Genomic DNA, 72,089 nt, shown 5'->3' on the forward strand with positions numbered 1-72,089 from the left:
TATAACCATGTTATAAGGGAAAGCAATAACGGAATCCCTAAAGCTAGTTTAAACCCACCCTCATGATGTATAAACTAGCAATTCTGTCATTTTTCATACAGGGAGTGCAGAATTATTAGGCAAATGAGTATTTTGACCACATCATCCTCTTTATGCATGTTGTCTTACTCCAAGCTGTATAGGCTCGAAAGCCTACTACCAATTAAGCATATTAGGTGATGTGCATCTCTGTAATGAGAAGGGGTGTGGTCTAATGACATCAACACCCTATATCAGGTGTGCATAATTATTAGGCAACTTCCTTTCCTTTGGCAAAATGGGTCAAAAGAAGGACTTGACAGGCTCAGAAAAGTCAAAAATAGTGAGATATCTTGCAGAGGGATGCAGCACTCTTAAAATTGCAAAGCTTCTGAAGCGCGATCATCGAACAATCAAGCGTTTCATTCAAAATAGTCAACAGGGTCGCAAGAAGCGTGTGGAAAAACCAAGGCGCAAAATAACTGCCCATGAACTGAGAAAAGTCAAGCGTGCAGCTGCCAAGATGCCACTTGCCACCAGTTTGGCCATATTTCAGAGCTGCAACATCACTGGAGTGCCCAAAAGCACAAGGTGTGCAATACTCAGAGACATGGCCAAGGTAAGAAAGGCTGAAAGACGACCACCACTGAACAAGACACACAAGCTGAAACGTCAAGACTGGGCCAAGAAATATCTCAAGACTGATTTTTCTAAGGTTTTATGGACTGATGAAATGAGAGTGAGTCTTGATGGGCCCGTGGCTGGATTGGTAAAGGGCAGAGAGCTCCAGTCCGACTCAGACGCCAGCAAGGTGGAGGTGGAGTACTGGTTTGGGCTGGTATCATCAAAGATGAGCTTGTGGGGCCTTTTCGGGTTGAGGATGGAGTCAAGCTCAACTCCCAGTCCTACTGCCAGTTTCTGGAAGACACCTTCTTCAAGCAGTGGTACAGGAAGAAGTCTGCATCCTTCAAGAAAAACCATGATTTTCATGCAGGACAATGCTCCATCACACGCGTCCAGGTACTCCACAGCGTGGCTGGCAAGAAAGGGTATAAAAGAAGAAAATCTAATGACATGGCCTCCTTGTTCACCTGATCTGAACCCCATTGAGAACCTGTGGTCCATCATCAAATGTGAGATTTACAAGGAGGGAAAACAGTACACTTCTCTGAACAGTGTCTGGGAGGCTGTGGTTGCTGCTGCACGCAATGTTGATGGTGAACAGATCAAAACACTGACAGAATCCATGGATGGCAGGCTTTTGAGTGTCCTTGCAAAGAAAGGTGGCTATATTGGTCACTGATTTGTTTTTGTTTTGTTTTTGAATGTCAGAAATTTATATTTGTGAATGTTGAGATGTTATATTTGTGGCAGGGGCTGAGGTGTACATTGGCGTGGAGTCGGGAGGGATGCCTATCACCCTCCATGATCCATCTGGCTGAACTGTGCCCGGAGCCAGTGCGGGGTAGGCCTGAATAAGTGGGCCACCCAAGAGAGTGAAATGAAAGAAAGAAAGAAGGGTCGGGAGGGTGGGGCATGAAGCGACCGTCCTCAGGGGGAGGTCGCGTGGAAAGATATAGCCAGCAGCCCCGCCCACAAATACAGGCTGTAACCAGCCTTAATACTTGTGGCAGGGGCTGAGGTGTACATTGGCGTGGAGTCGGGAGGGATGCCTATCACCCTCCATGATCCATCTGGCTGAACTGTGCCCGGAGCCAGTGCGGGGTAGGCCTGAATAAGTGGGCAAAAAGACTACCCACGCTGTAGGAGGGAAATAGTTAATTGGACCGACCGACACGGGAAGTAACATGGGCCAGAGTGATTCAGGCAGGAGCTGGGCTGTTAAATGACCTGAGCGAGCCGGGAAGGCACTGGGTAGTTGGTAAAGTGACGGTCCAGGATGACAGCGGAAGGGCAAGCTTGGGCGATCCAGGATGAGAGAGGCAACGTGGGCCTGGGCAATCCAGGATGAGAGAGGCAGAGTGAGCTTGGGCGATGCCGAATGACAGACAGGGCGAGCCTGGGCGATCCAGGATGACAGGAGCAGAGCGAGCCTGGGCGAGCCAGGATGACAGGAGCAGAGCGAGCCTGGGCGAGCCAGGATGACAGGAGCAGCGCGAGCCTGGGCGAGCCAGGATGACAGGAGCAGCGCGAGCCTGGGCGAGCCAGGATGACAGGAGCAGCGCGAGCCTGGGCGAGCCAGGATGACAGGAGCAGCGCGAGCCTGGGCGAGCCAGGATGACAGGAGCAGCGCGAGCCTGGGCGAGCCAGGATGACAGGAGCAGAGCGAGCCTGGGCGAGCCAGGATGACAGGAGCAGAGCGAGCCTGGGCGATCCAGGATGACAGGAGCAGAGCGAGCCTGGGCGATCCAGGATGACAGGAGCAGAGCGAGCCTGGGCGATCCAGGATGACAGGAGCAGAGCGAGCCTGGGCGATCCAGGATGACAGGAGCAGAGCGAGCCTGGGCGATCCAGGATGACAGGAGCAGAGCGAGCCTGGGCGATCCAGGATGACAGGAGCAGAGCGAGCCTGGGCGATCCAGGAAGACAGGAGCAGAGCGAGCCTGGGCGATCCAGGAAGACAGGAGCAGAGCGAGCCTGGGCGATCCAGGAAGACAGGAGCAGAGCGAGCCTGGGCGATCCAGGATGACAAGGGCAGAGCGAGCCTGGGCGATCCAGGGTGACAGGAGCAGGGCGAGCCTGGGCGATCCAGGATGGCAGAGACAGAGCGAGCCTGGGCGATCCAGAATAACAGAGGCGGAGCGAACCTGGGCGATCCAGGATGACAGGAGCAGAGCGAGCCTGGGCGATCCAGGATGATAAGAGCTGAGCGAGCCTGGGCGATCCAGGATGACAGGAGCTGAGCGAGCCTGGGCGAACCACGATGACAGAAGCAGAGCGAGCCTGGGCGATCCAGGATGGCAGAGACAGAGCGAGCCTGGGCGATCCAGGATGGCAGAGACAGAGCGAGCCTGGGCGACCCAGGACGACAGAACGGGCCAGGGCGATCCTGGATGACAGGGGTAGAGCGAGCCTGGGCGGACCCGCCAGGGGACTTCGGATGACGTGAGAGTGTGTCAAGAAGCAGGGAAGACAGACAGAAGAGGTATGCATGATACCTGAAGAGTTTGGGAAGCTGATGAGCGGCTACTTGGCTGATCGGGAGGACTGAGTATCAGACAGAACCGCAGCCGTGTTTGATTTAAGAAAATTGTGCCCAAAATGGTACATTAGGAAACCGGAAAATAGCACGGCAACTGAACCCCACTACTAAGACAACCTTCATGGGGTTAGCTACACTTTTTTTTTTTTTTTTTCTCTGTTCCCAGGAATAGAAGCTCTGGCATACGCTCCCTCCCTTCTCTGTCTTCATACTTGACTCTCCCCCCAGCAGAAGCAGGACCAGCCCACTCCCACCGGAATGGAAAAACAGGCCGGCAAGCCCCGTGCCTGCCAACTGATGCCAACCAAGGCTCCTTGGCTGAAATGCACTGTGAAATAAATGAAAAATAGAAAACAATACATGCAATTCTACCTGATTACAGTTGGAGATGCCCCCAGGTCCGGTGTACTGAGGAAGTACTTGTACCAATTAGATTTTATTCTTATTATTTTAATAGACACCGCTTTAGGAGAGACAGGAAGAGAAGGAAGATGGGGGAACGGAGCGCCGTGGACAGGGAGCAAGGAAGGATGACAGAGGCAGCGTGGGCCTGGGCGATCGAGGATGACAGAGGCAGCGTGGGCCTGGGCGATCGAGGATGACAGAGGCAGCGTGGGCCTGGGCGATCCAGGATGACAGAGGCAGCGTGGGCCTGGGCGATCCAGGATGACAGAGGCAGCGTGGGCCTGGGCGATCCAGGATGACAGAGGCAGCGTGGGCCTGGGCGATCCAGGATGACAGAGGCAGCGTGGGCCTGGGCGATCCAGGATGACAGAGGCAGCGTGGGCCTGGGCGATCCAGGATGACAGAGGCAGCGTGGGCCTGGGCGATCCAGGATGACAGAGGCAGCGTGGGCCTGGGCGATCCAGGGTGACAGAGGCAGCGTGGGCCTGGGCGATCCAGGGTGACAGAGGCAGCGTGGGCCTGGGCGATCCAGGGTGACAGAGGCAGCGTGGGCCTGGGCGATCCAGGATGACAGAGGCAGCGTGGGCCTGGGCGATCCAGGATGACAGAGGCAGCATGGGCCAGAGACAGCGTGTACCTGGGAGATCCAGGATGACAGAGACGGAACGAGCCTGGGTGATCCAGGGAGACTACAGATGAAGTGTGAGAGTGAGACAAGAAGCATGGAAAACTGACAAAAATGACGTGTGCGTGATACCTGAAGAAATTCGGGAAGCTGAGCAGCAACTTGGCCGAACCGGAAGACTGGAAATCAGACGGTACTGCAGCCCTATTCATTTTGGAAAAATTTATCAGCACCTAGATGAAGACAACAAGCTCATGAAGACAGCCCCGAGCCCGAAATGGCACATAAGACAACCGGAACAGCCGTTGCACCTGAGAAAGGAAGGGCCCGTTTAAGGGTTATCGCGCCCTCCCCCATACATGTGGCAGGGCGAAAAAACATGGCAGAGCCACACGCATGTGCACAGGAGGGCGGCACGAGACAGCTGTGCCAGGTACCGGAGCATGGAGGGTGGCACAACACCGCTAAGCCGTGTAATGCGCCCAGGAGGGTGGCATAAGATAGGGGTGCCGCACACGTGTGCACAGGAGTGTGGCATCACACCACTGCGCCATAACCAAGTGCTCAGGAGGGTGGAATGGAGAAACAGGCCGGCCAGCCCCGTGCCTGCTAACCATGGCTTCTCGGCTGGAATGTACTGCAAAATAAATGAAAAATAGAGAACAATACATGCAATTATACCTGATTACAGTTGTAGATACCCCCAGGTCCGGTGAACTAAAGAAGAACTTGTACCAATTAGCTTTAATATTGTCATTATTCTTAAACATTGCTTTAGGAGAGCAGGGAAGAGAAAAAAGATGCAGGACCGGAGGACCGGGCGGGGAGCGAGGAAGGATGACAGAGGCAGCGTGGGCCTGGGTGATCCAGGATGACGGAGGCAGAACGAGCCTGGGTGATCCAGGATGACAGAGGCAGAACGGGCCTGGGTGATCCAGGATGACAGAGGCAGAACGGGCCTGGGTGATCCAGGATGACGGAGGCAGAATGAGCCTGGGCGAGCGAGATAAGAAGCAAGGAAAACAGACCCAAGTATAGACAACAAGCAATAATCAGCACCCAGGTGTAACACGGCGGTGCCACACGCATGTGCACAGGAGGGCGGCGGGGCAGCTTGTGCCAAACCTGAGCATGCGAGGACGGCACTGCAATGGTGCCAGACGCATGCGCCCAGGAGGGCGGCAGACACAGCCGCCAGACCTGTGTGCACAGGAGGGCGGCACCATGCTGCCGTGCCATAAACCAATGCCCCGGGGCGGAAAACATATGGAGTGATGCACAAGCACGGAACAAAGGTAGAATTCGCAAGAGCAGTTGAATTTAAAAGAAAACATTTAGAAGGAAATCTTTAAGGAAATAAACTCTTGGCTCCGAATCAGAAACCCTTTTCTAGAATATGAATGTATTATTCAATACTCAATTACTTACTGTGCTGACGGGATGAAAAAAATAAATAAAAAATGCAACGTTATTATCAGTACAGGACATTTTTTATCCCAATATGGCTTGCTTTATAGGCCGATTTAGCCTTCTTGTGACTAATGGACCGAGAAGGGGCGTTCACACTCTTCCATGTCAGTTACCTCCGGCCATTTATATCCATCAATCACAGAGGCCAACCTGTTGTACCCACGATTGTAGTTGTGGTGGGGGGTGACCATGTGGACGGGTGGACTGGGGAACAGGGCCCCCCGTCCCAAGTCGCAGGGAGAGCAGGAGACCCAGATGTAGGAGCAGGTATCGGCGTGCGTTCCACGCTGGAACGCACGCCGATCCGACCACAAGAAGCCCGGAACATGGGGGCCCGGACAGGATGCTTCTGGGATGAGGGACCCGGGGGAGACCCGCAGGCCGGACCCCACCCGTCCTGCCGACCCTGACTAAGGGCTATACGCAAGGGATGCGGAGGTGCACGCGGCGGCACGACAGGTGTCATGGACATGGCAAAGAGAGTCAGATGGGGATGGCATTGGGAACATGCCTATGGCATATAGGGAACCACATAACATTTGAGGAACCTGCTGGATAAAACAAAAGCATTAGAAAATAGAACACGGGCAGCAGAGCAGTGTGTGCTCTTTTTTTTTTTTTTAACATACTCCAGCTCTGCTACACCGCTGAAGACCTGAGGCGCAGGGGGAGCCGAGCGGAACAGTGCGCCCCCACCTGAAGCGCTGCAGGCGCCGGACCCGCCGAACCCTGCTGAGGACCAAAACAGACCTGACAAGAGGAGGCTCCCTCGGAGCTGGAGGGAAGAGAGAGACCGGCCGAGCCCGGCCGGGCGATGGACGAACGCTGCCCCCAGCCGAGGCAGCCCAGGGAGCCGAGACTCACCCGGAAGTAACGCGACCGCAAACCGGAAGTGACGCGACCGCAAACCGGAAGTGACGGGGCGGAACGGAGAAAGCCTGCATGAAGCGACCGTCCTCAGGGGGAGGTCGCGTGGAAAGATATAGCCAGCAGCCCCGCCCACAAATACAGGCTGTAACCAGCCTTAATACTGGTTTCACTGGTAAAAATAAATAATTGAAATGGGTATATATTTGTTTTTTGTTAAGTTGCCTAATAATTATGCACAGTAATAGTCACCTGCACACACAGATATCCCCCTAAAATAGCTAAAACTAAAAACAAACTAAAAACTACTTCCAAAAATATTCAGCTTTGATATTAATGAGTTTTTTGGGTTCATTGAGAACATGGTTGTTGTTCAATAATAAAATTAATCCTCAAAAATACAACTTGCCTAATAATTCTGCACTCCCTGTATATATATATTTTTTTTTTACAGCGTTCACGTGGGGTATAATTTACATTTAGCACTGTGGCTCTGTGGTTTAGCACTGGTACCTTGCCGCTGGGGTCCTAGGTTTGAAACCAACCAATGACAACATCTGCATGGAGTTTATATGTCCTCACTGTTTTTGGGTGGGTTTCCTCCGAGTTCTCCGGTTTCCTCCCACACTCCAAAGACATACTGATAGGGGACTTAGATTGTGTGCCCCATTGGGGACAGCTTGAGGCTAATGTCTGTAAAGTGCTGCGTACCCACACCTATCTTTAGAACAGAGCCCATAAATTGACGGGGGGCAGATGCCGCCCTCTATTCATTCCTATGGGAGCACTGAAAATGCTGGATTGGCTATTTCTGTCACCCCCTAGAAGTGAATGGAGCGGTGCGGTTGCCGTACTTGTGAAATTTGCTTCCCATTCATTTCAATGGGACTGCCGAGTAAGCCGCTTGGTTATTTTCAGCAATGAATGGAGGATGGCGGTGCACCGTTCTAAAGATAAGTGCAGAAGGGATCTGCCCCCATTAATTTTTGAACTCTTGGTCCCAGCAAGCCAATATTTTTTCCCATAACACAGTGTGTGTTTAAACACCATCTACATCCATCACCCATGTGTTAACCCACTGTATGTCAGTGTCACTCTCCTAGGAGGCCTCGTAGTGTCATATACCAATTTGCAGGCCAATTGGAGCAGATTTTATTCAAGTAGAATCCCGAATCAATTTTTTTTTTTAAATTTGACGAATCGGACACAAAAGGAATGTCACTTTTTTCCCAGGCTTATCCAGACACTTCCTTATCCTTACCGGTCTCTCTTGTGAGCTCCCATAATACACTACACAGTAGATTTTATTTATTAGCTTTGTATATGTATGAAGAATAATTTATATAAATACTAGTAATCAGTAAAGCGAAGCATTTGTAAAATTACACTTTTTTGCACAGTTTTTCTTGGTACAGAAAGCTATTTTACAGGTGGACATCACATGGCTGTTGTAAACTTGGAGAACATAGTGGCAGTAAGGACCAGCAATAGTAAACTGTTGTGGACGCTGTCACTGTCATCCGAGCATGTGAAACTGGTTCTCAGCTGGATGGTCTGCATGGTCTTTGATGTTATGTTTTCTGTGCGGTATTGACACATGTCTTTAGTGGCGCAGCCTCGTATGGCGGCCACATGGTTGTAACTCCCTGTAGAGAAAACAGAAAAAAATGACATCTTACATATATTTTCAGGCCCTTCTCTAACCCAATGAGCACAAATAAGAAGGGTACATGTTGTTGCCCCTTATGTAAAAGACTTATGGTATTATCATGTTATGGTTATGTTATCCATTGTAATGCTTTGCATACTCCCAGCATAGTGCTGTACGGTAGTAACGGAGTTGACTAACTCTGATACAGCACTTTGCAGGAGGCTGCTAGGTGGTGGCTGGCTCCACAACTAGCTCTAGAGTTTCCAACAGATTCTGAGGGGAGAGCTCAGAGGGGAAGGAAGCTGTGCCATGTGCCCCTTCTTCTCAGGCCCATGAAAGTTACTATTAGATCTCTGTAAGATCTGCAGCAAAAAAAAGAGAGAGTAAGGAGAACTTGGAATCTGCATGGCCGAGATAAAATAATAAATCAGTAAGGTAACTGCCATTGAGGGCAATAAAGACTTTACTGCCATGGAGGGATTACAGTTAAGACACCCTACACATGACCCGCCTAGTCATTTCATTCAGCCTAAACGCTGCTGTGTATAATTGCAAAAGTACTAAGACAGACTTTGGCAAGCTAGAGAGGAAAGAGTGCCCATCCTTGCCTAAATCCATACCCTGCTCTCTGGGAGAGAATTTCACTGTGTTCAGTTAGAATTATGACCGTTATCATTGGATGTACTACAACTTCCATTTTGCACTACAGTAAAGAGAGACATTTTTCTTCTAACTCAGGCCTGGTTTGCTGCCTCCTGCATCATACCTTGCACCGTGCACTTGTAGTGCCCTGGAGCAGGGATACTTTGAAGTCTGGACATTTGTGGACATTTTCCCCTGTTCCCCCTATGCAAAGGGTTAACTTGCACTGACTTATACTATTTACCGTATTTTTCGCTTTATAAGACACACATTTTTTCCACCCCAAAGTGGGGGGAAAAGTGTCTGCGTCTTATAAAGCGAATCTGTAGAAAATAAAGCAGGCCGGAAGTATTACGGGATTGCAGGAGCTTTTATTTGCCTGCTCCTACGATTTAAGTGTGGGGCGGGAGGCGGCAGTTAAGCATTTATTGAAGCTAAATGCGCCAGCCATAGTACGCAGCTGCTGCTGCCTGGGTCCGTTTCATAGAAGAGGAAGGGGGAGGAGAGCAGTTCTGATTGGTGGTGTGCGCCAGAGGAAACTGCCGCCTCCACCAATAGCTTACCCCCTCCCTCCAGTCCCTCCAGCCATGAGCAGACTGGACCCTGTGTTCCAGCACTTTTCTAACTCTCCTGGACTTCTCCCCTCCCGGTGCTCACCTTCTGCTCGCCCTCACCAGTGCCCGCAGCCCCGGATCCCGTCACTCATCCGCTGCTGCCTCCTCTCCAGTGACCCTCGACACTGCCCGCCAGACACTGACCCTCAGCATCGGGAACCCACAACTTTCAGGCAAGCCCCGCATCCTGAACACTTCTCCCTCTAAGATTGGAGGATTCCAGAAAAAAACACACCCAACTGTGTGTTAAATAGGACTATAACCCCCCTCATCCATAAAAATGCACCCATGTACTGCATTACATGGGTGATTTTTAAGGATGAGGGGGGTAAAAGTCACATTTAATATAAAAACATGTCAATTACATTACAGTCTCTGGACAGTATTGATATTAAATGTGACTATAACCCCCCTCATCCTTAAGAATACACCCATGTACTGCAGTAAACAGATGCATTCTTATGGATGAGGGGGGTTATAGTCACATTTAATATAAACACAGGCCAATTACATTACAGTCCCTGGACAGTATTAATATTAAATGTGACTATAACCCCCCTCATCCTTAAGAATACACCCATGTACTGCAGTAAATAGATGCATTCTTATGAATGAGGAGGGTTATAGTCATTTTTTATATAAACACAGGCCAATTACATTATATTCTCTGGACAGTGCTAATATTAAATGTGACTATAACCCCCTCATCTTTAAGAATAGACCAATGTACTGCAGTACATGGGTGTATTCTAAAAGATGAGGGGGGTTAGAGTCACATAACAGTGCGTCATCCAATGATCTCCCAAATATCCTCATAACAGCGTGTCATCCTTAAATCCCCCATAACAGTGTAAACTATTATTGTAATTTTATTAAATATTTTAGCACACCTTTTGGTTAAAAATATTTTTTCCTATTTTCCTCCTCTAAAACCTAGGTGCATCTTATCATCAGGTGCGTCTTATAAAGCGAAAAATACGGTAATACTGTGTAATTGCATATGTTTGCTGTGATATACCCTGTACATTTGCACTGTGTTTGCACAGCACTGTGGAAAGGGTCAATGAACACTGAGAGACTTTTGTGACTTTCTAGCTAATAATAAGAAGCTGGCAATTTTCCACAGCTACCATAACCCTGGGTTCACACCTGAGCGTTTTACAGCGCGTTCAAACGCGCTGTAAAACGCTCAAGACATGAAATCCAATGCTTCCCTATGGGAATGGTTCACACCTGGGCGTTTTACAGCGCGTATGAACGCGCTGTAAAACGCCCGACGCTCAAACAAGTACTTGAGCTTCTTTGGGGGGTTTTGACGCGCGTTTGTGGCCATAGGACACTGCAGTCAATGACACAAACGCGCGTCAAACGCGCGTTCACTATTACAAAAACGCGCGTCAAAAACGCGCGTTAGACGCGCGTTTGGGAAACACTCAGGTGTGAACCCAGGGTAAGGCTATTTTCCCATTAGCATTTTTGCGGATCTGTCATGGATCTGCAAAAACGTACCGCTTCTGTTACAATAATACAACCGCATGCATCTATTCGTATTATGTCTATAGCCATGACAGATCCGTATGGAACACCTTCGAAAGTCAATGGAGGATGGATACATTTTCTATTGTGTCAGAGAAAACGGATCCATCCCCATTGACTTACACTGTGTGTCTTGGTCATTTCAGCATTTTTATGTCCGCGAAGGGGATGCAACCAAATGGAACATTTTCTTCCACTATTGAGATCCTATGACAGATCTCAAAAAGCGGAATTGAAAACGCTAATATGAAAGTAGTCTAATGTTTAAAGAAGAGCATGTTTTGAAGGAAAAAATTCAGACTTGTTTACCACCAAAACCAGACAGACTGACCTTGTGGATATCTGGTTTAGCTCAGTGTTTATGTCTAAAACTTGTTTTCGTCTGGAAAAACTGCTGTGTCATTTTCATTGAGTATCACTGAAGCTCTAATTTAAGTCTATGAAATACGGGAGTTGTAACATTGTAACAGTTTGGGCTGTGTTTCTTTACTCCGCCCCTCCTAATATAAGGTTCTATATAAGGAGAGCAGTCAGAGCCCCTAGTGTTCTGCAGTTTGGGATCAGTGCTTAGAAGAGGAGACTCTGCCAGACTATTGAATGACCAGAAGAAGAGGCTGAGACGAGAATATTCTCCCGCAGACCCTGGATCACCAGCCTTAGACCAGGGTACCAGACTTCAGAGAGAGAGAGAGAGAGAGAGTCACGTTCGGGTGTGGGAGGGAATAAGGCCTGGAAACTAGGGAAAGGAGATGGACACCTCCTAGTAAAACCCTAATAAAAGTCCTGGCTAACTACCAGTATGAACAGACCCCAGAGGTAGGAGAGTTCATACACAGAAATACCTAATGTCCTAACTCACCCTAAAGGACCCTGGAACTAATGTCAGGACTGAGACAACCTGTTCCTCCAAAAGGAAGGATGAATAGGAGTCTCCCTCAGGCCTTAATACAAATGACAGGGAAATGCAACACACAAAATAACCCAAGCAAAATACAAAAAAAAAAGAAAACACTTAACTTCAAGTGGCTATTAGAGTTGAGCGAACACCTAGATGTTCGGGTTCGAGGAGTTCGGCCGAACTTTTAAAAAAAGTTCGGGTTCGGGACCCGAACTTGATCCGAACTTGGTCCCGAACCCCATTGAAGTCAATGGGGACCCGAACTTCACTTTATTATTTTCCGTTATAAAATGGTTATAACCGAAAATAATAGTATTAGCTTTTTCAGATATGAGTTTTCATGATCGTGAAAACTCAGATCCGACAGTATATTCTAACACAGAAGCGTTCCCATGGTGATGGGGACGCTTCAAGTTAGAATACACTGGGAACTGTGTACATAACTGCCCCCTGCTGCCTGGCAGCACCCGATCTCTTACAGGGGGCTGTGATCAGCACAATTAACCCCTCAGGTGCCTCACCTGAGGGGTTAATTGTGTGGATCACAGCCCCCTGTAAGAGATCAGGTGCTGCCGGGCAGCAGGGGCCAGACCCCCCCTCCCTCCACAGTATTAAAATCATTGGTGGCCAGTGCGGCCCCCACCCCCGTATTAAAATCATTGGTGGTTATTACGGCCCCCCTATTAAAATCATTGGTGGCCAGTGCGGCCTCCCCTCCCTCCCCAGTATTAGGCTACTTTCACACTTGCGTTCGGGGCCCCGCTTGTGAGTTCCGTTTGAAGGCTCTCACAAGCGGCCCCGAACGGATCCGTCCAGCCCTAATGCATTCTGAGTGGATGCGGATCCGCTCAGAATGCATCAGTCTGGCACCGTTTGTCCTCCGTTCCGCTCAGCAGGCGGACACCTGAAAGCTGCTTGCAGCGTTCGGGTGTATCTGCCTGGCCGTGCGGAGGCAAACGGATCCGTCCAGACTTACAATGGAAGTCAATGGGGACGGATTTGTTTGAAGTTGACACAGTATGGCTCAATTTTCAAACGGATCCGTCCCCTATTGACTTTCAATGTAAAGTCAAAACGGATCCGTTTGCACTATCATGAACATTTTTTTTTTGTTCATGATAATGCAAACTGATCCGTTCTGAACGGATCTAAGCGTTTGCATTATAGGTGCGGATCCATCTGTGCAGACACCAGGCGGATCCGCTCCGAACGCAAGTGTGAAAGTAGCCTTAAAATCATTGGTGGCCAGTGCAGCCCCCCCACCCCCCTATTAAAATTATTGGTGTCCAGTGCGGCCTCCCCCCTCACCCTCCCTCAACCCTAATTAAGATAATCACTGGTAAGTGACAGGTCTGTGCTATAAGCAATGCGCCGCACAGACCTTTCACTTACCATTAGGAGGAGAGCCGGACGGCCACAGACAGCGCATGTAAGTATAATGCTGCTAAAAGTGCTAAGTAACCATGGCAGCCAGGACTGCAGTAGCGTCCAGGCTGCCATGGTAACCGATCAGAGCCCCAGTGATTAAACTGGGACTCCAATCGGAACTGCCGCTCCACTGCCACCAATGATGGGGGGTTGGTAACCAATGATTTTAATTAGGGGGGGAGAGGGGAGGCCGCACTGGAGACCAATGATTTTAATAGGGGGTGAGTGGGGGGGCCATACTAGCCACCAATGATTTTAATAGGGGGTGGGGGGCCGCACTAGCCACCAATGATTTTAATAGGCAGGGGGGGCCGCACTGGCCACCAATGATTTTAATACTAGGGAGGGGGGGCCGCACTGGCCACCAATGATTTTAATACTGAGGAGGGAGGGGGGTCTGGCCCCCTGCTGCCTGGCAGCATCTGATCTCTTACAGGGGGCTGTCATCTGCACCTGAGGGGTTAATTGTGCGGCTCACAGCCCCCTGTAAGAGATCAGGTGCTGCCAGGCAGCAGGGGGCCATTATGTCCACAGTTCTCAGTATATTCTAACTTTAAGCGTCACCATCACTATGGGAACGCCTCTGTTTTAGAATATACTGTCGGATCTGAGTTTTCACGATCTAACTCAAATCTGATGGTATATTCTGACATAGAGGCGTTCCCATGGTGATGGGGACGCTTCAAGTTAAAATATACCATCGGATTGGAGAAAACTCCAATCCGTTGGTATATTAATATTACCCGAACACCGAATCCGAACCCAAACTTTTACTGAAATGTTCGGGTTCGGGTGCCGAATACCGTAAAGTTCGGGTTCGCTCAAACCTAGTGGCTATAGCTGCACCAGGAACTCAGCCGAGATCCACATACCAGCTATCCACAACTCAAACTGAAGCTATAAACCACATAGCATAGTGGGAGAATCAATAATAGAGAAGATTAAGTGATTATTATAGCCACACCTGGGGAAAGAAGGTGTGGCAAGCACCAGAAATCACACAGACATTATTTGATCCAAACAGAAAACATGTCAGATCAAACCACGTGTTGCCAGTCTCACTGATCTCCTGTCACCTGTCGTGAATGTCCATAAGAGAGAGACAGGTCTTTCCTCAGCATCAAACCCTTCTTCTGCCATGGAGGAGACTGGAGAAGCGAGCCCTATGCCTTGCCTGTACTGTTTTGCACTTGAGTTTCTCCAGTAAAGGAGCACATGTAATACCCCAGAGTTGTGTTACTACACGCCTCTACCCCCCTACTATCTCCTAAGAGCCTTTATACTGTCATCAGATATAATTTACATTATGTCTTCCACAAATGTGCATAAATCCATGTTAAATGTAATTATTCATGTCATTTGCCTGGTAACCAGTAGGTCGCAGCAATACATTGGCAAGTCACCGTTTAGTATATCTAAGCTGGAATGGAGAGCTTAGCTCCCCCTCTGTGGAGAGGTGGTCTGGACCCATATCCTGCAGCATTGGTGGAGAAGGAAGTTAGAATCAGTGTAGACTCCCCCATGCTAGGGGAAGGCTATCTGATAGCATCCAGGAGAACCCCTGCATAGGGAAGACAGCAAGGATCTAGTCTCAGCTGAGACTTGGCCATATACCCAGTCTGAGCACCTTCAGCTCAGCTGGATGAAGAAATGCAGACACTACAGACAACCTCCAGAGTTCCAGGGAGAAAGCATCCCCTGAGAAACCATCTGAGAGATAAGTCCAGAGTCCTAGGAGAAGCCAATTCCTCCTCAGCTAGTCTGTCCCCACAAAGCAGAAGCTACCAGATAAGTGCAGAAGTTAACCCTGCCATAGTTACAGAGCTACCAAGCAGACGTTTTATCCTGCAAGCTCCACATTTAAAGCAGAGGTACTCATTCCTGCCAATCATTGCCAAAACCTGCCGGGACCAAGAGACCAAAGCTGTATACTGTTTGGATGAAAGTTATGTCAAGTGAAGAAATGTTTGAACTTCATCTAAAGATCTGGACATTGTAACGGATCTCCTGGCACCCCGACCGGGTACCTCCTTCGATAGATGCTCCTAGTGCTTTCCGAGGACTCCAAGCACTCCACTTGACACCGTACGCACTGCAGACCCCACGAACCGCCGCAGCTTGGTTGGGGTCTCACCGTCCTCCATCCACGCTGGACCCAAGACCGGGCATCAGCTTCCAGTGGGTGAACCTCTCCTACATCCAGAGAGCAAGAGCCATGAACAAGCTCTTACAAGAGCTTATACTCAGGGGAGTATTGTGATATAGCAATCCCCAAGAGTGTAGTTATCGCATTCCCCAAACATGAGCCAAAACTTCATGAAGGTATAAAGCAGCCTCTTTATTTTAACACACAAGCATTTTATACACATCTTCCAACAAGGTTACCACCCACAGGGTTTTGTAAAAACAGCCAATAACCACGTACAATACACTCAGACACTCCCACACAAAATCCTCCCCTCTGCCCGTGATAGAATTACCTCACACTGGGTTGATGCAATCATCACAGGCAGGCGAATACACAATATCCTCTGTCCTGGAGACAACCGAGAAGTAATTCAGTTATCTCTCAGGACAAAGGACATCGCCAATACACACAGAGAGACAATGGAACAGACCTCCCTACTCAACGTATACAATGTCCCACCCTTTACAATACACATAGACATTTAACATCCCAAAATGGCACGAATTAGACCAGGGGTTCAAGTTAGTCCAAGTCCTTTGTGAACAAAGGAGGCCTGGCTGATAAGAGGGCCCATAATCCTGGGGCAAGAGGCTAGTAGCCAGGTCCCTCCAAAACCCAGTGGCGAGGTTGGTTTCGCCACAGACATAATTTATTCTGCCAAGTTCCTCTATTGCTCCTACTATCACTACACTAAAATTTATTGCAAGTGAGCCAGGAGTCCAGCCGTACCCAGGTAGAAGACACCGTGACACAACTATCACTACTAGAGATGTCCCGAACTATTCGCCGGCGAATAGTTCCCGGTGAACATAGCTTGTTCGCGTTCGCCGCTGCGGGCGAACATATGCGATGTTCGGTCCGCCTCCTATACGTCATCATTGAGCAAACTTTGAGCCTGTACTTCACAGTCAGCAGACACATTCCAGCCAATCAGCAGCAGACCCTCCCTCCGCCTATCAAAAAGCAAGGACAGCATCCATCTTAGATTAATTCTGATATAAAACAATATATACAAAGTATATATAAAGAAAAGTCAATCCTGAGTCCCAACAAGGACAGGTACTTGCGCTGCTGGTCCCGATATGGTGTGGTAGGTAGTTCACACTGAATGATCAAGAAACCGTTATTTCTAGATTAATTCTGAAGCTGCAGTGTCACAAAGTTGTAATCGCATTGCGATTACAACTTAGAGTTGGGTTCCTAATGGTTATATTGATAGAATATAACGAAGATTGAGAATATAGTGCTATATTCGTTGTCAAGTCTAGCAATACAACCATTAGGAACTCAGATCTAAGTTGTAATCGCAATGCGAATAATGCAGGTTATATTAATCGCATTGCAAATTCAAGCTAAGTTCCTAATGGTTGTATTGCTAGAATTGACGAATATAACGAATATAGCGCTATATTCTCAATCTTCGTTATATTCTAGCAATACAACCATTAGGAACCCAGCAGCTCTAAGTTGAATTCGTAATGCGATTAATATAACCTGCATTAATCGCATTGCGATTACAACTTTCTCAAATCCGACAGTACATTCTAGCATGGAGCTGTTCCCATGGTGATGGGGACGCTCCATGAGCACGGAAGTCGGCAGAAGCTCTAAGTTGAAATCGCAATGCGATTAATTCAAGTTCTATAAATCGCATTGCGATTTCAACAGAACTTCTGCTGACTTCCGTGCTCATGGAGCGTCCCCATCACCATGGGAACGACTCCATGCTAGAATGTACTGTCGGATTTGAGAAAGTTGAAATCGCAATGCGATTAATTCAAGTTCTATAAATCGCATTGCGATTTCAACTCACCACACTCTACGTCAACTACGTAATTTTCCATGGGGTTTTGCCATGGATCCCCCTCCGGCATGCCACAGTCCAGGTGTTAGTCCCCTTGAAACAACGTTTCCATCACTATTGTGGCCACAAAGAGTACCTGCGGGTTTTCAAATTCGCCTTCCTATTGATGTCTATTGCGGTTCGCACGTTCGCGAACATTTGCGGAAATTCGCGTTCGCCGTTCGCGAACTGAAAATTTTATGTTCGCGACATCACTAATCACTACCCTACAGAGACATTATAGGCCATTACACCACTCTAGCATTCCTAATCTGGGACGTGATATATGCTATAACACCTTGGAAGGGCCCTGGGATAGTACTCTGCGCACGCTGCAATTGGCGTCACGACAAATACAGAACATTAACAACCCATATCCTGGCCATTGCAGACACTGGTTACTGCAGACCCTGACTCTCCAGATTTAACTCCCATTGGAGTGCACCACACCTTAACATCCCTTCCAGAGATCAGCAAAACGAAGTGACACCTCAATGGTGTCCGGGGGACTCAGCGTAGAATTGGGGCCACCCCAAACCCGGCCACTGCACACTCTACATGCCCTGCTTTGCATCCATCCAAACACCTAACATCAAGGGCACCCCAGCTGCCATTAGGCAGGAGCCCTAAAATCAGTGTGTGCCCTGAGGAAAGAAAGGGTGACCTATCTTAGGCTGCACTGGTCGTAGGGTGCTACGGTGAGAGGACAGCCACTGTGATAGACTGTGTGATAGTCAGAACCACTACCACTCCCATCCTCCACTCTTCCTCCTCATGGGCTCGCTACATATCTGTTGCAACCCATACCTACTATGTGCAACATGCAGAAAGTTGGGGCAGCCTCCTGAGTACTCTGGAACTGCAAAGCCTGTATTAGACAGGCTGATTTTTCATTCACGCTCATCTTGCAGTATAATACTTTCACCAATTGCCAGATGAACATTGCTCATTCATCATGCAACACAAATCTTTTGACATGTTAAAAAAATGTTGTTTTGGGGGGCGGAGCTAGCGCCGGACTGTGATGGCCGCATAGTCAGGAGCTCTCCGATCTAAACCCTGCACAGCACAAGCTACCTCAAGCAAACAGAAGTGACGATGGTCAAGATCGGCCACGCAAGGGCTGGAAATTACCTCTGAATAACAGCGGAGACATGGACAAATTTATAAAAAAGGCAGCCGCCACAGTAGCGGCCAGAGAACCCAAGATGGCGCCGGCTTCCTCACATAGAGCGCACGAACGCTCCGCTGACTTGTCTGAGGGAGAAAGTGATACAGAGGACTCGCACTGTAAGACCGCACTCCCGATCACTCGTCGCTTTCTAAAACAATCTCTTAGCAAAGCTATGGAATCGGTGCTGACCGAATTATCAGCTCTCCGCCAAGACGTCCACCACATAGGGGACAGAGTCGGGGCCCTGGAATCGCGGCAAACGGCAGTCCTGGAACATCAATCTGCCACGGCCATCTCTTTACAAAAATGCCGCTCCTACCTGAACGATCTTCATAGCGCGGTGGAAGACCAGGAGAATAGGGGGCGCAGAAACAACTTGCGCTTCAGAGGAGTTCCTGAAATGATTGAAGCAGCGGATATCCCTACAGCGGTGACGGAGATCTGCACCTCCATCTTGGGCCCGGACCAGCCTGCTGACATCACAATAGAAAGGGCGCATAGGGCGTTGCGCCCCAAGCCCAAACCCTCGGAACCACCCAGGGACATTATTTGCAGGTTCCTCAACTTTCAAACCAAAACAGCGGTCCTGGAAGCTGCAAGAAATATCACCGACCTGACCTATGAAGGAGCTCCGATAGCAGTCTATCAGACCTGGCCCCCTCCACGCTGAAGAAAAGGAGAAGCCTGAAGCTCCTGACGGATTGGCTCAGGGCCAAGAAAACGCCATACAGATGGACTTTTCCTTTCGGAATATCTTTCTTCTATGAGGGACGCCGCCTTACTGTTACAGCTTACACTGATTTGGCTGGCGTATACGAACACCTACAGATATCTCCGCTTCCGATCGAAAATTGGGAACTTTATCAAGATCTTACAGATTTGCCTGAGGTCCCGAAGATCGCTCCCTTTGAGCCTCCGCGCACCCCAAGATCCCAGAAGAATAAGCGCAAGACCACCCAGATGACACCATAGTTTCTGGTTATCTAACCTTAGTCGAAAAGTTAGATCTTTTTTCAATGCCTGTGTCCCCTTCCCTGATTTAACCCCTGAGTTCTAATGTGATTAGCATTTAGCTGACTTCACTCACTCTGAACGCATCTTGCTCCTACTCCTTTATCTCCCCCTTTTCTTTCTCTTTCTTTCCTTTCCTCCTCCATTTTGTCTCCACATAATGCATATTGTCGCTCTGTCATCACGCCTCATGACTGGGGCTACTACTAAGTGCTGTGAGGGTCACAACTGGGTTGACACACCATTTCCCCCCTTGCGATCCTTACCTCACGTTTTCAAATGATCCATATAGATGGGCTTTGTTGCTTGAAAGTTAAATTAATGGTTTTTTGTTCTGTTATTCACTTTTGTCTAAAGGTACTTATTCACAACATCTTCTCCTGCATGGCGACACGGAAGATTCCTCTGGCTCCTGACTCACTCCCCCAGATCAGCATAAACAACTGCACCCATCTATGCTTACCTGGACAGGGGACCTGGCTTCCTCAAGGTACTCCCCTTTACAACAGTCAGTATGGCTGATCTCACGCTTGCGTCCTTCAATGTTAAGGGCTTTAACTCCCCTTCTAAGAGGAGTCAGATCTTTACATTGCTACGCAAATCTGAGGCCAGTGTCCTTCTTCTCCAGGAAACTCATTTCAAATTTGATCACTATCCCAACCTCTCTTTCTCTTATTACCCAATGTGGTACCATTGTGGGGGTAACTCTGCGGCATCTGGGGGGGTGAGTATTGGATTCCAGAGGAAAATTCCCTTTAAAAATATTTCCCATATCCAAGATCCAGAAGGGAGGTACATTTTAGTTAAGGGCTCTATTGGCCCCCAAACCTACACTGTCATTAATATTTATGCTCCCAATACAGGGCAACATACTTGGTTTGCGAAAGTTTTCCCGCTAATAGAATCCTACGCCGAGGGTCTGATAGTAGCTGGAGGAGATTTAAACGCCACTCTAAACCCTCTCCTGGACTCCTCTTCCAGCAGATCAGCCCTTTCTCTTAGATCCCTCCGCTTCATACAAGACGGCTTTCGAAATCTTCACCTTTTAGATGCATGGCGGGTTTTCAACCCGGACATGAAAGATTATACGTTTTACTCTCACCCCCACAATTCCTATCATAGACTGGATTACCTTTATGTATCCAAGGAACATCTACAGCTATGTCATGGTCCCAAAATAGGATCCATCCTCATATCGGATCACGCCCCTATTTTTCTATCAATCTCATCCCCTATACCGAATCCCAGTAAATTTAGATGGCGTCTTAATGAATCCCTTCTCGATAATCAAGATACTAGGGAAAAGATTTCTGGGCTCCTTAAAGAATACTTCTCCCTTAACAACCTCCCTGAGGTTTCAGAACAGTCACTGTGGGATGCCCACAAACCTTTTATCAGGGGACATTTTATTAGTCTGGGGGCCTTCTTAAAAAAAGAAAGAAATAAAAAAATAGACTCCTTAATTAGCAAGATATTCTCACTAGAGAAAATGCATAAAAAATCTCTTTCAGAGGCACAATTTGCTGAGCTTTCGCCTCTAAAAGCAGAACTGAAATCCCTTATGCACCAATCCACTGCTAAGTATTTCTTAAACTCACAGCATAAATTTTTCGCACATGGAGACAAAGCGTCTAAATTTATGATGCGTAGAATAAGAGACAGGCGTTCTACAAACTATATACACCAGATGGAGTCCTCCCAAGGCGAACCCCTATACTCCTCAAAACTGATTGGCGCCCAATTCCGTGCTTTTTATGAGTCTCTATATAATCTTCCCCCAACTCTGAACCCAGACTCTCACTCAGACCTTCTTAAGTCCTTTTTGGAATCAATCTCTCTGCCCAGACTCTCCCCCGAACAAAAGCTCAATTTAGCTTCCCAATTTACATTAGGGGAATTAACCTTGGCTCTAAAGCAATCACCCCATGGCAAAAGCCCAGGCCCAGACGGGTTCCCAGTTTACTACTATAAAACGTATCAACACATAGTCCTCCCTCATCTGCTCTCGGTCTGTAATTCAGCTCTAAAGGGGAAACAGCTCTCTAGAGATATGACGATGGCCCACATAACCTTGATCCCCAAAGAAGGGAAAAACCCTAAACACTGTGCAAGCTATAGACCCATATCACTCCTTAATATAGATCTTAAACTGCTTGCGAAAATGTTGGCAAATCGCCTTGCCACCTTTCTTCCCACGCTTGTGCATGGGGACCAGGTGGGATTTGTCAGAGGTAGAGAGGGTAGGGATAATACGACTAGGGTCTTGAATGCGATCTTTTATTCTGCCCACCACTCCAAGCCACTACTTCTCCTGAGCACGGATGCGGAAAAAGCATTCGACCGAATCAGCTGGGAATACCTGAAGCAGGTACTGTCTGGTTTTGGCCTGCCTGGTCCCTTTGCACAAGCCACTTTTGCAATGTATGCTCAAGCGTCAGCTTCGGTTCTGATCAACTGAGACTTAACTGACTCTTTTAGGATAAAAAATGGTACCCGCCAGGGATGTCCCCTATCGCCCCTGTTGTTTGTATTAGCATTGGAGCCTCTCCTTATCAGACTGAGAGCAGATCAGGATATCCATGGTGTGACACTGGGAGGTCGTGATCATAAACTTGCGGCCTTTGCTGACGACATTATGATCATGACCTCTAACCCAAACACCTCACTTCCCATAATCCAAAAACATCTAGATACATACAGCCTTTTATCTAATTTTAAGATAAATAAGCAAAAGTCCCTAGTTAAATGCATAAGGATATCACAACATAATCAGCTAAGTCTTAAAAAGCACTCTCCATTTGATTGGTCATCTCCCCACCTCACTTATTTAGGAATTAAAATTAGCTCCAATCCCTCTGAACTTTTTGCTCTCAACTATCTTCCCCTACTACAATCTATAACTGCGGAAATAAATAGGCTAAATATCCCTACTATTTCCTGGTTTGGCCGTAAAAACCTCTTGGTTTCATTGATACTCCCTCGCCTTACCTACCTCCAGCAGGTCCTGCCTATTCCGGTCCCTAAATCATACTATATCTCCCTTAGGAAACTCTTCAGCTCGTTCGTTTGGAACCAGAAGAAACCAAGAATCTCCTACTCCCTTCTATCCCATCCCAAGCATACAGGAGGCATAGCTTTTCCAGATCCTGAGCTTTATGGCAAAGCTATTTTGATGTCTAGAGCAGTAGAATGGCTTAGAACCTCTAATCTTAAACCCTGGGTGGCAATGGAACAGGAATTGGTGAAACAACCATTCCGCTCACTCCTGCTAGGAACTCCCAGAATAAACAGCACCCCTTCCTCCCCTTATCCACTAATTCAAGCTACCCTTCAGGCGTGGAAATACTTTCAATCCACACACTGTGGGATACCCTTCCCATCGCCACTTCTCTCAATAGGAGATGTAATAGGCACCTCCCTCCCAGTGATAAGAGATTGCACTCCGCGCGTCATCAGGGAATCAACCACCTCTATCTTTACACTTCTTCAACAAGACAGCCACCCTCCCACTATAAGTGCGATTCAAACAAATCTGAATCTCCGTCACCAGTTTTCGCCGTCCATAATGCACTTACATTCATTCATCTCGCAACATATCATGGGCAGCGCCCAGCATCGTCCTTTGGTTTGGGCGGAATCCCTCATTGTTCACCCCATCCCCCCTAAAAAGCTAATTTCACAGTTATATCATAAACTTAATACCCTCCCATTACTTGTCAAGCCAGCTTTCATCTGCAGATGGGAAAAAGATCTAGCCGTAAATCTTTCAATAGCTGACCTGCCCAAACTACTATTGGCCCCACACAAGTCCTCCCGCTGTGTCCGTATACAAGAGAATGGGTACAAACTCTTAACAAGGTGGTACAAGACTCCTGATGTGACATCCCTTTATTCGAGCACAGCGTCGGATGAATGTTGGAGATGCCTGGGAGACAGGGGGACATTCTTCCACATATGGTGGTCCTGTCCTATGATCAATAAATGGTGGAAAGATATCTTCGACCTTTCCAACCAAATCTGCCACACCAATATACAACCATCCCCTTCTTTGGCATTGCTAAACCTGAATACCCAAACTACCCCTCCTTATCCTCCACTGCTCTTTAGACAACTTTTGATTGCAGCCAGACTTTTGGTCCCTATGCTATGGCTATCGACCTCTATCCCTCCATTAGAACAGTGGAAATTAAAAGTTGACCAACTATATCGGTTCGAGGAGATTTCCTCCTGGGAAACACGCACCCATAACAATTTCTGTAAACGCTGGAAAATGTGGTCAGAGTATAGACACCCCAAATGAGAGACTGCTTCTCACTCATGTTAGCTGTACAACACCATTGCAAATTGTACGTCCACCATAGCTTTTGTACAATTTAAATGCATACTTTGTCTCATAGATGAATGTATATGAGCTGTGTGATATGCTTCTTGTAACATAGAATTTTCTTCCAATGTACCAATCTTCGTCATGCTTGACGTACAAGATACCTGTATATGTACCTTGTTATGTTCTATTTACATTAAAATAAAAATTTATATAAAAAAAAAAAAAAAAAATGAAAAAAAAAAATGTTGTTTGGAGGCAGCAGATCGTGCGGTCTAATCACGATCTGCCGCTGGCCAACCACTATACTGCATGGGGACGAGTGATGGCATAGCAATCGCTCCTCCCCATGCTGCGGAGGAGATTGCTGCATGTAATAGCAGCGGTCTCCTCTGCTAGTGAGTAGTGTCGATTGCCATCCAGATATCCCTTTATCTCTGACCACAGAAACTCCAAGACACTGAAGAAGGTACCTATGGACCGAAACGTCCGGCTCATATATGGATAGTGGTTACACAGCATTTAGTTTCCTATAAACTGGATCATGAACCTCTTATTGTAAAATTCACTAAATAACATTACCTGTGATGTCAGCTTCACTCCCTCCTCTGATGATGTCTCGTACACAGGTGCACAAAACATCACTGTGCTGGCCACACCCCCTGCACTGCCGTCTGCTGCTGCCTGCCCTGTGTCTCCCTCCCACTGGATTAATTAGGAAAGAGTAACCCCTTCAGCAGCACAGACTCAGGGCTGGAGGCTTTGCAGAACAGCTGCCGGCAGTGAAGAGAAAAATGCTGGGCACAGGAGCTGACAGACTGGAGGGCTTCTGCAGAGCATTGCACAAGAACAGGTAGGAGGAGAATCCTGTGTGTATCAGCAGTGTCATTGTACAGCTGGGACTTGTAGTCCTACACAAACCACATGCTGATGAGTATCCCAGCAGTGAGACATGTCACTCAGGGCAGACTTTTATTCACTCCCTTTGCAGAGCAGGGGGAGCGGCAGTCTTTTTGACACCCACAAATATTCATGAGGAAAAGCTCAGAGATTGTTGTTACTGCAGGTAAATAAAGGATCAGAAGAGAACTAGGGAAATGAAATAGATTATTAGCTTATGTATATATTGCTGATTATCAGGTTTACAGGGCTCTATATTTTTTTTTTGTCTACATAACTCGGACAACCCCTTTAAGAATGATCTGCAACCATCAAGTTTACTGTGCCAATCTGTATGTTACAACTGTCAAGTTTTCTATGTCTTGTAAAGAAATAAAGTCAGGTGTTCTTCGCTGTGTTCCTGTGCACCTCAAGCACACAAGTCTATAAGCAAATCTATAAGTAAATATTTGCCTTGATCATCCATGACCATTTTCCACAATTTCTACCCACAACATGGTTATAAGGTCACAACGCCTTTAGGTCTTAAGTAGCTATTATTATCGTTACCTGAGGAAACCGATATCTGCCGCGAAATACATTTCATCTCCTCCCCGCTGCAATTCACAAAGGTGTTACAGTCGCAAGCTTTAGCGTTTTCAGCAAAGCAGGATTTACATCTAATTCCATTGCTTTTAAGTTTTTCATCTTTGGTGCCAGGTTTTTCTGGTGGAACTTAAAAGTAAGAAAAGAAAAAATAGAATTAGATAAAGATGAAGCGCTGCAGTTTTCACGTCGCCCACTAGATGTCAGCAAAACAGTTCCTACTTCAAAGAAGCTTCTTGTTTTACAGCCTACAATAACACTGATTGTGATCTCCTCATTAAACTAATGATTTTACTGTATTACTAGTCCTGTTGTTTTTGTTACACGTGCTTGTTAAGCACGTCCTACACAACTTTTTAAATGTTTTCCCTATAGCACAAAATCTTGCATGAATTATTGCATACTGCCTGTGACCTTTCCCTCCAAATGTGAACGTCTACGATACTCAGTGTTTGCAGTAATGATGGCGCTGTGGAGCCCAGGCCTTGGTCATAAACCTAGAAATTCTATAGATTTAGCATCAGATCAGCCATTTAATCTATTTATCGATACCAATTCATCTTCAACCTACTGGTGGGTTCAGGAGGCGTGCAAGCGTCCGTGTTGCAGCAGGCTACATTGATCTTCAGAATCCCTTTGTCGAACCGCACAGTCATCGGCTTATCGTGTGAACAGTTACCGCACAGTCTCATGAACAGAGACCTATCTCGAGCACCTGTGAAAACATTAACGTAACATCAATGAAAAAGTGTCATCTAAAAGGAAAGAAACCCCAAACGTTGGTTTCCACTGTATAGTACAGGGATCCGAAAAAAGGGGAGGGTGGTGGACCCGTTTATTACCCCAGTCGCAACGTTTCAGCCCAGCTCAATGGGGCCTATAATGTGTCAATAATACATAATAAGTCTACAAAGTGATAATATCATGATTCAGAATACATCAATAGCCACTAGTGTAACGATTCATATGACACCAATAAAAAATTCATAAATAAATTCATCCTTTAGTCTATAAAATAACATATGATCTAAAGTGCCTGAGCATAATTGTGTAGTTACACCTGCGAAAAAGTGCTTAGTGCAATATACAATCAACAGCATCAGCTGTGATCAATGTAACACCTATAAACACACCACATAGCGTGAGCAATCGCGTCCCCAGTGTTTGTGATTGCACATGACGGGAGCCGCGCCGATCGCCATCCATTCTCAGCAATACCCACATGTCAAAGTGGCGCTACTGCGCCAGTCACGTGAGCGCTTCACAGAGCGTCCACGTGTGCGTTCCAAAGAGATACAGGATCTTTCCCGACATGCGCAGTCCACACCGGAGATATCAAACAAATCAAATCAAATAAGGGACAACCTCCTGATTATACAATATATCTATTTGTATCAAATAATACATTTTATAAGATAGAATAAAAGTACTACTCATATATTCAGACACAGGAGCTTGATATAACAGTTATAAAGCCCCAGAGATATTCTCTGTATGTCTAAGGGCCATGTATATAGTAAGATCATGGGGGCTATGAGGTAGTCAAATAGATAGAGGCGTGCCGACCACTGTCAATGGCCCCACACCACTCTCAAAAGTTGAAATATTAAGGGATGAGGTGGGGCTGGCATGACTCCACCCACTCCTGTTATGGTCCCACGTTCAAGGGCACATTTATGTGTCCTCTAACCCAAGACCAAAGTATTAATCCCAAAATATACTCCCGATTTACGGAATAGATACTTCAGGGCATTTTTATTAAAAAGCATACCCAGTGACAAAGCCCCACATGTATAAGAAAACTTCCTGCATCTGGAGGAGGAAGAGCATAAATTGTAGTTGTATTCCCCAGGAGGCCATATCCCTAGACAGGAGATGTAGGGAGTCTTTATAACACCAACAGGATGCAGCAGCGTAAAGATGATCCCAAGGGCCGACGCCTACAGGAACAGACGAGGAGGCAGGAGACAACATAAGTGGAGGAAACTCCAAGGTACAGCCTTCCCTGAAGAACAGGACTTTGCGCAAGAAACCACCACATCAGTCTCAACATCAGTCTCGTTTTTTTTTTTGAATATTCGCTATATTGCTATATATTCTTGTTTTAGAATATTACGAATATTCTGAAAAACGAATATAGCACTATATTGGCTATATTGCTCTATATATTCATTTTTTTGAATATTCAGCATTTTTTTTCCATCTGAAGTCATGATTCCTCCCTGCTTATGTAACTTAAGCAGGGAGGAATCATGACTTCAGATGAAAAAAAAATGCTGAATATTCTGAAAAACGAATATATAGCACTATATTTTATAGTGCAATATATTCGTTTTTGACCCGCGGCTGTATTGATTGCGTAATATCCGAGTCAAATTTTTGGGGAATATAACGAATATTCCAATTCGCGAATATTTGACGAATATTCTACAAAATATTTGTGAAATATCGCCAATTCGAATATGACCCCTGCCACTCATCACTATTGCTCACGCTATGAGCCACCAACGCTGCAGCAGGTGTGTTTATAGGTATTACATTGATCACAGCTGATGCTGTTGATTTTATATTGCACTAAGCACTTTTTCGCAGGTGTAACTACACAATTATGCTCAGGCACTTTAGATCATATGTTATTTTATAACACTAAAGGATGAATTTATTTATGATTTTTTTTTTATTGGTGTCATATGAATCTTTACACTGGTGGCTATTGATGTATTCTGAATCATGATATTATCACTTTGTAGACTTATTTTGTATTATTGACACTTAATTATGTATTATTTGAGATTAATCAATGTAATTATATATTTTGATCACTATGTTGGTATATAAACCCCTATCATATGTTTGCTTGACAAAGGCCCCATTGAGCTGGGCTGAAACGTTGTGACTGTGATAATAAACGGGTCCACCACCCTGACCTTTTTTTGGGTGCTGCCTCAATTTTTGCTCGTTGGATGTATCTGTGGCTTCGTTCCTGGTATCTAGGCGGAATTGCACCCAGCTTAACCTTAGAAGAGTATCAAGGATTTGGGAGAAATATTGCAGTATTCAATGTCTTCTCTGCAATTCCTAATTTATTCCCCAAGAATGCAACATTTTGACTACAATGAGTCTTTTTCAGTCACCCTGCTTGAAAAGACACTTAATTTTGAATCTATCTATATATCTATCTATCTAATATTTATTGTCATCAAAAAAAGTCCACCCTCTTTGATTTCTATGGGTTTAATCGGGACATAATTTAAAAAAAATAACATCTAGGGGGAGATATATCAAGACGAGTACTTTCTGCATCAGCCTTAATATTCCCTGCACTGCCGGAGGATGCGCCTAATTTATAAAGAGACACAGACCTCGTCATAAATTAGGTGCATCCCCTGGCAGTCAGTGTAAACCGAAATCTACAGCAGCTCTGAGCCTCCATAGATTTCTTGATTCATTTACACCAGTTTTCTAAAATTCCATAAATTTGTCATGCAGATGGCCACGCCTCCTTCTCACCCTTGTCACTTTTTTCAAAAGTCTTATGTAAAATTTTTTGACTTTTTAACATCACTTTTCTGGTGAAAACTGAATAATAAATCTTCCCCCTAATGCTTAAAATCAGGCAAATTTAGCCTCAGAGGAAACTCAAAACACGACATATTACACTATTTCATTATTTATTCAGCATTAGAGAGGAGCAAATTTTTTTAAATATGTTACGGGTCCGATTCCAGTGAATTGGTTAAAAAAAATTATTTAAATTCTACCCTAATTCAAAAGTGCTCCAACTGGCCTAAAAATTGGTACATGACACTACTGGTACATTGAACGCAATGACAGCAATAGTAAATAATGTCAGAGTGACCATGACATACATAGCTATGGGTAAACACGTTTGATGGTGTTAACATACAGCGTGTTTAAAAACACAGCGCACTGGCACATGTCTCATGCTTTTTCATATTCCAAAGCTTCCAAAAAGTGTCCAGGAGAGGGTGTGTGAACACACATGGTGTTATGGGATGAGGGCAGCATGGTGGCTCAGTGGTTAGCCCTATTGCCTTGCAGTGCTGGGGTCCTAGGTTAGTATCCGACCAATGACAATATCTGCATGGAGTTTGTATGTTCTCCCTTTTTTTGCATAGATGTTCTCCGGTTTCCTCCCACACTGCAAAGATATACTGATAGGGAGCTTAGATTGTGAGCTCCACCGGGGGCAGTTAGTGATGAAGAATGATGTCTGTAAAGTGCTGTGGAATATATCAGCATTGTATAAGTGCATAAAATAGAGAATACATAAAATTAAAAAAAACTGTTGCTTGTTCTGAACAATCATCCAAAAATTCCCCCCTTTTTTGGGAGAACCAGTACAGTGTGGATGTGGAAGAGGTAAGCTGTGTAGGGGTAATAGCAGCAGCAATAGTACTGGCAGCAGTATGATCATTTGTCATTAGGCACAATATATTGTCCTAAACAGAGACACTATTGGGGTCATTTATTAAACTGGTGTAAAGTAGAACTGGCTTAGTTGCCCATAGCAACCAATCAGATTCCACCTCCCATTGAAAAGCTCCTTTGGAAAATGAAACATGGAATCTGATTGGTTGCTATGGGCTACAGTTCTACTTTACACCAGTTTGATAAATGACCCCACATACGTATTATCAGCTTGTCCATTGATGTGACAGGAGGGGACACAGTGAGTTTTGGGTCTAACAAGGACAATTTTAGGGACTTGAAAGATATACTGTATTTAGCAGGGGCGTACACAAAAATCATTGGGCCCCATAGCAAGAATCTGAATTGGGCCCCCTAACTCCGCCCATTACCCACCCCTGGCCGTGGCTCCTCCGCTGCCACACCCATTTGCTAATAAGTAAAGAAATACAATGTATAAATAACCTTTTAAAACTCTTATGGATAAATCATAATTTTTTTTTATAGAGGGAACCGCATTCCTCCGCCTTCACTCACAGGTGCCGCGATCAGCATTGATCGTGGCACCTGGGGGGTTAAATGATGGGGGCTGTGCACTGTCCAGAGACATTACATCACATGTGACTGATATCTGCCGCTCCTCTTATAACGCTCCAGTGCTGATATAACCTCCAGAGACATTACATCCTATGTGATTGATATCAGCCGCTCCTCTTATAACGCTCCAGTGCTGATATAACTTCCAGAGACATTACATCGTATGTGACTGATATCAGCCGCTTCTCTTATAATGCTCCAGCACTGATATAACCGCAAGAGACATTGCATCCTATGTGACTGATATCAGCCGCTTCTCTTATAACGCTCCAGCGCTGATATAACCGCCAGAGACATTGCATCCTATGTGACTGATATCAGCTGCTTCTCTTATAACGCTCCAGCGCTGATATAACCTCCAGAGACATTACATCATACATATGGGGGTGAGGGCTGGGAAAATTTGAAATGCCACTGATGGGGGGGGGAGTCACTGGGAGACATAACTTCTTGCTTTGCATGAAGTATAGGTGAGATAGTCAGTGGGCAGGTCTGTGAAGGGCTGGAACAGCAGGGGGACACAAGATGTTCTCTGGCAGCAGTTTCAATCAGGACTCTGACTTCCCTCCCACAGTAACTTACCCCATTGTTGCTGTGTAGGAGGACCGGTGAGGGACTGAACTTTATACTGGAGGCACAGTGACACCGGAGGTCAGAAGGTGCAGGGTCTCCATTATCTCCTGCTGCTGCCTCGGCTCCTCTGGCTCCGCCCCCTCCTCACACATGAAGGAATATCACACTGCAGAGAGGAGGAGGGGGGGGGAGCTGTCTGCTCATGTCAGATCGGTAAAGTTTACTTTGGAGAAAGGAACAATCCCTGCACGGTACTGTGCTGTCCCTTTCTCCAAAGTAAAACTAAATGCAGTCCAGCAGCAGAGAAGGAAGAATGGTGGTAGCTGGGAGCCGGCCCTTGCTTCCATGCACTCCGGGCCCCCCCCTCCCACGGGCCCCATAGCAGCTGCGTGGTCTGCCTATATTGGCAGTACGCCACTGGTATTTAGTTAGATTTAATTAATTGATAGAAAAATGAAGTTTAGCACTACGGTCAGGACATGGTCATTTAGTGTACTATTTGTGTTACAAGACTTGAGCTATGCACATACAAACAGACTGTGCTGCACTGCAAATCAGCGTTTAAAGCTACAGTGCTCATTTTCCACTGTACATAAGCCAGGTAGCAGACCAATTAATTTAAAAAAACTTAAATCTGTTGCCTGATTATGTTTTAAGTGTCATACTTGCACTGGACTCTAGTCAACTGAATATTTTTTCAATAAAATTGCTGGAAAGTTTCATCATTCAATAATTAGCATACCAAACTTGTGACTTCTCATTGTTTAAATAGGCGTTAAAATAAAATGTGTAGTAAAAACAGATGGCGTTGCGGTTCACCAGGCGGTCATTATGCAGCAAACTTTGCTCGTTCGCGATTCGCCGAACATGCAAACATATGGCGATGTCAGCCGACACCAAATTCTTTTGCATTGAGCCGAACTTTGACCCATGACACATCCATCAGGTGGGACAGGACAGCCAATTGAGATGTTTCAGAACAGGGACACACACCCTACCTTATAAATAAACCTGATCTGGCTGCCATTTTACATTTAGTCTTTTGCCAGTGTAGGGAGAGGTTGCTGTGTGAGGGGACACCAAATGCTAGCTACCACAAAAGTCCTTTTAAGGACTGGTATAGGTGTGCTATCGATAGGTGTGACTTACTGAGGGGTGTGATATACTTATAATATACTTTCTAACATAGAAAGTATATTATAGTGCATTTGTATTGTGCGGCAGTTGTGTGCGGTTCTGCTGAGATACCGCAGCTATACAGAGAGACAAACGCTATTGGAACTAATTGCAACTGGTGTGATATACCTGTTGCCCACCAAAAAAACAGATTAAGGGGTTTAACCCCTTAAGGACTTAGGGCGTACCGGTACGCCCTATTTCCCGAATCCTTAAGGACTCAGGGCGTACCAGTACGTCCTAAGTTTAAATCGCAATTGCGGCGCCCCGGGGGTTAATCCGAACAGGATGCCGGCTGAAATCATTCAGCCGGCATCCTGTCACAACGCCAGGGGGGGGTCATGTGACCCCCCCCGTATCGGCGATCGCCGCGAACCGCAGGTCAATTCAGACCTGCGGTTTGCTGCGCTTTCTGTAGTTTCTGATCCCCGCGGTCCCTGACCGCGGGGATCAGAAACTTTAGTGTGCCTAAAATATCGATTTTGCACCCCCCTTTGCACCTCTGCATGATTTTATGCCGGCGGGTTGGGGAGGGGGGGTTGTGGGCGGTGGGGGCGGTGCGGGAGGCGGGCGGTGCGGCAGGCGGGATCGCGATCCTCTTGAAAATTCATTGGTGTTCAGTGGTTATACCAGAGTGTCAGCACATTGCTGACACTCTGGTATAAACGGCTGACATCTGTGCAGATGTCAGCCGTTTAACCCTTTCCATACCGCGGTCCGTACGGACCGCTGTATGGAAAAGGTTAACTGTCAGGGAGCTCCCTCCCTCTCCCATCGCGGGGCTGCTGTGCCTTTGCAGCCCCCAGACAGGATGGGGTGACAGAGGTAGGGAGCCCCCCTCCTTACCCTTCCCGGTCTACAAAGTTGTGGCCACAACTGAGCAGATGGGGAAGGTTCCCATGGCAACAGGACGCCTTATCAGGCATCCTGCTGTCCATGGTGCTGAACAGATCTGTGCTAAAGGCATAGATCTGTTCAGACAAAGTGTAAGTTAAATACAGTACAAAACACTATATAGTGTACTGTACTGTATTATACAGACATCAGACCCACTGGATCTTCAAGAACCAAGTGGGTCTGTGTCAAAAAAATGGAAAAAAAAGTGAAAAAAGTTAAGATAAAAAAAACACATTTATCACTGAATAAAAATTAAAAAAATAAAATACACTACACATATTAGGTATCGCCGCGTCCGTAACGACCTTATCTATAAAACGGTCATGTTACTTTCCCCACACGGTGAACGCCATAAAAATAAGAAGATAAAAACGATGAGAAAATTGAAATTTTGCCCACCTTACTTCCCAAAAAAGGTAATAAAAGTGATAAAAAAATTCGCATGTAAGCCAAAATAGTACCAATCAAACCGTCATCTCATCCCGCAAAAATCATACCCTACCCAAGATAATCGCCGAAAATCTGAAAAAACATGATTTTTTTTGTTTCCAAAATGAAATCATTGTGTAAAACTTACATAAATAAAAATAAAGTATACATATTAGGTATCGACGCGTCCGTATCGACCGGCTCTATGAAAATATCACATGACCTAACCCCTCAGGTGACCACGGTAAAAAAAAAAAAAAAAAGAACCGGTGTAAAAAAAGCCATTTTTGGTCATCTTACATCACAAAAAGTGTAATAGCAAGCGATCAAAAAGTTATATGCACCCCAAAATAGTGCCAATCAAACCGTCATCTCATCCCACAAAAAATGAGACCCTAATTAAAATAATCACCCAAAAAATGAAAAAACTATGGCTCTTAGACTATGGAGACACTAAAACATTTTTGGGGTTTTAAAAATGAAGTCATTGTATAAAACTTACATAAATAAAAAAAATTGTATACATATTAGGTATCACCGCGTCCGTGACAACCTGCTCTATAAAATTACCACATGATCTAACCTGTCAAATGAATGTTGTAAATAACAAAAAAAACTGCCAAAAAAGCTATTTCTTGTTACCTTGCCACACAAAAAGTGTAATATAGAGCAACCAAAAATCATATGTACCCTAAACTAGTACCAACAAAACTGCCACCCTATCCCGTAGTTTCTAAAATGGGGTAAATCTGCCTTCTAAAAACCGTATGGCATTCCTTTCCTTCTGCGCCCTGCCGTGTGCCCGTACAGCAGTTTACGACCACATATGGGGTGTTTCTGTAAACTACAGAATCAGGGCCATAAATAATGAGTTTTGTTTGGCTGTTAACCCTTGCTTTGTAACTGGAAAAAAAATATTAAAATGGAAAATCTGCCAAAAAAGTGAAATTTTGAAATTGTATCTCTATTTTCCATTAAACCTTGTGCAACCTAAAGGTTTAACAAAGTTTGTAAAATCAGTTTTGAATACCTCGAGGGGTGTAGTTTCTTAGATGGGGTCACTTTTATGGAGTTTCTACTCTAGGGGTGCATCAGGGGGCTTCAAATGGGACATGGTGTCAAAAAACCAGACCAGCAAAATCTGGCTTCCAAAAACCATACGGCGCACCTTTCACTCTACGCCCCGCTGTGTGGCCGTACAGTAGTTTACGGCCACATATGGGGTGTTTATGTAAACGGCAGAGTCAGGGCAATAAAGATACAGTCTTGTTTGGCTGTTAACCCTTGCTTTGTTAGTGGAAAAAATGGGTTAAAATGGAAAATTAGGCAAAAAAATGAAATTCTCAAATTTCATCCCCATTTGCCAATAAATCTTGTGCAACACCTAAAGGGTTAACGAAGTTTGTAAAATCAGTTTTGAATACCTTGAGGGGTGTAGTTTATAGAATGGGGTCATTTTTGGGCAGTTTCTATTATGTAAGCCTCGCAAAGTGACTTCAGACTTGTAGTGGTCCCTAAAAATTGGGTTTTTGTAAATTTCTGAAAAATTTCAAGATTTGCTTCTAAACTTCTAAGCCTTGTAACATCCCCAAAAAATAAAATATCATTCCCAAAATAATTCAAACATGAAGTAGACATATGGGGAATGTAAAGTCATCACAATTTTTGGGGGTATTACTATGTATTACAGAAGTAGAGAAACTGAAACTTTGAAATTTGCTAATTTTTCCAAATTTTTGTTAAATTAGGTATTTTTAATGCAAAAAAATAATTTTTTGGACTTCATTTTACCAGTGTCATGAAGTACAATATGTGACGAAAAAACAATCTCAGAATGTCCTGGATAAGTCAAAGTGTTTTAAAGTTATGAGCACTTAAAGTGACACTGGTCAGATTTGCAAAAAATGGCCAAGTCCTTAAGGTGAAATAGGGCTGAGTCCTTAAGGGGTTAATATACCTGCTTCCAGCAAATAATCATTAAGGGGTTCTATACACCTGCTTCCAAAAATACTGCTCTTCTATAGGGACTTTGTCACAGGGTCATTTTGAAAATGACAGGCAGATGAAGAGGCAGGCCATTCCGCAGGGGTGATAGGGGTCGGGCAGGAGCACCAGGCCGGAGCCTAAGTGGGAAGTTGGAGAAGGTGCGTGCGATTACATCAAAAGACGTATCAGATTTGGTTGCGTGGCTCACTCAGCCTTCTGCTTCTGCACCCTCCTCAACCTCTGTATCAGCATCCTCCTCACTCTCTGCTGAGTGCACCCACAAAGACACCACTACCACCACCACATGGGTGCCCACAATAGAGGAAGAGGAGGGGAGTTCAGAGGGAGAGAAGGAGCAGCAGATAGGGAGGAGAAGGAGGAGAAGCAGGCAGAACTCGCAGTGTACAGGAGGAAAAAGCAGACTGCAAATGTATCTGGAGCGAGCCATTCACCATGCACGGTCACATCTGGCGCACAGGACGCCGGCACATGGCTCCGCAGTGTGGGCTTTTTTTAACGTGTCAGCTGCTGACAATAGTGCTGCCATCTGCAGCCTGTGCTGTCAACGAATAAGTCGTGGTAAGCCCAACACTCACCTAGGGACGACCACGTTAGGAAGGCACCTGGCCTCCCATCACCGAGCCCAATGGGAGCAACACGGTCAGAACCCACAAAGCCACACTCCTGGTGCTCCACGTCCTGCCTTTTCTCCTTCTCCTCTCTCCTCCCATTTTTCCTCCACTCCACCTTCCACCGTGCCTTTGTCGCGTTCATCTGGCAAAAGGCAGGCTTCCGTGGTTGATGACGCCGGCTAACCCTCTTGCCCAACTGCTGACCTCCGGCTTGTCGAAACTACTAGCCCGCCAACTACTGCCATATAAACTGATGCACTTGGAGGGCTTTAGAAAATTTGTGGCCATTGGCACACCACAATGGAAGGTCCCCAGAAGGGCATCCCAGAGCTATATGGCCATGTTCAGCGGCAAGTGAATGTATCTCTGGAACACAGTGTCAGTGCCAAGATACATCTGACCTCAGGTACCTGGTCTAGCAAACACGGGCAGGGAAAGTACATAACTTTTACTGCCCACTGGGTGAACCTTCTGATGGCTGTCAAGCATGCAACCCATGGCACCTGTGTGGATTTGGTGTTACTGCCACAGATTGCATGCAGGCCTGCCTCTTCTTCTCCTCCTTCTACTCCATCCTCCGTCTCCTCCTCAGCTGACTCCTCCTTTTCCACTGCTACCGCCTCTTCCGCTGTGCCCCCCCCCCAGCTCCCCAGAACCTATTCGACGTGCCAGGCAGTGGCGTAGGGATCGCCATAGCAACCATAGCAGTGGCTATGGGGCCCTACGCCACTGGGGGCCCGCCCGTCCGGACCGCATCATTTTTTTTTTTTTATAATCACAGCACTCACAGGCAGCCAGGGCCGACCGCCCGCCCAGTGTAGTGGGCGGGGCGCGGGCGGTCCAACATGAGGTAGGCCGGCGGATGCGGTGGAGGGGGCCGGAACGGGGGCGTAGCGGAGGCGGAGCCAGGCTGGCACCAGCGCCGCCCGCAGACCGCAGTGCAGGAAAAGAATGAATTTCCCCGCCCCCTCCACCGCCTGAGTCCGCCTCCTGAGTCCGCCTCCTGAGTCCTCCCACCCAGTCCCTCTAGTTAGTAGGAGGCGGACTCAGGCAGTGGAGGGGGCGGGGCCGGGGCGGGGCCAGTCCGGGGGGGGGGGGTTGGGGGTGGTTGTTACCTGTCCTGCTGTGTGGAGGAGGGACTGGGAGTGGGACGAGGGAGACTGGTCCCGCCTAAAACCTACTACTGCTGTCACTGGATGGCACAGAGGGGTGACGGCACCTACTTCTCCAGGCTGCCTGTGAGGACCAGACATCAGCTGTCTACAGGAAAGGTAAGTGTCTGTCTGTAGAAATAGTGTCTGTCTGTAGAAATAGGTGTATAACTACTTGAAAGTTCATGTGTATGTAATGTGTGTGTGTGTGTATATATATATATATATATATATACACAGTATATATGTCCATATATGTGGTGAGTGCGTATGTGAGTCTGTCCATGTATGTGGTGAGTGCCTGTATGAGTGCGTCCATGTATGTAGTGAGTGCCTGTATGAGTGCGTCCATGTATGTAGTGAGTGCCTGTATTAGAGCGTCCATGTATGTAGTGAGTGTATGAGTGCCTCCATGTATATGGTGAGTGCCTGTATACGTGCGTCCATGTATATGGTGAGTGCCTGTATGAGTGCGTCCATGTATGTGGTGAATGCGTGTATGAGTGCGTCCATGTATATGGTGAGTGCCTGTATACGTGCGTCCATGTATGTGGTGAGTGCCTGTATGAGTGCGTCCATGTATGTGGTGAGTGTATGAGTGCCTCCATGTATATGGTGAGTGCCTGTATGAGTGCGTCCATGTATGTGGTGAATGCGTGTATGAGTGCGTCCATGTATGTAGTGAGTGTATGAGTGCCTCCATGTATATGGTGAGTGCCTGTATACGTGCGTCCATGTATGTAGTGAGTGTATGAGTGCGTCCATGTATGTAGTGAGTGCCTGTATGAGTGCGTCCATGTATGTAGTGAGTGCCTGTATTAGAGCGTCCATGTATGTGGTGAGTGTATGAGTGCCTCCATGTATATGGTGAGTGCCTGTATACGTGCGTCCATGTATGTGGTGAGTGCCTGTATGAGTGCGTCCATGTATGTGGTGAATGCGTGTATGAGTGCGTCCATGTATATGGTGAGTGCCTGTATACGTGCGTCCATGTATGTGGTGAGTGCCTGTATGAGTGCGTCCATGTATGTGGTGAGTGTATGAGTGCCTCCATGTATATGGTGAGTGCCTGTATGAGTGCGTCCATGTATGTGGTGAATGCGTGTATGAGTGCGTCCATGTATATGGTGAGTGCCTGTATAAGTGCATCCATGTATATGGTGAGTGCCTGTATGAGTGCGTCCATGTATATGGTGAGTGCCTGTATGAGTGCGTCCATGTATATGGTGAGTGCCTGTATGAGTGCGTCCATGTATATGGTGAGTACGTGTATGAGTGCGTCCATGTATGTGGTGAATGCGTGTATGAGTGCGTCCATGTATGTGGTGAGTGCCTGTATGAGTGCGTCCATGTATGTTGTGAGTGCCTTTATGAGTGCGTCCATGTATGTGGTGAATGCGTGTATGAGTGCGTCCATGTATGTGGTGAATGCGTGTATGAGTGCGTCCATGTATGTGGTGAATGCGTGTAGGAGTGCGTCCATGTATATGGTGAGTGCCTGTATGAGTGCGTCCATGTATATGGTGAGTGCGTCCATGTATGTGGTGAATGCGTGTAGGAGTGCGTCCATGTATATGGTGAGTGCCTGTATGACTGCGTCCATGTATATGGTGAGTGCCTGTATGAGTGCGTCCATGTATATGGTGAGTGCCTGTATGAGTGCGTCCATGTATATGGTGAGTGCCTGTATGAGTGCGTCCATGTATATGGTGAGTACGTGTATGAGTGCGTCCATGTATGTGGTGAATGCGTGTATGAGTGCGTCCATGTATGTGGTGAGTGTATTAGTGCGTCCATGTATGTGGTGAATGCGTGTAGGAGTGCGTCCATGTATATGGTGAGTGCCTGTATGAGTGCGTCCATGTATGTGGTGAGTGCGTCCATGTATATGGTGAGTGCCTGTATGAGTGCGTCCATGTATGTGGTGAATGCGTGTAGGAGTGCGTCCATGTATATGGTGAGTGCCTTTATGAGTGCGTCCATGTATATGGTGAGTGCCTGTATGAGTGCATCCATGTATGTGGTGAGTACGTGTATGAGTGCATCCATGTATGTGGTGAATGCGTGTAGGAGTGCGTCCATGTATATGGTGAGTGCCTGTATGAGTGCGTCCATGTATATGGTGAGTGCCTGTATGAGTGCGTCCATGTATGTGGTGAGTGCCTGTATGAGTGCGTCCATGTATGTTGTGAGTGCCTTTATGAGTGCGTCCATGTATGTGGTGAATGCGTGTAGGAGTGCGTCCATGTATATGGTGAGTGCCTGTATGAGTGCGTCCATGTATGTGGAGAGTGCCTGTATGAGTGCGTCCATGTATGTAGTGAGTGCCTGTATGAATGCGTCCATGTATGTTGTGAGTGCCTTTATGAGTGCGTCCATGTATGTGGTGAATGCGTGTATGAGTGCGTCCATGTATATGGTGAGTGCCTGTATGAGTGCGTCCATGTATGTGGTGAGTGCGTCCATGTATGTGGTGAGTGCGTGTATGAGTGCGTCCATGTATGTGGCGAGTGTGTGTATGAGTGCGTCCATTAAGTTTGGGAGGGGCCCAGTACAAAAATTTGCTATGGGGCCCAGTCAGTTCTAGCTACACCCCTGCCTCCATGTATATGGTGAGTGCCTGTATGAGTGCGTCCATGTATGTGGTGAATGCGTGTATGAGTGCGTCCATGTATGTAGTGAGTGTATGAGTGCCTCCATGTATATGGTGAGTGCCTGTATACGTGCGTCCATGTATGTAGTGAGTGTATGAGTGCGTCCATGTATGTAGTGAGTGCCTGTATGAGTGCGTCCATGTATGTAGTGAGTGCCTGTATTAGAGCGTCCATGTATGTGGTGAGTGTATGAGTGCCTCCATGTATATGGTGAGTGCCTGTATACGTGCGTCCATGTATGTGGTGAGTGCCTGTATGAGTGCGTCCATGTATGTGGTGAATGCGTGTATGAGTGCGTCCATGTATATGGTGAGTGCCTGTATACGTGCGTCCATGTATGTGGTGAGTGCCTGTATGAGTGCGTCCATGTATGTGGTGAGTGTATGAGTGCCTCCATGTATATGGTGAGTGCCTGTATGAGTGCGTCCATGTATGTGGTGAATGCGTGTATGAGTGCGTCCATGTATATGGTGAGTGCCTGTATAAGTGCATCCATGTATATGGTGAGTGCCTGTATGAGTGCGTCCATGTATATGGTGAGTGCCTGTATGAGTGCGTCCATGTATATGGTGAGTGCCTGTATGAGTGCGTCCATGTATATGGTGAGTACGTGTATGAGTGCGTCCATGTATGTGGTGAATGCGTGTATGAGTGCGTCCATGTATGTGGTGAGTGCCTGTATGAGTGCGTCCATGTATGTTGTGAGTGCCTTTATGAGTGCGTCCATGTATGTGGTGAATGCGTGTATGAGTGCGTCCATGTATGTGGTGAATGCGTGTATGAGTGCGTCCATGTATGTGGTGAATGCGTGTAGGAGTGCGTCCATGTATATGGTGAGTGCCTGTATGAGTGCGTCCATGTATATGGTGAGTGCGTCCATGTATGTGGTGAATGCGTGTAGGAGTGCGTCCATGTATATGGTGAGTGCCTGTATGACTGCGTCCATGTATATGGTGAGTGCCTGTATGAGTGCGTCCATGTATATGGTGAGTGCCTGTATGAGTGCGTCCATGTATATGGTGAGTGCCTGTATGAGTGCGTCCATGTATATGGTGAGTACGTGTATGAGTGCGTCCATGTATGTGGTGAATGCGTGTATGAGTGCGTCCATGTATGTGGTGAGTGTATTAGTGCGTCCATGTATGTGGTGAATGCGTGTAGGAGTGCGTCCATGTATATGGTGAGTGCGTCCATGTATATGGTGAGTGCCTGTATGAGTGCGTCCATGTATGTGGTGAGTGCGTCCATGTATATGGTGAGTGCCTGTATGAGTGCGTCCATGTATGTGGTGAATGCGTGTAGGAGTGCGTCCATGTATATGGTGAGTGCCTTTATGAGTGCGTCCATGTATATGGTGAGTGCCTGTATGAGTGCATCCATGTATGTGGTGAGTACGTGTATGAGTGCATCCATGTATGTGGTGAATGCGTGTAGGAGTGCGTCCATGTATATGGTGAGTGCCTGTATGAGTGCGTCCATGTATATGGTGAGTGCCTGTATGAGTGCGTCCATGTATGTGGTGAGTGCCTGTATGAGTGCGTCCATGTATGTTGTGAGTGCCTTTATGAGTGCGTCCATGTATGTGGTGAATGCGTGTAGGAGTGCGTCCATGTATATGGTGAGTGCCTGTATGAGTGCGTCCATGTATGTGGAGAGTGCCTGTATGAGTGCGTCCATGTATGTAGTGAGTGCCTGTATGAATGCGTCCATGTATGTTGTGAGTGCCTTTATGAGTGCGTCCATGTATGTGGTGAATGCGTGTATGAGTGCGTCCATGTATATGGTGAGTGCCTGTATGAGTGCGTCCATGTATGTGGTGAGTGCGTCCATGTATGTGGTGAGTGCGTGTATGAGTGCGTCCATGTATGTGGCGAGTGTGTGTATGAGTGCGTCCATTAAGTTTGGGAGGGGCCCAGTACAAAAATTTGCTATGGGGCCCAGTCAGTTCTAGCTACACCCCTGGTGCCAGGTGAGACGTTTCCATGCTGTGCTGCGGCTGTTGTGCCTGAAAGCCAAGAGCCACACCACTCCTGCACTCCTTTTAGCTCAATTTGACAGTTGGTAAAATGGTGTGTGACAACGGTGCCAATCTGCTGAGCTCGCTAAAACAGGGCAAAATGACACATGTGCCGTGCATGGCACACGTCCTGAACTTAGTCGTGCAGCGTTTCGTTGCCAAATACCCCCGGGGTCCAGGACATCTTGCGTCAGGACAGGAAAATCTCTTACACAGCCATAGCTCACCTTGCTGACGTTCAGCGGTGACACCACTTGCCCTTCAGATGTCTGATTTGTGACTGCCCGACGCGCTGGAACTCCACCTTGTATATGCTTGATAGGCTGCTCCAGCAGAAACGTGCCATTAACGACTACCTGTACGAACTCTGCAGCAAGACAGGTTCTGGGGAGCTTGTTTTTTTTTACCGCACCAGTGGCTGCTCATGCGCAATGCATGCAGACTTCTGCGGCCATTTGATGAGATCACCAAACTGGTCAGTAGCAGCCGGGGCGCCATCAGTGACATCGTACTATATGCTTTCATTCTGGAGCGTGCATTGCGTCGTGTCATTGATCAAGCCGTCAAGGAGCAGGAAGATTAGGAAGTCGCAATGCTGGATGAATTCCCAGGGGGCTACTCCATCTGAGACAAATCAGCAGGAGTCTGAAGAAGAGTCAGAGGAGGATGGTGGCTGGGGGGAGGAGGAGGAGCAAGAAGAGCAGGCTTTAAACTTTTCTGGGAAACCTGGTGTAGCCCGTGGATGGGGGGAGGAGACTGAGGATGACATTCTCCTGGACGATGAGCATGAGCCAGGGCGCTCCACAGCTTCCAATTTAGTGCAAATGGGGGCCTTCATGTTTGAAGAGGGACCCCCGTATAAAAAGCATAAAGAGCATGGACCAGTACTGAGTGGTAACGTACTTAGACCCCCGCTACAAACACAAAATGGCAGACATGTTACGAGCATCAGAGAGGGCTGTCAGAATGCAGCATTTCCAGGCCTTGCTTCGAGAGATGCTGCATTCTGCTGTTTCGGGCGCTGGCAGAGGAATTTAGACCCACAGAGAAACAGTTGCAGGTACCAATCCCACCGTGCATGCAAGAAGAGGGCGGTTTGAAGATGTGTTGGTCATTTCGGATATAAGATTATTCTTGCAGCCAACCCATTGACAGCCACCCTCTGGATCCAGCCTCAGGGAACGCTTAGACCGACAGGTGTCCGACTACATCGGGTTAAATCTCTGAGAAGCAAGGAACCCCTTGACTACTGGGTGTGCAGGCTTGACCTGTGGCCAGATCTGGCACAATTTGCCATGGAACTCTTGGCTTGTCCCTCGTCGAGTGTCCTGTCCGAAAGGACGTTCAGCGCAGCAGGGAGAATCGTGACCGATAAGAGCACTCGCCTAGCTAACGACAGTGTGGACTACCCCTTTCTAAAAATAAATGATGCATGGCTCTCGGAGGAATTCAACACCTGTGACGACCACGTTTAATTGAATTTCAACTATTACCAATGGCTTTTTTTCAAGAGGGGGGATTTCGTTAGCCATATTTTTAATCCATTTTTATATTTTTAGTTCTTTTAAACATATGTATTTGACATGTATGAGTACTGGCCTGCAGTAAAATTGATATCCACTGACCATTTAATATACCTCCAGCCACATAATCACTTGATGTCAGGTGAATGCCTAATGTTTGGGGCCTGTACTCCACTGGTCTGCAGTAAAATTGATATCCAATGACCATCTAATATACCTCCAGCCACATAATGAGTTAATATTTTCTGTACGGTGACTGCATAATTTTTGGGGCCTGTAATCTAACTGGCCAACAGTAAAATTGTTATACGGTGACCGCCTAATGTACCTCCAGCCTTGTTATCCACCTGCCATCTAATGTACCTCCAGCCACATAATCACTTGTTCTTTTATGTCAGGTGAATGCCTCATTTTTGGGGCCTTGTACTAAAATACTATTTTTCTAGGGTCCAGCAGGGCACCTTTTTGAGAGTTTCTCTTTAAAACGCATAAAAATGGCCCCTGATTAAAATAAATATTTTTTGTGGGAATTTTTGCCATTGATTCCCCTCTGGTATGTCACTGTCCATGTTGTGGGACTTTTTGTGCACTTCTAGTAAGTGTTTGGTGGCTGCAAATATGACCTGAAGGTTTTTCATGTTCACCTGCCATTAAAGTGAACTTGCAGTTCGCCAACATTTGATCGCGCTCATGCGATTGCTTTCGCGAATCGTCCCGGCCGATGTTTGTCCATCACTAGTAGTAAACCATCTGTAAAGGAACTGTGCCACTGCATCTGCAAGTGAGAATGTGCATGGCTGTAGTGATGAAGCCACAGCTTCTTTGCTTCCTTCAAGCACCATATTATTATTTCGGAGGAAGATGATAGCAGAGTGGACTAGTTGGCTTATACATCATTTCAGCAACAGTAAGACGATGTTGAAATCCCTTCTGAGTCTGACACTGTGCCATCGATCACAGCATTCTTCTTGCTCTTCTTCCTCGCAGCCCCAGAGAAGAACTTCATTTACATTATCTGTGTCTTCACTTCCCCCTCCTAGTTGAGCATCTACTTTTTATGCCCACTCTAGTGTTGGCAGGCGCCCACACACCATCAACTGTGGTAGACCAATGTTACTGCATTCACATCTGATATAAACTCTCTTCTGAGGTAGTGCTTGCATGAATCACAAACACACAAAATGCATTGAGAGATAGTAGCCAGCATCAGTACTCAGCACCTGGTTCACCTGACCAATCCAGCCTGGGTGTATGCATCGCAGGCTGGGGACGACAACCTAGGCACTAGAGAGACCGGGGCTGTGTGCTACGGATCCTGCTTGTGGAATCAAGACCTGGCATACATGATAGAGGCTATAATGTGAGCACCAGCCTCATGAATGCAGCCCTCCTCTTTATAAGTAGCGTACCAGTTCAGTGGGTGATGACATAGAAAAATATAGTGGTCAGCAAAATGATCACTTGTGTCATTGGTCCAGTGCATAGGACAAGTCTGCTTTACTGGCAAATAAATTATCAGTCTGCACACACGACCATTGATCGCTACTCAGAGTATATTCTGGGTCTGGAGTAAACAAATGAGCCTCATTTACATAACACCCAGCTCTATACCCAATACTGGCAGTCCTCGAATTACCCACTACTAAGGGTACATGTACTGGATACTGGTCCGATCTGGGTACCCCCTGTCTGAACATCATTACTTGGGACCATCAGCACACATTAGTACAGTTCCCTGTTAAGCAGGGTTGCCTGATTTTCCTTTGTGAATTGAGGTGACTGATCCTTTGATTGTTATTTTTGCACAATCACTTTGTGTTACTTTTAGTTACTTCAATAAAAGTTACGTTTTAGCTCTACTCATTCCAGTGACCCATCTACTTTTTTCCTAAGAAGAGACAAACCTCCATGTGCTATGAAAGATATTTAATATAGTCTTCCTGTTGAGGAGTTGTGTGCCTGCGCCCAAGACCGTTGCTGTGTACAATATCTATAGGCTAAAAATAAGTTGTGAACATTCACACACAAATATAGGAAGTATGGTTCTTCATCAGCACACTAGGAAGCATTATCTGCTTACATAGAAGAATCAAATTAGCCAGCAATTGGAACAAGACTGTCCTTCTTCTGCCAATTATCATTGTAGCAGCTAGGATGCATCCACAAGCAGTACAGTTTTGTCCTCAACATCATTAGCTCCTGCTTTACTCACTCAGACTCCTCCTTGCCCTACATCACCAGCCATCCATAATGGAATGTATGGTCAGGGGACAACTCTACTTCCCAGCAATCTGCTTGGTGCCAACTGAACTCCCTCCTGTCAAGATTCTGGCAGTGCAGTCGCTGCTCTACCACTTAGTCAATTTCACAGCCTTTAGGGAGCTAATGGCACAAGCTCAGCCTCACTGGAAGATACATTGCATTCATTATTTCTCACAAAAAGTCATCTTTGTAAAGTGGTGGAGAACGTCGGTCACTCCTTGCAATTATTGCTGTGCAGCAAGTTGCACGCCATCATGGACACCTGAATCAGCTATTACTGACAGGGACAGTACATGACTTTAACCTCTCACTGGGTCAATGTTTTGCGTAGCAGCAGCATTGTAACACCGCAGCAACAAGGCCAAGTCTCCATGACATCTCCACGTTTGTGTCTGATTCACACACCAAGCGCTTAGCCACCTCCAGCTCAATTTCCAACTCAGTCGCAGTCCTACTTAATGGACAATAACAGAGTTATTATACCCTGAAGTGGTATGACCATTTCTGCACTCCGCTACTCTCTCTAATGGTCTAACATTTATGCCATATGTGTATTTATTTCCAGGTCCTTTGTCATCGTGCATCAATAATAATTGTTATGCAACTATTTTGTACGTGAATATGCCTGGTTCACCAGCAGGTGGCGGTGTGTATATGGCAGAGCTATCTTTAGATAGAATGAAACTTACCATTCCATTCTCCCCCTTTTGGACAGAAGTGGGCCAGTACTGCTTTCTATAAGAAGGAAGGAAATTGCAGTTCTAGTTTATTCCGTTTTACTTATAGTTGAGCTAAGAAGACATAAAACATGTAGCAGTCTCTCCGAAGGGAAGTAACTCCCTGACTCATTATAGATTTACAGACAGAGTATCACGAGGGGGTCAGCAGCCAAAAGCACCCCACTCCAGAGATACCAGAACAGTCCTGAAGTTCAGCTTCCAGAATAGAGCAGAGTACTGAAGTTTGCCTGCCAGTTTATGCCAAAGCCTGCTGGAACCAGGAGAAAGCCTGAATATTGTCAGGATGCAAGTTGATGCAAGTAAAGCTGTTGATCTTTATAAGAGTCTGGACTCGACTTATTCCCCACCATTACTCTCCCCTTTATTGTTTCGGAGCCTAACCCTGGGGATCGGCTGTATCCAGGTATGAGCACCGTGACACACTCAAAGACTATTAAGGGCCGCACCACGCCACTCTGCATTTCTATAGACCTAGGACATGATATGCCATGGGGGTGGCACATCACAGAGTGTTGCTTCCACTACCCTCCCTCCTATCATATATTTAAAATGAGGAATTGCCATGCTGTGCTAGAGTTGATCGGCCTAGGAGAGAGTTACCACACAAAGGCTCAGTTGCAAATGTGTATCAAGCAGCAAAGTTCAAAAGATAAATATGTCTCCTCACCAACTACAACTGGGCAACACGGTCTGCGATAATAGCCGGAACATTGTGTAAGTGCTGCATTTGGGGGAGATAACACATGATCCCTGCATGGGGTACATGGTAAAAAAAAGCCCTTCTGGACTTGCAGCGACAAAAAGTTCTGCTTTTGCACTGCTTGATCTGTGACATTTCAATAGAATGGAATATTCTGGACCATCTTTATGAGCAGAATAAAGCGGTGAATATTTACATCGTCCACCAGACCACCTCAACTGGGAGCATGTGTTTAGACGTCAGGCAATGGCAGCTCACCAGGGTTGTGTGTCACCTGCTTGGGCCCTGCCGTGCAGTGTCTGGAGGGCACATCCCTTCTTCCCTTAGGGCACATCTTGTATTGGGGCTTCTGTCTGGTGGTAGTTGGGGTACCCTTGATGGAGTAGGTTTGAATGGGTGCAAGGCAGGAGTGCAGATGCAGGAGCCAGCGAATGATGGAGACAATAACAAGGCCTGTTCATTGCAATAAATATGGCTTCTCTTTACTGACTTTAATGATGGGTGCAGCAGAAAAAGTCACAGTTCCAATCCTTTCTCAATAGCAGTGTAGAAGCAACAGTCATGGTACTTGCATTACTCCCTGTCCCTCTCTTTCCAAAAAACTCTTTATAGTCTCTCAGCAGAACCACGGGCATGCAATGAGGTCATTATTAATTTCTTCTGCAGTTCCCGGACTGAGGGTTAGGAGATATGGATGGCCAAGCCAAAGTATGGGGGATGCATCAGCAGTATTCCCCTCCACAGAAGCAAAGCCTTTCCACCATAAATGTGTACAATTCCTTGCTGTTTGAGTTCAATGCACGGCCTTTGAGTTCTGGACCTTCCAAGATGTCTGGTCTCCTTCCCTTTCGGTGTACTCTGATAGTAAAGATTTTAAAGCTTTTCTGGCAGCTGTAGGGTCACACATATGGGTTCTCTGAGCTTGGACCTAGCTTCTGCAGGAACTGTCCACATAGACCTCTTGCCTTTAGCTTTCCACAGACTAGACTATCACTCTCACTGACCATGGGGGCAGACCTAGTCCATCACCTGGTAATCTAAACAGTCTGCCTAACATTAACTGTTAGGTTGCTGATACAGTGCTGTTGAGTTCACATGAAACACAACAAAACACAACATTTAACTCAAGTATATTGCATTATCTGTTCGGTATTAGTTAAACCTTTGCAGCAGTCCTGCTGGGGTACTGCATGATGACAACACTGGCCATTGCAGTGCAGAGCGAAGCCTGAAAGAACTGGGCCCTTGATGAGCATGGCAAGATGCCAGCTTAGTTGTTTAGATGCTGAAGCGGGCAAAATTCTTCTGCACAAGGGTCCAATAAAATCACATCTGCAATGATTTTGACACGCAATTCGATAGAATCGGGCCCGACATGAATTTCAAGAAATTCGCTCACCACTGTTATTTTTGTTAATTTTTATTTTCTTTCATTTTTTTTTGTAAACCTAATGAAATCCTCCAGGTTATTATAATTAGCCTCTCAGATCCTGATGTCCTTACCTTCAGGAAGTCAGCGCTCGTTCATTAGCACAAACCTCGGTAATGTGCGTTCTTTCTGATTTTAATGCTTCCTGCTCCTTACTAATGATTTCCAGATCATCAACCACTGAGGTTGTAGAGACTTTACCCATAGAAATGCCAGGTGCATGTATTGCTGTGCGTGTAATAAGGGCACGTCATGGCAGAAGCTCAGTGGAGGGGGCACCCTCTTACTCAAAAAGAAGGAAAAATGCAATGATTCACACGTTTTTAGGGTATATTGCATCCACTTAGTTCATCCACTTAAGGCCTCTTGTGTCTGTGGCCGTATTGCGGCCCGCATACGGCGGGTCCGCAATACATGGGACACCGGCCATGTGCATTCCGCATGACAGATGCGGCCCAATTGAAGTGAATAAAATCCGGAGATGCGGTGTGGAATGGAACAGGTGGTGTTCCGTTCCGTGCTTCCGTTCCGCAAAAAGATAGAACTTGTCCTATCTTTTTGCGGAACGGATGCATCGAGAACCCCATTCAAGTGAATGTATCGAGATCCGCATGCGGCTGGCCCCACGGTCGGTGCCCGTGCGGACCCCAATGCAAGAGGCCTAAGGGTAGAGTTCTTGTCCCTGGACAATGACTGCAATCTATATCTAGAAATATCCGTGCTCACAAAGATGACTTAGGAAAAATAGTTGTAATGCAAAGGCATACCCAGGAGAAACCAAGGTGGAGGTCCCGGCCGGTAAGCATGGACCCCCTTCTGCTTTCTCGCACTCACATAACGATTTACATTCCTGTACAACTCCTCCATTTGGGCGCTGAATGCAGCCGGTAGAGATGAGCGAAGTATTCCAAAATTTGATTTGGTTGCTTCGTCGAATTTTACAAAAAAATGCACTTTGTGCATTCACGTCACCATTTAGCTTTCCATTCTTCTGATCCATCCGAGAGAAACAAAAAACAGGATCCAGTAAAAAACATTGATCCTGTTGCATCAGTTGTCATCCGTTTGAGCCATTTCCATCTGAGATCCGTTTTTTTTAGACGGAAACAAAAGTCCTACATGCAGTACTTTTGTTTCCGTCTAAAAAAACGGATCTTAGATGGAAATGGCTCAAACGGACGACAACTGATGCAACAGGATCAGTTTTTTTTTATTGGATCCTGTAAAAAAACGGATCCTGTGTAATCCTATGCATAACTGATGCAACAGGATCCGTTTTTATACAGGATCCAGTTTTTTTATACTCTCTCTCTTCTTCTGACGGATCAGAAGAACGGAAAGCTAAACGGTGATGTGAATGCACCTTACTTGGTCAAGAAGCACATTTTTTTGTAAGTAGTGGGTGCAATGACAGGGAACGGCGATTGTGCTGCTCCCCGTCATTGTATCCCTCAGATGCCACGAGGGTTAAATAAATAAAAAATCTTTAAAAAAATCATACTTACCTCATCCATTTTCTCGCGACTGGCCAGCCACCACCATCTTGATTAAAGATCTTTTTTTTTTTTTTTTACACTATTTCAGGTAACATCGATTCACTAGCATAAGGCACGAGGAAATTTAGCTTTGCGGCAAATCTAATTTATCATGAATTTGGATCGAAGTCCACTTCGTGGATTTCGGTTTGCTCAACACTAGCAGCAGGAACTGCAGAAGCCAATAAACACTGCTTCCTTCCTGCTTGGTACCGCCTACATCCCGTTGTACCTTCCATGTAGGCGCTGAATGCAGCAGGAGGTCCTGGCCAAAGGTGGTTGAAGCAGGAACATCTGAGCAAAGGTGCAGCTAAAGCTAGTTTCACACTAGTGCCAAGGAACTCCGGCAGGCTGTTCCGGCAAAGGGAAGGGCTTTAGTGTCCAACTCCAAATCTTTACTTTTTCAGTGTTAGATAGAGAGCAGATAGGGGATGGGAACCAAGAAGCCATTATGGCCGTATTAAGAAGAGACCCCACACACAACAGGACCAAGGACCCTCACATCCCGCTGGCTGTTGACAGGGAAGTACATTATGTTATAGAGGGCAGCAAATTCCATGAGCCTGGTGGGAGAAGGCCACAGGGCTGGATTTGAGGGTCTGTCATATTGAAATCAGGGACATTTCCATGCCATTTGCTGCTCAATGATGGGGGGTTGCAGTAAATTGATTCAAAAGTTTGGGGCTCACACTTTGGGAAATGACAGCAGATTGCAGGAGTGGGGGGGTTAGACAGACTGGACAGGGTCTCTTGGTGACTTACCTATTTTTGTTACTTCATGAATTGAGATACATTTGTCAGTGGCCAATGGACATTCCGTTAGTTCTCCTTCGCAGTTCTTCGCATTTTCTGCCGCACACACTAGACATGACAAACGCGAATCTGAAACAGAAGATTCATAAAGCTGAGAAACCCCCCGAAAAAGAGCAAAATCATGTGCTATGTCTACAAAGGAATAGTCAAAATGAGACTCCTTCATCCTGCAAATTGATTTTCTTACCGAAAGAAAGCAGTATTTGGGCAGTTAGTACCATTTTAGCTTACACAGTGATAAATGTGCCACCTTTTTTTTACCAGGAAATGGGCTCAGAGCAGATGTGGCTTCCCTTTCCACTGCTTCTTTTTGGCGGCTCATATGAAAAGCATTATCCACCAGGGGGCGACAAAGAGAGGACAGGAACAAGCTCCTCCAAGAGAATAAGAAATCTATGCGCATGATGGGAGGAGGCATGATGGGAGGAGAACATAGGCCAGATATAATATCATTGATTGCTTCCTCTAATTAGAGTCTGATAGAAAATTATCTAAGGTTATGATCTCCCCAGTGCATTGTCCCATCAAAACCAACCAAATGTTAACTGTCATATTTGAAAGGGTTGTGCAGGATTAGAAAAACATAGCTTCTTTCTGCCAGAAACAGCCCCACACCTGTCTGCAGGTTGTTTGTGGTATGACAGCTCAGTCCCATTCACAACTCTTGAACCAGTATGGAGCTGTTTCTGGAAGATAGAAGCCACGGTTCTCTAATCATGATCAACCCCAAAATTTCTTAGTTTTTTTTGTCTTTTCCGTCAGACCAGGAGCTGACGGACTCCTTATCTCTCCTCTCTGACCTCCTCAACACTCAGTTACTGATAAGAATGGGGCTTAAATAAGTGTTTATGACCTCTTAGTAGTTTGGAGATAAGGTTTGTCAGATGACCAGCTCTGGTTGCGCATGTGCTGTCTCCCATCTCTCTTCCCGCTCACCGCTGCTGTCGATGGCAAAGGAATAGAGAAGGGAGACAGCACATGCACACTGCGCATGCCGTCTCCTCATACAGCTGATCAGCAAGGGAGTCTGACCCCTGCCGATCTGATATTGATGACCTATTATGAGGATAGGTCATCAATATAGGAGAGCCCGGAGAACCCCTTTAAAGGTGGGCATTTGCAGCCAAGTAAAAGTGGTCCCTGGATAATTCAGACTTGTCTTTTTGATGGCCCTAATTAGTTAAGAGATCTTAATAAAAGGAAGTGGGGCCATTGTCTTATGGTATAACATAGATTTCTGATTCTCGATTGGCCCTTGGGAGGGCAGTTAATCATTGTAATGACGTCGCCAGACCAGTAATTATCTCTCCGACTGTAAGTCTAAAAAGGGTTGTCTGGCTAAGACAACCACTGTCCATATGGCAAGTCATAGAAGGAGTTCACCTGCTTGTAGTATGAATGGCTGCCATGCAATACTATATTTCCCCTTTAGTGGCCGCTGAAGAGCTAATACTGGGATCCTGACCCATGTCGATCAGCAGATTGCCATGACCACTACAAAATAAAAGGAGCTATCTCAGTTGAGACAACAGCTTTAAATAAGGGGGATCTGTTATTATTATAAATGCGTCTCATTTTCTAAAATTTTAGCAACGTTTGTGATTATTCGCTATGCCTTTTAATATAATATTTCTCAGTACAGTATAAAATTAGCTTTGAAGATAAAGTGAAGCCTAATATAGCATATAGTCATCGCCTTTGAGTACTGGAAAAATGTTCTGTCTGTCATATCATAAGCACCTACTTGTGGAAGGCGTCACAAGATAGATAGACATGGATGGTCCATACAGTGTATCTACAAATATACTGCAAGTAGAAGATGATATTGATGGACTTTACGAATCCAGACCCTCACTGAGACTGAAAACAAGGGGACTGGAGTTCTCTCTGTAAACTACAAAGACTCTGTTAATACCACTAAAAGATATCCCCAAATGAAAATCTACAGCAGGTTGAAAAGGGAAGCATGCTCTATTCAGTGAGGTCTTAATATTGAGGGTTGAGAGGGTCGAGACATTTACAAGCAAAGGGCTTGTCTAGGATTAAAAAATATGTCTGCTTTCTTCCTAAAACAGTATCACCCTGTAGAGAACGTAGGCCATCTCAGTTGATAAAGTAGGGTTCACCAGACCATAGAGACGATCATGACTAATATGATGTGAACCATGTGTAGAGAACACATATGATTGGCTGGAAATCATCTCCAGGCTTGATGGCATTGGGAAACACATCAGAATCCATGTCTGCTCGTGTCTTCTCAGACCTAGAAGACATCTTAGTTCCATGGGACTAGAAGAAGATGTTACTGAGACAAGGAAATAGACAAGTAAAAAGAAAATTTTCTCTAGGACCTGAGCATCTGAAATGAAATGTGGAATGAGGGTTTTTATGGTCTGCTGAGTCCAGTTTTTACATCTTTAGAAGTAACAGAAGGCTTTTATCACCAAAGCCATGAAAAACTCTTCCAACCATGTCTACAACGTCGATAAATGGTGGAGAATACAGACAAGGGTGAGCAATGTATAAGAATTATCTATGGCTATGGAATCTTACCTCTTGCTAGTTGATAGAAGTAGTTATTTGTAGTGTTGATTGCGAATATTCGAATCACGAATTTTTATCGCGAATATTGGCACTTCGAAAATTTGCAAATATCTAGAATATAGTGCAATATCTTTGACTTTAGGAGTAGTGTTGATTGCGAATTTTCTCATTGCCGACTTTCACAATCAAGAAAATAATGACTGGAGATCACGAATTTGCTAATTTATGGCAAATATTCGCCCAAAAATTCGTGAAATATTGCAAATTTGAATATTGCCAATGCCGCTCATCACTAGTTATTTGCTATTTGATGTCCACTCTTTTGACTATCCGACTAAGGCATCATATCTCATGCCTATGGAGCCTATAAGGCAATACATGTGCCCCCCTATGGTTCCTCTGTGCCCCATTGTGTTATAGAGCTACCTCTATGATATGGCATCCTATGGAACATGTCTTAAAGTACTTACAGTATACACCTAAGATAGAAGCACTGATTTTGGTAGGACTGGCAGACCATCTAATGTGTATGAGGGGTGTCCTGGTTCTCCTCCAACAGTAGATGTTGGGTAAAACAAGGGATCATGCATGTTAGACTAATTCATGGTTCCTAAAGGAGATAAGTGGCTTATTGCCATCTTCCCACCGATAAGACATGTCAAACTGAGCACACATGTGTATGGTGGAGGAATGTAAAGTGTTGGTTAATGTTATGTATGGAGGATGTCTCTGTATGAAATCAGAGGCATGTGGAAGACCAGTTGGACTCATTGATTTCTATGGCTGCTATATTCTGTCTCAATTCAGCTCAGACATTGCATTATAATCGCATTATGAAACCCTAGGCTCTAATCCCGTCAGTGCCTTCACTCAAGGTCAAAGGGGTTGTTGTTGCAAGCATTGGTCAGGAGAAGGTAATAAATATAATAGTTAATAGATATACAATGGATTCGTGAGGGCAGTGATTACTGTATATGCATATAAGAGGGTAAAGAGGCGCTGTCACCTCTCCTGACATGTCTTTTCTAATAACTACTTGTATTTCACATGTAATAATTCTGGAGAATCCATTTCTTATGACTTTATGTTGTGCCATTCCTCTATTATCCTTACTAAAAGTTACATGAACATCTACTGCTCTGACTGCTCGATGTCTAGCCGTTATCGATGAACTCCTGACAGCTCATAAACACTCACTATAGCTCAATTCTTATCCAGCTGGTAGGAATATGTCTTAACTGAGTGTGTGGGAGTTCAGAGATAAGGGCTAGACATCGAGCAGTTGGAGCAGCAACCTGACGGTTCAGCATGAATCTGAAAGCAATGTACTCTGCAGATAGACAAGCTTAAAGGAGTTTTATTATCTCAGACATTGGAGGCATATTGCTAGGATATGCCTCCAATGCCAAATAGATGTGGGTCCCACCTCCAGAATGAAAGGAGGGTGCATCACACATGCATGGCGTGGTCTTCATTTATTTTTTGGGGAATTCTGAAAATAGCCAAGCGAGCGCGCTTGGCTATTTTCCAGAATTCCCATAGAAATGAATGAACAGCGCGCAGTGCAGGGCGGTCACCTCTCCAATTACTTCTATGGGACTCCTGGAAATATCCAAGTCAGAGCTGCCATAGAAATAAATGGAGGGCAACCAGCATGCACGTATGCCTTCCAGTCACTTTGAGGGTCTCATTGTGGAGATAGGAGCCGATCCCACAGGTGGAGCCTGCACCTATGTGATATTGGTGGCATATCCTAGCGATATTCCAGCAATGTCAGAAGTGAGAGACCCCTTTTAATCCTGTAGAACAAAAACTGCTGAATATTTTTTTTTTATAAAGACCAATTGAAAAAGTGATTCATTGTTCAAAATGAGTACAATGCAATAAAAAAAAAAAATTGCCCCCAAAGGTGTCCAATAGGGATGAGCGAATCGACTTTGGATGAAACATCCGAAGTCGATTCGCATAAAACTTTGCTTCAATACTGTACGGAACGAGTATTAGAATGTATTGGCTCAGGTGAGCCGAAGTTATTACGTCGCAAAGTCTCGTGAGATTTTACATAGTAACTTCAGAAATTGATTTATACTGTAAACAAAACATTTCCCAAACTCGGGTTCGGTTCTAAGTGGTACCTCGCTCTATACAGTATTGAAACCAAGTTGTATGCGAATCGACTTTGGATGTTTCATCCGAAGTCGATTCGCTCATCCCTAGTGTCCACAGCCTTTAAGAACATTGACATATTCTACTTTATGGCAGTCACATCCAGTATTAGAGATAATCAGCGCTCATTTCTGTAGTAATATCTGTTGAGTACTGATAAGGTACAGTTATAACCATATCTACACTCATCACCCTCATCATCACCATCACTATCATCATCATCATCATCACCATCAGCAACAGCATAAATATCCATGGCCTGTTTAAACAATGACAATATCAGCAATAAATATCAGAGTCCAGTTATTTATGCAGTAAACTGATTTTAACATTTTTTTCCCCAAATTTTAAGCAAAATAAATTTCAACAGAATAATTAATTGTATTATTTTGACAAATACAAAATGTTGTATAATAAAACCATATAGTAATAAATACATACCATAAAATAATAACAAACATAAAAAACATACCACTACTATTACTAAAAAAATACAATAATATTTTATTTCTTAGAATAAAATATAAAACACATTTTGATTGCATGTATTTAAAAACAGCATTAAATAAAATCAAAATAAAATAAAGTACATTCAAAATGAGTATTAGAATCATTAGTTTTTCCAATTTATTTCCAAAAAATAAAAATATCCCTTTTGCAAGATTGAGGACTTACTCATCCTCTTGTCTAGTTACCTACCTGTAGCTGTGATGCCTGATAAGATGCAGATGAACAGGAGCCAGGAGCTTCTCATGACTTTGAAGTTCCTTGAGGATGCTATGAAAACAAGTAGTTTACTGTGCAGCCTTGTGTGCAGATTTACTTTATAACAGGGCGTTGGCTTGATAAGATTATGCCATAAAACAGAGGGGAGGGGATAAATAAAATGGAAAGAGCAGGACAGTAAAAGCTTCAGTATTACATCAGACATGATTGAACTATCAGGGAATGGGATGTGTGCCGTCTTATTGTGGTGATTGCAAGCAGGAGAAATAGCAGCCAGCACAGCAACAGCTGGAATATAATGTTATTATGGCCGAGGGATAACCAGCCGCATGATAATACAACAACAGACAGCACAGATAATGTCAGCCTGAACGCTGTCAAGTTTTACAAGCCTCAAAAGACATAAATATAATTCACTTTAATATATTAGTCAATTTAGCAAAGAATTTATGTACAGTATACACTTGCACTGTGTACATACATTACATTACTTATCCTGTACTGATCCTGAGTTAGATTCTGTATTGTACTCCAGAGCTGCACTCACTATTCTGCTGGTGCAGTCACTGTGTACATACATTACATTACTAATCCTGTACTGATCCTGAGTTACATCCTGCATTATACTCCAGAGCTGCACTCACTATTCTGCTGGTGGAGTCACTGTGTACATACATTACATTACTTATCCTGTACTGATCCTGAGTTACATCCTGTATTATACTCCAGAGCTGCACTCACTATTCTGCTGGTGCAGTCACTGTGTACATACATTACATTACTTATCCTGTACTGATCCTGAGTTACATCCTGTATTATACTCCAGAGCTGCACTCACTATTCTGCTGGTGCAGTCACTGTGTACATACATTACTTATCCTGTACTGATCCTGAGTTACATCCTGTATTATACTCCAGAGCTGCACTAACTATTCTGCTGGTGGAGTCACTGTGTACATACATTACATTACTTACCCTGTACTGATCCTGAGTTACATCCTGTATTATACTCCAGAGCTGCACTCACTATTCTGCTGGTGCAGTCACTGTGTACATACATTACATTACTTATCCTGTACTGATCCTGAGTTATATCCTGTATTATACTCCAGAGCTGCACTCACTATTCTGCTGGTGCAGTCACTGTGTACATACATTACATTACTTATCCTGTACTGATCCTGAGTTACATCCTGTATTATCCTCCAGAGCTGCACTCACTATTCTGCTGGTGCAATCACTGTGTACATACATTACATTACTTATCCTGTACTATTCCTGAGTTACATCCTGTAATATACTCCAGAGCTGCACTCACTATTCTGCTGGTGCAGTCACTGTGTACATACATTACATTACTTATCCTGTACTGATCCTGAGTTATATCCTGTATTATACTCCAGAGCTGCACTCACTATTCTGCTGGTGGAGTCACTGTGTACATACATTACATTACTTATCCTGTACTGATCCTGAGTTACATCCTGTATTATACTCCAGAGCTGCACTCACTATTCTGCTGGTGGAGTCACTGTGTACATACATTACATTACTTATCTTGTACTAATCCTGAGTTACATCCTGTATTATACTCCAGAGCTGCACTCACTATTCTGCTGGTGGAGTCACTGTGTACATACATTACTTATCCTGTACTGATCCTGAGTTACATCCTGTATTATACTCCAGAGCTGCACTCACTATTCTGCTGGTGCAATCACTGTGTACATACATTACATTACTTATCCTGTACTATTCCTGAGTTACATCATGTAATATACTCCAGAGCTGCACTCACTATTCTGCTGGTGCAGTCACTGTGTACATACATTACATTACTTATCCTGTACTGATCCTGAGTTATATCCTGTATTATACTCCAGAGCTGCACTCACTATTCTGCTGGTGCAGTCACTGTGCACATACATTACATTACTTATCCTGTACTGATCCTGAGTTACATCCTGTATTATACTCCAGAGCTGCACTCACTATTCTGCTGGTGCAGTCACTGTGTACATACATTACATATCCTGTACTGATCCTGAGTTACATCCTGTATTATACTGCAGAGCTGCACTCACTATTCTGCTGGTGGAGTCACTGTGTACATACATTACATTACTTATCCTGTACTGATCCTGAGTTACATCCTGTAATATACTCCAGAGCTGCACTCACTATTCTGCTGGTGGAGTCACTGTGTACATACATTACATTACTTATCCTGTACTAATCCTGAGTTACATCCTGTATTATACTCCAGAGCTGCACTCACTATTCTGCTGGTGCAGTCACTGTGTACATACATTACTTATCCTGTACTGATCCTGAGTTACATCCTGTATTATACTCCAGAGCTGCACTCACTATTCTGCTGGTGCAGTCACTGTGTACATACATTACATTACTTATCCTGTACTGATCCTGAGTTACATCCTGTATTATACTCCAGAGCTGCACTCACTATTCTGCTGGTGCAGTCACTGTGCACATACATTTCATTACTTATCCTGTACTGATGTTGCATTACATACTGAATTTCTTTTATTAGAAAATTATAAAACATAACAATAATACAATGTAACAATATTAATAAGAAACATAATCATAAAATATCAAACACAACCAACCAATAAATGCAACTAACACTGGTCCAGCCACCATAATGCAATATTATGTTGTAGACATACACCAACTACTCACATACATATATACACTTGACCCTACACCACAACACTTATATACAAATAATCACAGAAAACTAATTGGTCCACTTGCTGGTCAGTTGCCGAATAAACCACCTATATCATCACAACAATATAATAATGATAACAACAATAACCCTAATAAAAAATTTTTTTATTATACACACACAATAAAAACAGAACTATGTACACTATATACACCCACGCCCTCCAACCCTCACCCCCCCCCCCCCCACTAGCCAGAGAGCTGAATCCACCTCTCATGCTCGCATTCCATGTCTATAGACTAGGTCAGGCTAGTGAACAGTCCCAAAGTTCAGAAAGTCCCATGAACACCCCCCCCCCTTTAATTACCACCCCACCTAACGGCAAACCCCATATGTACACAATATAAACAGAATAAAAGTAAACTTTAGTAAAACAATAAATAAACAAAATACACAAAAACCCAGCAAAGCCCAAGTTTGGTGCCTGCAAGCCATACATCCTAAATACTGACCAAAACAAACAAAAAATCTACCGTGTCAAGATCAACCCACCACCAGGGAAGGGGATGAAAAACTAGGTCACCGGTAAGAAAAAGCTCCTCCAGAGGAGAGAGGCCCTCCCTGCTCCCCGACTGTCAATATCTAGAGAGTGCACCTTCACCAGGTCACCCAGAATGTTCCTCACCACCTCTTTCACCGGGAGGATTTTCGTAGATACTAGACAGTGTGCGTTCCACGTGTAGTACTTCACCACTACACTAACTAGGAATAAAGTGCAGCGTCCCGGCCTCCCAGGTCTCTGAATGCGCCATAGGCTTACTCCGCATAGGTGAGACCGCCCAGCCTTGGCCAGCCAATGGAGGCACCCACACTGTTGTAGACCTTTGTATTAAAGGGACAATGAAGCAAGAAGGGGCCCATGCTTTCCAGCACATCACCGCACTCCTCCCGGGGACAACCCCTTTCCTCAGAGCTCCTGCACTCTAAGTTGTCCCTCACATACAGTTTCCCATGGAAGAAGCACCAAACCAAGTCCCAAAACTTCAAGGTTATCCTGATAGAATTCAAAATTCGCAACCCAACCTCCAGATCCAGACTTGGGCAATCCTTGAGGGCCAGAGGTTTCTGGAAATAGGTTAGCAGAACACTTTGGTCAAGGAGTTTTGATCTCCCACAACCCCAAACTCCACCGGCAAATCACCTTCAGAACTGGGGTAACATAAGCAGGAAGATGCCCATGCGGTGTACAAAGATCCTTCAGTTTACCCTCCTGTTTGTCATTCCTAGAAGAATGGACGAAACAATCCCCAACAGGAGAATACCCATGGAGGATCACTCTCTTTCCAGAGGTTAGCAATGTTAACCTTAATGAAGGTGTTCACCAGAAACACCACAGGGTGGACCATACACAACCCCCCTAGCCTCCTCGTGCGGTAAGTAACCTCCCTTCTAACTAGGTTCAGTCTGTGCCCTCACAACAGTTGGAAGAACAGACTGTAGACCCTAGTCCAGAGAGGCTCCAGCAAGATGCACACACTGCCCAGATATATGAGCAAATAAAGCAGGTATGTTTTAATCAAGTTAACCCTTTCCCTGAGGGTCAAAGACCAACCCTTCCACTGGTCCACCTTTTGAGCAGCAATCTTTAGCCTGCTGTACCAATTTTGTTTAGGGTAATCCCCTTGGCCGAATTTAAAGCAGAGGACATTTGTGGACTCCTGGGGCTCTGGGAGAGTGTCCGGGAGATCAAAACCAGGATCTCCCTCTACCAGCTAAAGACTCTTACACTTATCCCAGTTGATCTTGGGCCCGGAGACCTCCCAGTTGCCATCGACCTTAGACATCAACCACTCTGCCTCCCTTCTCAAGGCCACAAAGGCAGTGACATCTTCGGCATTCGCTACCACTCATAGAGCTCCGCTCGGTCCATCCTGATCCCTGCCAAGGGGCAAGGGCCCACGATCTACCCTTCTAAGGAAGTGGGCTCAACTGACAACTTTGGCAAACACCAGACCCCACCTCAAAAGAGTGGCCAATCCAACCATTCACAAGCGGGAAACTCTCTGCCACTGCATACAAGGTCTTAAGCCAATCGACAAACCACCCCAGCAAGCCATACCTCAGAAGAACAGACCAGAGATACTAGTGGTTAACCCAATCAAACGATTTTGCCTGATCCAATGACAGCAAGTACACCATCCAGTGACCAGCCCTACTCTGATCCTCCTCCTCTCGGACACTGAACACAGCACCAAATGTACTGCGGCCAGGAAAAGAGCAATGCTGGGCATACAAAAGGAGTCGGGGTGCAAATTTCACCAGCCGGTTAAACAGCACCTTTGCCAGAATCTTTCTGTAAACACTGAGAAGCCCTATTGGATGCAAGTTCTCAATGCAAGATGGATCTTTACCCTTTGACAGAGTACAATATGGCCTTTTGGGTAAAAATAAATAAATAAATCACTCACCTCATCCACTTGCTCAGCAGGTCTTTCAGCAGGACCTCTGCGAGCAAGTGGATGAGGTGAGTGTTTTTTTAATGTTCTTTCTAAGACAACTCCAGCCACCATTTTAGGAGTAATCAATCATTACCACCATGCGCAAAGAAATTCTGCTTTGTTTAGAATCACACTTTTCCTAAAATTCAGACCAAATTCCACTTCGGAAGCTTCGCTTTGCTCAACACTAGTCACAATGTCACACTGATCTGGTAAAAAAAGGCTCTGAAAAAGTATTTCCATGAGAAAAAATAAGATGTGCTCTGTGTGAATCTCTCCATGTAGTACATCCACTGGGATTCCTTGTAGTGATGGTCCCTACGAGTAGATTACCATTGCTACTCATTCACAGGAAAAGAGTTTGGCATCCAGTTTTCAAATGGTTTCTTATTACTTACTCCATTAGCATCTATTAGGTTCACTGTAGATTAAGGAACTATCAAGACTAATAACGTAATGGACAATGTAATGGACGGGCCCAAAACTAATGGAGAGTAAAGTGTAATAAGTTAATTAGTTTGAGGTAGCGTTGTCGGTGGATCAAGCTTTTTGATTTTTTTCTGAAGGTAAAAGTTGAGGCTCGGGGGTCTCACTGCTCTCAATCAGCTGTTATTTGCAAAGGGAAACGTAAATGATTCTTTAGAGCCAATTGGACACATGGTATAACAGTAAATATTTTAACATAATGCTCTGTTGTTCTCCAGAGCTGATAGCCATGCTGGGTTTGTGGGTTTCTGATGGACAGACAAGTCCAAGTAGAGGATTATCTGGGTGGTGCTTTGTTGAGGTGAAGGGTCGGTGTGCCTGGTCTCCTACTGCAGATAGAGCAACTGAAGGGATCCTGCAACTGGGACTTCTAGGGTGTTTAAAAATCAGGAGGCCACACCCAAAAGCATATGCCCCTAACCCCCTGCGGGAAAAAAATTGCAAAGAAGACAGTATTGAATATCGCTAAAAGTTTATAGCCTTAAATATAATGCATCAGCAATAAAATAACCATGTCGGGCCTACCGAGTATCCATAAATGCATCACCCTGTCCTAAAATAACATTTACCTTAAAAACCATCCACTTACCAAACAGTAGTGCCACACTTTGACCACATGTAGCTACCACAAAGAACAATGTAACCAATAATATCCACTTACAGTGACCATATAATGCACTGCCCCTCTGAAGAATATAATTGTGACCTCTTTTCTGACTGGAGACATTTTCTTTTAATGTGACCCAGACCACTGTAATGACTTCCAGAGCATGATTTATCTTTGCAGAGTTTTCTGTCTGGGTATCTTTGGCTTTTAATTTTTTCCAGCATCATCTACCCTTTTTTCCCACCATCTACAGAAATGTCTCATCCAGTCACCCCCTTTAACAGTGTCATACTGCTCTATAAATAGGGCTACATACAGTCAGGTCCATAAATATTGGGACAGCAACACAATTCTAACATTTTTGGCTCTATACCCCACCACAGTGGATTTGAAATGAAACAAACTAGATGTGCTTTGACTGCAGACTGTCAGCTTTAATTTGAGGTTATTTACATCCAAATCAGGTGAACGGTGCAGGAATTACAGCAGTTTGCATATGTGCCTCCCACTTGTTAATGGGCCAAAAGTAATGGGACAGAATAATAATCATAAATCAAACTTTCACTTTTTAATACTTGGTTGCAAATCTTCTGCAGTCAATTACAGCCTGAAGTTTGGAACGCATAGACCTCACCAGACACTGGGTTTCATCCCTGGTGATGCTCTGCCAGGCCTCTACTGCAACTGTCTTCAGTTCCTGCTTGTTCTTGGGCATTTTCCCTTCAGTTTTGTCTTCAACAAGTGAAATGCATGTTCAATTGGATTCAGATCAGGTGATTGACTTGGCCATTGCATAACATTCCACTTCTTTCCCTTAAAAAAACTCTTTGGTTGCTTTTGCAGTATGCTTTGGGTCATTGTCCATCTGTACTGTGAAGCACCGTCCAATGAGTTCTGAAGCATTTGGCTGAATATGAGCAGATAATATTGCCCGAAACACTTCAGAATTCATCCTGCTGCTTTTGTCAGTAGTCACATCATCAATAAATACAAGAGAACCAGTTCCATTGGCAGCCATACATGCCCACGCCATGACACTACCACCACCATGCTTCACTGATGAGGTGGTATGTGTCACAACCAGACAGCTGAGAAGCTCTGACAGAGGCCTTTCAGAACCTCCTCCTTGAGTTTCTGTGTTGTGGTATTCAGTTCCTCCTCTCGTTAGCTTCTCTCAGCTGTCATGTGTTGGACTAATTGCTTCCCTTTAAATTCCTCCCCAAAATGCTTTTCTGGGCGGCTTATACTACTTCCTGGAGTGTGTGTGCATGCTGACTTTGTTCTCCTGTTTGCTACAAAGCTAAGTGTTGTACCTTTATCTGTTATTTTCTGTTTGCTGGATCCCAGGTGACCCTGACTCCCTCCGTATCTTGTGTAGGGAGCCGGTGGTCGTGTCCCCTCACTATTGTAGGGTGCTCAGGGCTTTATAGTCAAGGTTCCTGGATATGCAAACCTCCACCATTAGGATCTTTGCATAGGCTGAGCAGCCAGGGAAAGTGCCAGGTCTTCTGCAGGGGTCTCCCTTGGTTCCTTAGCTTTTGGATCCAGCGAGTCATTTATACATGTTGCTTTGCCTTGTTTCCTGTACACCGTCCGTGACAGTATGCTTAGGATCATGGGCAGTTTGGGCAGTTCCTTTCCTTCTCCATACTCTTTACTTCCCATCACTCTGGTACAAGTTGATCTTGGTCTCATCTATCCAAAGGATGTTGTTCCAGAACTGTGAAGGCTTTTTTAGATGTCATTTGGCAAACTCTAATCTGGTCTTCCTGTTTTTGAGGCTCACCAATGGTTTACATCTTGTGGTGAACCCTCTGTATTCACTCTGGTTAAGTCTTCTCTTGATTGTTGACCTTTACACAAATACACCTACCTCCTGGAGAGTGTTCTTGATCTGGCCAACTGTTATGATGAAGGGTGTTTTCTTCACCAGGGAAAGAATTCTTCGGTCTTCCACCACAGTTGTTTTCCATGGTCTTCCGGGTCTTTTGGTGTTGCTGAGCTCACCGGTGCGTTCCTTCTTTTTAAGAATGTTCCATTGGCCACGCCTAATGTTTTTGCTATCTCTCTGATGGGTTTGTTGTGTTTTTTCAGCCTAATGATGGCTTTCCTTACTGATAGTGACAGCTCTTTGGATCTCATCTTGAGAGTTGACAGCAACAGATTCCAAATGCAAATTGCACTCTTGAAATGAACTCTGGACCTTTTACCTGCTTCTTGTAATTGGGATAATGAGGGAATAACACACACCTGGCCATGGAACAGCCGAGGAGCCAATCGTCCCATCACTTTTGGCCTGTTAACAAGTGGGAGGCACATATACAAACTGTTGTAATTCCTACACCGTTCACCTAATTTGGATGTAAATACCCTCAAATTAAAGCTGACAGTCTGCAGTTAAAGCACATCCAGTTTGGTTCATGTCAAATCCTTTTTGGTGGTGTATAGAGCCAAAAAATTTAGAATTGTGTTGATGTCCCAATATTTATGGACCTGACTGTACATAGTACCCCCAAAAACCTAGTGGAATAAATATTTGTGTCTCATACAGTAACAGTGACCCTTTGTGCCCACACAGAAATATTGTCCCCTCATTTGTGCCCTGTTTAACATCAGTACCTGCACACTGTAATACTACCTTTACACAGATATAGTGTCTTCCTTTGTGTAGCGCACAGTAATAGTGCCCTTTAATACCCCAGACAGTAATAGTTCTCCTCTGTGCCCCTTTGTTAGTGCCCTCTTTGGCCCCACAAAGTGATGATGCCTCTTTAGTGCCCTGAACACAGTAATAAATCCCAGTTAGCAGCCCCTAATCATTAACGACTACTGCATAACATGCCAGGGATCCTGTAGGTCATAAAACCATAGGTAAGCAGCATGTGTTACTGCAATGAGTAGACCCTCTAGTCATCTTAGATGATCTAAAATGATCCAAAGATAATAAGCAAGTGACACAGACAATGATGTAAAAAATAGAGTATTCATTAGAGCAGAGTATTATTTTAGATAATAGAACAAGACCAGAGTTAACACACAGACCTTCTTCAGATATAACCCTGACCAGATTTATATCCTTAGCCCCAGTTCTGTTGACCAAAAAAGTCTCTGTTACTTGCTCATTACCTTTTGACAGCTTTTACCACAAGCGTGACCAAATATATCAGATGTGTCTATATGGACATTATAGATGAGTGAATCGAAGTTGACAGAGTGGATTTAATTTGTTAGTGAAAGTCTGACCTAACAAGCAGAAAAGATAAAAGAGCAAACATATTAACGACCAGTGATCAAACATAGGGGTGTTTGATCACTGGTCCGTAATATGTTTACTCTTTTATCTTTGCTGCTTGTAAGGTCAGACTTTCACTAAAGTGACTCCCTATCGCTTGATTAAGCGTGACTCTAGAGGTAATTTGTGTTTCATTATGCACTTTACTGTGTAATGTTGTGTATGGTAGAGCGGTTTAGAGATATGGGATCTTATTACTGGTAAATTGGGGTAGTGGAGATGTCATATTATTACTACTGACGGTGTATTTTATGTATTTCTGTATGTTTGTTATTGCCACCTACAATTTTTATATATTTGTGTGAATAAATAAAGATCATATATATATTTTTGACATATACAATATGTAGTACTGTGTTGGTGTTCTTGTATTGGTGTTTCAAGGGTTTATTACACGGAAATATTTCTATATCTTATTTGCCCTTGTGCTGTCCAGTTATATGTTCTAAAGCATTTTAAGCTTGTATTAGTGGGGGGGGGGGGGGGGGGAAGGGGCTTATTAGCCGTTGTGTGGTGAAGTGAGAAAATCACAGCCCTTTTTGGCGTGTTTTAATTTCCTTTTTATTTATTTACTAGCTGAAGGACCTGGCTTCGCTTGGGTATATTTAATCTATTTCATTTAATGTTTGTGTGTGTCGTTAAAATATATCAACACTATCCACTATAACAGTGACATCTACAGCACCCCACCCCCAAAATAGTGACCTCAACAGCCCCCAACCCTTAACACTGACCCCCCAAAGTGCCCTGTCCCTTAAAATTGGACCTCCACAGCAGCCCACACCCTTAACTTTGACCTTTACAGCAGCCTTCCCCTTTAACAGTGACTTTCACAGCATACCACCCTCTTAACAGTGACCTCCACTGGGGCCCGCCCCCTTAACAGTGGCCTTTACTGGATCGGGTGGGGGGGTGTCCCTTTGAACAGCTCACTCTAAGATAGCAGCACTGTGCTGTCTGAATGTGAGTTGCAGGGAAGACAACCACCCTCCCTCCCACCCCTGCAGCTGACAGAAGTAGATTTTTACCTTCATTTTTTCAATCCCTGTCGGCTCAGGAGTGGGAGGGGGCATGGCCTAACCAGATCGGGGGCATGTCCTTTCGAAAAGCTCACTCTAAGACAGCAGCACTGTGCTGTCTGAGCTGCAGGGAGAAAGTCACCCTCCCTCCCACTCCTGCAGATGACAGAAGTTGATTTTTAACTTCATTTTTTCAATCCTGTAGGCTGAGTGGGAGGGGGCATGGCCTAACCAGATCGGGGCGTGGCTTAGCAGGACCTAGAAGTTATTTTTTTTCAACTTCATTTTTTCAATCCCTGCCGTCTAAGGATTGGGAGGGGGCATGGCCTAACCGGATCGGGGGCGTATCCTTTTGAACAGCTCACTCTAAGACAGCAGCACTATACTGTGAGGGGGTCACCGTCTGGGGCCCCCAAGATGAGACATATGATACTCCAATTGAATACATCTGTGAGTCTGACAACATTGAATAAGCTATGAGTGATATAACATGCAGTTTGTGTGACTGGCCACTAGAGGCCCCCAGTCGGGCAGCCCCCTTAGAACTAATGAGATATTGACAATTAATATAAAAAGAAAAGTAATCTTATAGCTGCACAGGATTTGCTTTCTTATTGAAATGGACCGTTAAAAGTAGCTTATTTATTTTGTGCATTTTGTTATTTTTTTGCCATGTCGTAACTTTCTGGGAAAAGCTAGAGGGGCTGCAGAAAGGAAGTGGCAGGAGGAGAGAGAGTCGGCACTTAGAAAGCAATGGATTCAGACGTGTCTGCTAAATTGTTTACCTGAGGTGTCCAGTGATCAGCCACAGATTGAAGGCTTTATCCACAGCAAGCAAGGGACGATTGGTGAATATCTGCTGCCTGCTAAAGAGAATCTGTAGTCTTCGGTTATAATCAGGAGCTGAGGAGACCAGAGACCTGCCTGCCCTGAGGCCAACGTTGGATTATCCATCAAGAAAACCAAGCTACCATTCAGTCCTACACTGGAGATCTAAGCCTGAAGCATTTTCCCCTCAGTCAGTGCGCACTTTGAATGGGACAAATCCTGAGCTCAGGTCCCTCCCTGCAATCAGGGTGAGGACAAGTTTTGGCGCCGCTGCAGCAGTTACAGCTTTACTGCGACAGCAAGTGGATCCACATCCCGGCTCTGGAGTTACAAATAGCCAAGTGGGAGTTCAAGGGAGTCTAGCTGGGTGGGGTGGTGGGCATTACCGCTATCCGGGAGGGATAGTGTGGGATTTATTCTGTATTTGGCCTTTGCAAGCCACAGTGCTCCTCAACCAAGATCCCAGATACACAGGCCCCAAAGTTAGTGTTGATTCTTAGTGGCTTTAGTTCTCTGTGTTTGGTTAGGAGATCCCACCGAATTTACAGGTACAGTACCTAAATTTGGGAATTCCCGGCTGGGGTCTCACTGTGGACAATCTTGAGTTGCTAGCAACCCAGAGAGATTGTACCACCACTTCAGTACACCGGAGCAAACCTCACTCCATGTGTTCCCGCTGGATCACGGTGTACATTATATTGTATATAGTTTTCGCCTCTAGAGTCTGTAAAATTCTTTTGGTTCACACAGCTCACTGTCCGTGCAGTCATTCTTGTGTGGTTCACTGTATCCTAACAGACTCCCTCGGGTCCACCTCTTACAAATTGGTGTAGTCGGCAGGATACAGTGACCCCCATACAGGCGAATGCAGCGGAGGGAGTGGCTTAGCCTGCCCTACAGGCTGTTTCAGGGAGTTCAGGTGGTGGCGAGGCAGTGGCACCCATCGCCGCCCACAGGCCAGCACCCCCACAGGCCCTCAACGGACACCTCCTGATGGGTGGTCTGTTAAATCACTTAGCGAAATATGACGGGAAAAACATGTTGCTATCCGACTGGGTAGACAGGGTTAGGGGAGCCATAAAGATGTATAACCTGGCCCCTGAGATATGTTTGGAGGTTGCCATTAACGCACTAGAGGGGCGGGTTAGATGGACCATCATGGTTAGACCCCGGAGGAGCGTGATACGTTTGATAAAATCGTGGCCTATCTCGAAAAGGTACATGGGGGGTTGACAGAGGTCATGACTCTATGTGCCCAATTCTTTAGCTGGACCCAGAGGGAGGATGCGGACCTACAGGTTTATGCAACGGCCCTGCAGGAGTTAGGAAATAACTTTTTCGTCGAGCACCTAGGGCTCTGGGTGATCCCGGAGGTGGAGACAATCCCTTGAGGGACCACTTTGTTTTAGGGATCGGGGACGAGTGGCAAAGGCAGCAAATGTCCAAATACATAATCCAGAACCCGGACAAACCATTTGTGGAAGTCTACATGGAAGCAATCGCACGGAAACTCTGAATGACCACAGGAACCTTCAAGGCTGTGTCAGCCGTGCCGATGAGTGGCAAAGTGCGGGAAGAATCCTCTGGAGAGGTGGTCCAGGAGAAGCTGTGTGAGGCAGTGACTGCGCTGTGTGCCGAGATGGCTGGATAGAGGATGACGGCTTCTTCAACAAAGAGTAGTGCCCCTATGGCCGTACCAGCCTCCCGACAGGCAGAAGAGGAAATTCCTATGGGACAACCCCATTAACAGAGAGAATGGATCCATTATGCCCGAAACTGCTCCTCGGACGTGGCAGATGAAGGAGAGGGGCTGCCTTTAAACTCCCCACTGCCGCAGTAACAGGGCAATCTGCGGCGGAGACTGGGAGACAAAGCCCTATCAATGGGAACCAAGACCTGTACTCCGAAAGTCCATGGCTTGAAGCAGACTTTGGGCAGAGGGTTCGCTGCCTGGTGGATACTGGGTCAGAGTGTACGATTATGCCCTATGACTCATTAAAACATTGAGATCCTTTATACTGGATACATTTATCAAAAAATTGAATGGTATAACACCTACACCAGATAGTACCCTACTCACCTTAGATGTAAACAGCCTTTATACATCAATAGCACATGACAAAGGCATAAAAGCTACAGCAAGACTCCTACAAAACAATTCCAGTCTAACCACCAAACAGCAGGAATTTTGCCTAACACTACTTGAGATTATACTCAAAAAGAATTTTTTTCTGTTTGGCGACACCTATTATGGCCAGAGGAGGGGCACTGCTATGGGGTCCAATGTGGCCCCCCCCCCCCCTATGCCAGTGCCTTCATGACAGCATTTGAAGAAGACTTCGTGTACACAAATCCCCTCTTCTGCCAATGCGTAGATGTATGGTATCGTTTTATTGATGACATCTTTTGTGTCTGGAGAGGACCGATATCCACTATAAATAACTTTGTAGAGAACCTCAACCAAATATACAGCGAGCTAGGCTTCACTTCCCACACTAGCAAAAAGGAGATCAGCTTTTTAGACACACTTGTCCAAATAGACCCAACAGGAACACTAACCATAGACCTCTACAGTAAACCCACCGACCGCAATAGTCTGTTAAACTACGAGAGTTGCCACCCACGAGCGACAAAGGACTCCCTACCGCGATCCCAATATACACGACCGGATTGTCACTGACGATGCAACTAAAGTTAAGCGTCTTGAGATAATGACCCAAAAATTCTACAACAGGGGTTATCCTGATACCATTTTTTAAAAAAAAGCTCTAAATAGCCTACACGAGACTCGTAAACCTCACCCCATGAATCAAAAGTGGGTAGCATGTATAACTACATACCATCCACTTATGCCTAAGATCCAGCAGGCCTTTAAACAAAATTGGCCCGTATTAGCTAAATCCTACCCTGGGATAAAGGAATTCCACAACCCCTTTTGACTTGTTACAAGAGACCCCCCAATATCAGGGATAAATTAGTCAGGGCAGATATAGGGAGTCCTACCAGACTTACCTACGGAGTAAACGTAATGGCACGTATCCCTGTTTGCACTGCGCACAGTGCTGTAATGTAACAAAAGGAGAGTACGTTGTTACACACCCACGTACTGGACAGGCATTCGCAATCCAAGGGTTCTATACTTGTGAATCAAGCTACGTTGTATATCTGATAAAATGTCCATGTGGCCTCGCATATGTTGGGGAGACCACTCAACATGTGCGAGACAGAATAAGTAAGCACACGTCTACCATTAGACTTGAACACAATTTTTTGCCAATCCCACATCATTTTTCTGAGAGGAAACACCGAATATCGCAACTTCGGTTCCAAATTTTGGAACAAGTGGATCGACCCAGGAGGGACGGCAACCGGACACTCCTCCTAAAACAAAAGGAGGCATTTTGGATTCATAAACTAGGGACACTTTCGCCGAATGGCTTGAACCGTGAATGGGACTTTTTTTATCAATACCTGAAACAATACTTAGCTTGTTCTCGTATCTTTTCATTAATATCTAATACCTAAACTGCATTTACTATCTGTTGTTATTGTGATCATATTAGGAAGATGTTCTAAATATTATTCCCTTTTTCCACAGACTCGCTGAGAATTATTTTTGTCTACAACGGGTGTGGATGAGACTGACCTTCCCCCCTTCCCACCCCTTTTCTCCATTCTTGCCCCCCCCCCCCTTCTTTCTCACCCCCTCTTCCCTACCACCTGTCCTTGGTTATAGTTTCCCTATCCCCTCTTTCCAGATCCATTATCATATATTAACCCCGTACCCTATACCTCCTACTACTCATTAAATATACCTAGCGCATTTTTGATCCCTATCACATTACATTGTCTTTGCCATTATTCCCCTCTGTAAATCAGACAATAGATGGCTTTTGTACAAGGAAAGTTAGCGCTACATCCACGTTGTCATAACACTGTTACAAGCGCAGCACTTACCGTGGATTAAGCGGCAACATTATTGATGAACTATCTCTATAAAGGATTAATACTGCACTCAGGACATCCTCACTAACTACTTGAATTATCTCTGTCCTCTAAACAGCAGTCACTGTGACAAAAAACAGCACTTTAAAGACCTAACAGACTTTTTGCCTTTTTTTACCATAGCTGTCTTTTTATTGCAGCAGTTTTTATTGCAAATTTTTTTTTATTCCAGACTATTATATACTGTGACTTTGTCTCCAAGATACTCACCACAGAGCATTTTACTAGTATTTTATTTTTTATTTTCATTTTTATCTACATCATTATATATTGTCACCCCATCTCCAGGACATTCACCTCAGAGTGATATTACTCACACAGTACCCTCATAACCAT

General features: G+C 45.3%; 1 protein-coding gene across 1 annotated transcript; it reads right to left on the reverse strand.

Moving 5' to 3' along the window:
* Window positions 1-7,841: 7,841 nt before the first annotated feature.
* Window positions 7,842-56,562, reverse strand: LOC122926977 (phospholipase A2 inhibitor and Ly6/PLAUR domain-containing protein-like). The gene is made up of 5 exons (XM_044278510.1): window positions 56,297-56,562; window positions 50,837-50,956; window positions 25,914-26,057; window positions 25,307-25,471; window positions 7,842-8,194 (listed from the first exon to the last, which is right to left on the reverse strand). Exons 1-5 carry the CDS (start codon window positions 56,526-56,528, stop codon window positions 7,986-7,988), a joined length of 870 nt encoding a protein of 289 aa, XP_044134445.1. The 5' UTR covers window positions 56,529-56,562; the 3' UTR covers window positions 7,842-7,985.
* Between the last annotated feature and the right edge of the window lie 15,527 nt (window positions 56,563-72,089).

This window comes from Bufo gargarizans, chromosome 2 (genome assembly GCF_014858855.1).
Source record: "Bufo gargarizans isolate SCDJY-AF-19 chromosome 2, ASM1485885v1, whole genome shotgun sequence".
In the NCBI taxonomy this organism is placed as follows: domain Eukaryota; kingdom Metazoa; phylum Chordata; class Amphibia; order Anura; family Bufonidae; genus Bufo; species Bufo gargarizans.

What these genes read in the sequence shown, in the direction of transcription:
- LOC122926977 (XM_044278510.1), bottom strand. Translation starts at nt 56,528, where the DNA reads ATGTCTGATGTAATACTGAAGCTTTTACTGTCCTGCTCTTTCCATTTT. An exon ending in ATCAGGCATCACAGCTACAG is followed by an intron (nt 50,957 to 56,296) that starts GTAGGTAACTAG and finishes CTTCTGTTTCAG; the next exon opens with ATTCGCGTTTGTCATGTCTA. An exon ending in GCAGATATCGGTTTCCTCAG is followed by an intron (nt 8,195 to 25,306) that starts GTAACGATAATA and finishes TTTTCTCTACAG; the next exon opens with GGAGTTACAACCATGTGGCC.